Here is a 72,089-nt window from a genome sequence, read left to right on the forward strand (position 1 = left end):
AGGACCCTTCCTTATGTTACTTTTAAAAGACAGAAATGCATACCTTCTTCCAGTTAAATGTCTCATCACTATTTTAAGAGAAACAGTTTATATGTGTCCATTCTTCTTTTTGCCACCTGAGTTTATAGCATTTATGGCATGTATAAATACTAATGTTTTTGTGTTTACTACCTATTTATTTTCTATTGTACACCTTCATTTAAGACACAATAGAGCACTGGGTGGCTTAGTTGGTGAAGTGTCCAACTTTGACTCAGGTCATGATCTCAATTTTCAAGTTCAAGCCCCACATTGGGTTCTGCACTGACAGTGGAATTCTTTCTCTGCCTCCCTCTAAAAATAAATTTTAAAGAAAAGACAACAGAGATCAAGATTTCTAAGCCTAACAATCTATTTTATGTCATAGAATTTTAAAGGATAAGTAAAGTAGAATATTCTAATTAGTTTTATTTCTTTTCTGGCATGTAGGTTACAGAAAATTACTTATAGAAAAGACCTGTGATGAGCTATTTAAAACAGATTTAAAGCAGTGGAAACATTTCGAGAATGGGATATCACATTCAGACACACCTTTCCAAACAGGGGGATTTTTTTTTTTTTTTTACCTTACTTCTACCAACTAGTTTACAACTCAAATCTGAGAAATCAAGGAACTATATGATAGTAATAAAAATTGAACTATTATTCAAATAGCCTTTACACTTTCTGGAGGTTTTAAAAGCCAGAAATTGTTGGGGCGCCTGGGTGGCTTAATCGGTTAAGCGTCCGACTTTCACTTAGGTCATGATCTCACGGTTTGTGGGTTCGAGCCCCGTGTCGGTCTCTGTGCTGACTGTCAGCTCAGAGCCTGGAGCCTGTTTCAGAGTCTGTGACTCCCTCTCTCTCTGACCCTCCCCTGCTCACGCTGTCTCTCTCTCTCTCTCTCTCTCCTAGAAATAAATAAAAAATTTAAAAAAAAATTTTTTTTTAAGCCAGAAATTGTTACTAGTCTTCATGCTCTTTTCTTGAAGGGCTTAAAATCTACTAGAGAAAGAAACATACATTCTTTAATTTGTGTAAATGGAGAAGTTCACAGAAGAGAGAAGAGGGCATGAAACTCTCAGATGTTTTAGGGAGCAGTTAGCACTTCAATTTGTCTGGATCACAGGGTAAAAAGAATACCATACCAGATGAGATGAAGGTGGAGACTCTGACAAGGATTCATCATGGAAGGCCTTGGGCTACCATATAAAAGCACATGAACTTTATCATAGAAATAAGAGGGAAAGGAGATAATATTGCTGATTTTAGTTTTTAGAAGATAACTCTTGTCTATGGTATTCTCATTTGCTGAACTCGATCTACAGTATACCAATATTATAAACTAACCTGTAAGTGTACGTGGTTTATAGGCATAGGAAAAGCAACAGTCAAAATAAACTCAGTAGATACCATCATGGAGTGGTTTCGAGGTGATGAGAGGGAACTTTACAAATATATTACTTGAATTTTCACAACAAGAACCTATTTAGTTTTTAAATTAAAAAGAAAGCTCAATCTGGCAGCAGTGTTGATGTGCAAGACCAGAAATGAAGAAACCAATTAAGATGCTGTTGCAATTTAATTGCCCAAATGATAGACAATGAGAGTCTAAACAGAATCAGTGGCATCAGGTACAGGAAGGAGGAGGTGGATTTTAATTACATTAAGGATGTAGGCTAAGAACATGGTGATGATGGCTCTAGAATGAATGAGCAAGAGCAGCTTAAAAAGACTTCCAGGTTTCTAACTAAAGAGACTCAGTCACCAGCATAGGCTATAGAGGCTGAAAAACAAAATTTACAGAAATCTGGACCTTCTGATTTGGTAATGTTTGAGACATCAGTGGAGTATCTGGGCAGTACTGAGGTCATTATGGAATTAGATTTACACATCTAGATCTACAACAAAAAGTTAGGCTTAGTTATTGGTGGAGTGAAATATACAACCAAGTATGCTAATCCTATGAAGCAGTGTCCCAGCAGGAATCAGAATGAACTCCACATGGTTCATAAAGAAGGAATTAATAACAGGGGTATGGGGAAAAGGAACAAACTTCCTGCTTCCATTTTCCTGATTGCTATTGGCCAAACCCAATCAGAAGGAAGGCAGAGGTCAAGGAAGTTCTGGATTATGCAAGTTCACAGAAGCCAGCCTCCAGGGACACAGAGGTGGGCAAACAGAGAATAAATCTGTAAGTGAACAGTCATCATCACACTGACTCCTATTTAAGCTTCTCCTCTGGGGAGTCTACAATGACCTGAGGGAGAGAGAACAAAATGACACAAGAAATAATTATAAAGAAGCGGTCCTGGATTTGTGATCATGGAAACTTGGATTCCAATCCCTACTCTGCCACTTACTGGCTATGTGACTAGACAAATTATATGTCTCTAAGCCTTCATCTGTAAAATGAAGATAAAGATACTTAGGTTACAGAATTATCATAATTAGATATTTTATGTAAATGTTTAGCCCAATGTTGTTGTAAACTAAGAGCTTAGTGAATGATAAGAGGAAAGGGGGATGATGGCAATGACTATGAATGGCAATTGTTGCTCATTCAGATCCTAAAAAGATTAGAACGAGTTAGAATAGACAGAGGTTTTCAAGGTACAGGTTGAATGACAGGGAAGATTTAAGGAAGTGCACAGGGAATACAAGCATGCTTGATTGAGGACATGGGGCTGTGAACAGCCTAGTTTGTTCCGTAAGAGGACCATAAGAGAACTGACGGAGTTGGAAGCCTCACTTACTCTCAAGCCATCTCTGAGAGCCAGCAGCACGGGAAAGAGACAGGTCCTAGATTTCCATCATCCTGATCACCTCCTGTCAGCTGACCATCAAGCTCTTCTCTAAGAGATTATTTTTGAAGGTCTTCATAGGCTATTTCCGTGGGGGGCTGAATACAATTTTGCAAGTGGTAAACAATGCTAAAAGGACAAATCTCAGGAATACACATTCTACTGAGTCAAGTCAGAGCAGAGGTTGTAGCTCAAGGAGCTGAACCAAGAACTAATTCTCATGAAGTTTACTGGACACAAAGCAGCTTCTGGTATTCTCCAAACACCTTTGATTTCCAATGGCAAAATTCTAATCTACTCGTTATGTTCTCATGTCTTTTTCCATCTACTTCATCTTATGTCCTAGTTGTTCCAAGTATATTGATGTTAACACTCCTAACACAGTGTAAGGTCATTAAAAGAGATCATTTCTCTCTTACCTATTGTAGCTGTGGTTCCCAAGTACAAACTTGTACCAGAATCATCTAGGATACTTGTTAAACCATAGACTCAAAGTTCTTTCATTCTGCCAATCTAGGATGAGACCCAAAGGTCTAATTGTTTTTATTTTCTAACTTTTGTTAACATACAGTACAACATTGGTTTTGGGAGTAGAATTCAGTGACTTATCACTTACATACAACACCCAGTGCTCATCATGACAAGATGTCCTCCTTAGTACCCATCACCCACCCCCTCCCTCAATCAACCATAAATTTGTCCTCTATCATTAAGAGTCTCTTGTGGCTAGTTTCCCCTCTCTTCTCTCTCCCCTCTTCCCATATTTTCATCTGTTTTGTTTCTTAAATTCCACATATAAGTGAAATCATATGGTATTTGTCTTTCTCCAACTTATTTTGCTTAGCCTACATTCTAGTTCCATCCACATCTTTGCAAATGTCAAGATTCCATTCTTTTTGATGGCTAATATTCCATCACACACACACACACACACACACACACACACACACACACACACACACACCTTTATCCATTCATTAGTCAATGGACATTTGGGCACTTTCCATGATTTGGCTGCTATTGGTAATGCTACTATAAATATTGGGGTGCACGTACCCCCTTTGAATTTCCTTTTGCATTCTTTACATAAATATAGTCCAATTGCTGGAATATAGGGTAGTTCTACTTTTTCGGTTTTTTTTGAGGAACCACCATACTGTTCTCTAGAGTGACTGTACCAGTTTGCATCCCCACAGTGTAAGAAGGTACTCCTTTCTCCGCATCCTGGCCAATACCTATTATTTCTTGTGTTGTTAATTTTAGCCATTCTGACCTGTGTTGAGGCGGTATCTCATCATGGTTTTGTTTTCTGTAATTTTTTAAAGTTTTCCAAGGAATTATGATATACATTCATTTTGAGGACCATCTGATACTCAGCTACTAGGACATAATCTCCAACACCTATACCCCAAAGCTAATACAGAAAGGAAGATAAAGTAGTGGCCTAATTAGGAAAACTTTTGTTTATCCCATGCTAAGACATTTTATTCTGAAGATTGAGAAACGCAAAAAATATTTAGGAAGGAAAGGGCCATACTAAGGTCGATATTTTACACAAACCATTATAACCACCATAGAAAGGTACTGCTCTAGAACTAGAGAAAACATCTAAGGCTGAGCAGTAATTATGGCCAATTGAGTGTGAGGTGGGTTTGAATCGGGAGCAGTGGGAGTGAAGAGAGAGGAGATGTGAACATCTTTAGCAAGAAGAAACAGGAACTAATGATCAGGTAGATGTGGGGAGGAGAGGCTGACAGAAGTGACAAATAACCACTCTGTTTCTGAATTGAATGTATGGGTAGAAAGAGATCTGAGGGAGATTACAGAGAGTGCAACAGATTTGGAGTTGGGAAAATTGTTTGTAGGAAGGATGTTATTAGCCAAATGACTGAGTTGACATTCATGATCCACTATCATGGCCAGGTGATTCTATAATATTTGATACATTAATATCATAAGAGCCACCTGGCCCCAGGTTTAAATGTGTGGGGTTATTGGTATACAGGTGTTAGGATGAAGCCGTGTACGTAGAGCAGTATTCCAGGGAGTGTGTGTTGACTAAAAGAAGGTAGACTAAGGAAGTAAAACATCTGTGAAATAGGTTAAAGACAAAGGGCCACCAAAGGAGACTGGAAAGAGGAATCAGATAAGAAAAAGAAAAAAACTGCAAAGGAAAAGCTGTAAAATAATAAGTAATGAGCTCCCTGTCATAGGAGTTATTCATGCAGAAGGCACATGTCATAATTGGATAGTTGTTGCATTAGGCATAGGGCTGAGTACAGTGCCGGGGGAATAATATCAGTACAGACATATCATAGCACAAAAAAAAAAAAAAAAGAAAGAAAGAAATGGATTTTTCACCACTTACTATTTAAGTGATCTTGGATGAATTAAATGTCCTCTTTAAGCCTCCATTTTAAAAATTTTATTCTATAAAGTATCCATTTCACAGAACTGCTGTAAATAAGAAAACACCTTTAAATATCCATTACTTCTCCTACTTTTAATCCATATATACAAATTTCAAGAAAGAGTGACAAAATGTCCTCTTTCCTCAGGTACATGTCCAAGTCTTCTCATTTTACAAGGCCTTCATGACTACACAACTTTAAATTCTGTTGTCATTTTGTTTTCTATATGGATAAGGAGTATATATTTTGGATGCTGTAGAAGAGGTTACTGTTTTGGTAGAGGTTTGAACAATACTTCCAAATCTGAAGCTCTTATTACTGCATTCTAGAAAATAGGCGAGAACTGAAATTAAGCTTCTCTCCAGCAGTTTGTGAAAGCCATTCTTTGGATCCTCTTGAATTTTGGGACCGTTGCCCATCCTTTTCTGGCATCTATCCCACTCTCTTGATTTCTGAGAGGTTATCAGCATGTTATATACAAACCATCATAATCTTTACAGCAGAAAATACCTTTTCCTCCTAAGTAAAACAACAAGGTTTAATTTTCTTTTACCTAAATGCCAACAAAGGAAAGAAGCCATTTAATTATTTGTCTTTTAAAACATGTTTTTCATTGCATTTGCAAAGGCTTACAAGGAATACATCTAGTGCTTAATTGCTTGTAGCTAGGGAATACAATTATTCTTCTGGAGTCTACCAAATATTTATTATGATTGCCTCTGCCTAGGTTTCAGGCTCATACCACAAAGATTGAAACTAATTGAGCCCAAACCCCAAAGCTATTATAGGATGGCAGATTCATGTTGAAAAACAGGGGTAATGTCAAGCATTTGACATGGGAGGTTGGGGGCAGGAGGAGTGGTGTTAATGTATTTTTTTGTGTAGCCAGAAAAAACTGATTGACAGAATTCATTCTTTGCCACATAATTATGTACTTCTTTGTTGACCCATCTGGTCCCCTTAACAGCGTGCTAATACCATCATAAAACAATCAGATTAAATTGGTCTTCTGGTGATCAATGGCTAATATGGTTTCATACAAATTATTCTTAGACTCTGAAGCCTTTCCTATTAAAATTATAAACAGAGCACTACATATTGACAGGGCTTTTCCCAATATTTGAGTGTGTGGACTAGAAATCAAAGTCTTTCATCATCTTTTTGACAGCATTTGTTTACAGAGTGTATTTAAACTCAAAGTCTCCTGGATAACCTCTTGCTTATACCTAACATTTCTTACAGAACCGCAACTGTCCATCCTTAGCTGTTTTTCACCCCTGCCTCATTTCTACTTAAAACCACACAGCAGCATATTATCAAAATAAAAATCTTACTAAAAGGAAATAAATTAAAGAATGCTAACAGAAGTCCATAACAATAGTAGTTAAAGAGAAAAGGAAAGGGTAGAGCAAAACCCAGCCAATACAGAGCTCCAGCACTCAAAAAAGGGGCCCTGAGTTGGACAAGAGATAGCAGTTACTCATAGGAACTTCAGCTATTCTATCTTCTTGATAACTCTTGATTTCCACTGTCAATACCCCAACTCAGAATCTCACCTTCCCCTCACCCTGCAGACAGTCCATACCGACTCCTCTTCCTAAAGTACAGAATTGATCATATCACTCCCCTATTTCCCCTATGACTTCCCATTACTTATAATAAAGTGCCTATTTCCAAGAAAGGTATTCACGTTTTCCATATCCTTCTCCCTGCCTATTTGTGACTTATCTATTAGTGTGATTTATCATACACTCAAAACTCTAGCCACCGTAAAACGCTCCTTGGTCCTGGAGCATGACAGGCTCTTTCACGTCTCTGCTTCCTCACTGTAAAATTTTTTTTGTCTCTAATTAATTCTCTTCCCCACAGTTTTGTTATTATTGTTAAATCTTTTCAATTACCACTCTGGAAAACAGTTTGACATTACCAAGTAAAGTTAATCATATGCATATGCTATGGCCCAACCATTTCATTCTCAAATATATACAAGAAAAATGTATATACCTATGCATCAAGCAACATGTAAAAGGGGAGCCTGGGTGGCTCTGTGGGTTAAGTGTCTGACATTTGATATCAGCTCAGGTCACAATCTAAAGGTATGTAAGAAGGAGCCCTGAGTCAGGCTCTGCACTGACAGCCTGGAGCTGACTTGGCATTCTGCCCCTCTCTCTCTCTCTCTCTCTTTGCCCCTCTTCCGCTCACACTCCCGCTCATACTCCCACTCACACCCAAAAAATATTTTTTGAAAAAGCACATAAAAGAAATGTTCTTAGCATCATTATTTGTAAGAAACAAATCCTAGTGGAAACAAACTTACATCAACAGCCAGGTACATAAGTGTGGTGTACACATCAAACAGAACACCACAGTTCACAAGAATACATTAAATGAAAAGCTACAGTATGCAGTAACACTTAGGAACAAAATATTAAAACAAAACAACCCAGCATGGAAGAGTACATACTGTGTGGTTATACTTATATCAAGTTCAAGTATGGATGGATCTAGTCTGTGGTGTTAAATGTCAGGACAGTGTTTACTTATGGGAAGAAGGAGGGGCAGTAACTGGCAGGAGGCATGGCGACTTCGGATGCTCAAAAAGTTTTACTTCTACTTCAGAATAACCCCTCTACCTGTATACTTACGGTTTGTGCAGGTTTCTGTAAGTATGTTACACAGAGTGAAAGGGTTTTTTTTCCCCCCTAATTCCTATTTTTCAATGTCAAGATCAATTACTAGCTTTTCCTTAAAGTCTCAGCTGAGCTCTCTCATTCAGAATTAGTTTTTCTCTGAGTTCCCTATGGGCCCAATTTTTCTCTTTCATGGCATTTAATTAACATGCCTTGAATTTCAGGCATGATGATTACATATGACATGGGTTAGGTAATTAAAAAAAAACCTTTTTAACTAAAGTAAAGAAAGGGAAAACTGGGAAAAAAAGAGGTGATGACTAAATCTGGGTTTTGATGGACTCCTCAACCTAACAATGGTAAAGAATTATCCTGATCACGTCCTTTGGCTCAAGTCGAATTCCTCTTCCTCTCATGTGGCCCTTATGCAGCTATGCCATGGTTTCTTTTCCCCCTTGGTGAAATAGGATACATTATGTTGTATGTTTCTAAATATTGGAAAGCAATGAGCAAAGAAGCCACCTAACAAATGAAGCATGTCTCACTGACCCGATGTTGTGCTTCACAATATTTACAGGGACGTGGTTCATGAAAATCAGTTAAGCCATCTCCCGGAGCTCAGCAATGCCAGTCAGTCCTCAATTCAAGTTTCCCAGGGGCACAGAGTAAAGCTGTCAGTTTCACCTACACTTACAAACCTAGACCTGCAGAAACTCTTTCTATGGCTCACATCCTCACAATCAGCCATAATTCTGCAGGAAAATCAATTTTACTGCTCCTTGTAATCCCAGCTGGCCAAGGTATCAGCATCCCAGGGGCATTTATAAGTTGCCTTGAAGCCATTTGGTCCTGACCCTCTTTCTTAGAGACAAACAATGCTCTTGAGACTTAGTTTTTCATAAAGTTACAGAGCAGTCCTGGATGGTTGCATCACTTAACTCTCTGCTCAGGTCTGTCTTACCCTCTACCTGCATGCCCCACCCAACACACATATACGATGAGCTTACTAAGGACAAGCTGTCATTCCTCATAGCACAATTTGCCCATTGTAGAGAGTTGTTTCTTGACCAGTTGAATGAAATAAGAACAGTGTGGAACTCATTCCCTTGGCTCAGTTTTTCAAAGTATGTGGAACAGGCCATTATTCATTTGTACCAAAAAGATCCTCTCAGCTTTTAAATGCCCAACTGGAATTTTTTTTCTTTACACAATTCCTGTTTTAAATATGGAAAGGAACGAAGGTAGAAAAGTAAAGAAGGGGACTTTTTAAAGTGTTTTTTTATTTTTGAGAGACAGTGTGTGAGTGTGGGAGAGACAGAGTGGGAGACACAGAATCCAAAGCAGGCTCGAGGCTCTGAGCTGTCAGCACAGAGCCTGACACAGGGCTCAAACTCACAAGCCATGAGGTCATGATCTGAGCTGGCACTGGATGTCTAACTAACTGAGCCACGCAGGCACCAGGAAGGGGACTTTGAAAGTTACATTTAGGCATGCTCCCCAAACCCTGGATTCATGTGTTGAGCAGTGGAAATACAACCTTCACAGTATTTAATCAATACTTGAGAAATGCTCATTAAGGCTTTCAACAATTCTGTCTAGTCTGTCCCTTGCCCCCTACATTTCTGTGCCACAAAGTCCTCACTGACAATTACTGCCTACTTCTTCAAAACAAATGTGAAGACTGTGTGGTTTTCCTTCTTTTGATGATTTTCCCTCAGGAACATTATAGTTTGGATTCCCAGTGTTTAGACTAGACTCATTTTGTTGCCTATGTTTTCTTTTTGTTTTGTTCATTTTAATCTACTCTTTTGATAGAGCCTCTTGGTTGAAATGTTTACATTTCTAAGCCACTAAATTTTATGCATTTATTCACTGGAGACTTGGCTATCCCAAACCTCCTTTATTGTTTTTATTCTTGCTGTTGCTGAGGGAAGTGTGTATGTCTGGGTTTTTCCCATCCCCCAAACAGACATGGATCTGATCTTCCCTTAGGCAATAAAAACATGGGGCTTTGACACCTAACCTAGCTGATCCAACCAACCAACCCCCAATTTTCAAAGGCTCAGTGCTCCAAATGTTTATCCTGGGAGACGTCCCCATCCTGTCAATGGAAGGGGAAAGAGAACAGCAAAGGCTTAATGACTTCATTGAAAACAAAAGCAGGCCCCAGAAATTATAGGCATCTTCTTATCCCCACCCCTTGGCTGGACCTGAGAAATGTAGTCCCAGGCGAGGTAGCTCCAGGCTACGAGAAGATGAGCATGTAATTTTGGTGGACAGTTAGCCACTTCACCCCGGTGCCCACAAAGTTCTCCCGACTCCTTAAGGGATTCCTGATGTCCTCCTCTCTCAACCTTATTGCTCATTTAATGAAACTTGTTGCAAATTATTGTATGTTAGGCATAGTACCAGGCCCTGGGAATATAAACATGTGGTCCTTGCCCTCAAGATCTCAGGTTTGGTCCTAAATATAGAGATTGGATTAGTAAAACAATATATCTAAACACCTTTGGAACACAGATATTATTAAATAAATCCATAAGTATAAGTGATTAAAAGGTACTTAGAAGGATAAATACTAGGGACTGTGGAAGAAGGATGTGTCTTAGTGTGGAGGGAAGGTTGAAGAAGCAATTCTCCAAAGAAGGACCAATCCTTTATTTGACTGGTTTTCAACATCGTGTTCACTTTCACTCGAAAATAATTTTGAATTCCTGTGTACCCAGTCTCATTTTTTAAAGTTGACACCTGAAGTCTTTCATTGTAAGTTGGCATGAACAAGCCTTAATGGTCAGAAATACTTTTTTCTTTTTATTGCCATAAATTCATATTTATGAAACTTCTACCTTAGAATTTCAGGTATTTTATGCTTGAAAGCTTTTTAAATTTCTCCTTCTATAATACGTCTCTGCAAAAACATTTACCTAAAGTCAAATTCAATTTTGAAAGCATTTTCTTTAAGTATAAGATTTTAGTTGTTAATGGTTGTTTTCTGGATGGTGATACTATCAGCATATAATTGATAAAGGTGGAGAACAGCAGTGTTTGCCAACAATCTGACTGCAGGGAATGTTTTACTACGAAAGGGAAGAAAGAAAATTTGGAGGGATGAGGAACGCTTGGGTATCTTGAATTGAGAGCATTTACACAACCCTTTATATTGATCAAAATTCAAAAAACTTAGTAACAAAGAGTCAAATTTTAAAAAATCAGCATATGCAAATTTAAAAAGAGAAGTATCATGACTGACTTTTTTTCTTTGCAGCTCTTCTTTTTCCTTCTGAAACTCCAAAGCTTTCATTTTGGACAAGTATATTTCTTCTCTCAAGAGATCTGTCCTCAATATTACCTGTATTTTCCTCAAACCACTGACGTCAACAAGCATGGGAAGTTGTAACATGCCCTGCTCCCTTGCCAGGGCTGTTGAGTGGAAGCAATCATGGGATTCTTCTACTCTCAGCCTAAAGCTGGTGCATGCACACAGACAAGGCAGCCTTTCACTGCATTACTGAAGCCCACAGAAGCACACCATCAAGACATTTTCCCGCTGCCTTTCTGAAGCCAGTGAGTGGGCCCTGCCCCTCTACTTCTACCTACCTAAAGCCACAAAGCATGCACAGTCCACACAAGGGATATTCTTGATTGCCTGGCCAAGATGGCTGGCATTCCTAAGCCTCACAGGAAAATAACAATGGGAAAGACTGTCCTTGGCAGGCTACCGTACCTAGGGCACTACACAGACAGTGGACTGAAATGCAACCCCAGTCTGCCTGTGAAAGGCTTATTTACTTAGCCTGGAACTTCAGCCTGAGGGACAGGCTTCAGATTCCCTACACATCCAGAGACTGAGGGAAGTGCTCCCAGGGAAGATAATCAGGGAGACACAATTTTTGCACATACTCTTTTGGCCTTGTTACAATTCAATGAGAGATGAAACCTTGCAGAAAAGAGTTTTTTTTTGTTTTTTTTTTTTAACACTTGTCTGGAGCCCCAATTTTTACAACTGTTTTTACAACTGTTACATCTCCAGATCTCCTGATCTGGAAGTTAGTAGGGTTTTAAATTGTGGCACCATTGGATGATATATGTTTGCATACTTTAAAAGCTGCTGCTTCAGAGTTTGGCTTCCAATCAGCCTAAAAGTAGGTGCTAAATAAGATTCTCCACCCCCTCGAAGGCTCATTTAGGACTGGTCTCAGTACACCTTCAACAATGAGGATAGATCAAAAATAAATCAAGAAGTTCAAACAATCACAAAGATCTGAGAGACAACCAAGAGCCAGGAAAAGGTGAACCAGAACCTTCATCATTTATATGAGGCCACTCCTCAAGACAGAGGTAGCTGCCTCACCTTACACAGCAACAAACACCAAGAGTCAGTCAAAATGAGGAAAGGGAAATATACTCAAATTAAAGAAATAAAACCTCAAAAAGGCCACAAAAATAATCTGCCTGATAAAGAATTTGAAGTAATAGTTATAAAGATGCTCATTGACCTTGGGAGAAGAATGGATAAACACACTGAGAACTTAACTTCAGCAAAAGGAAAATGCAAGAAAGTGCCACAGAGACATCATAGAGTTGAAGAATACAATAACTGAACCGAAAATACACTAGAAGTGTTCAATATCAGAAAAATCAATCAGTGAACCGGAAGACAAAGCAATTGAACTCACCCAGGCAGAAGAAAGGAAAAGGAATGTTTAAAAAATGAAAGGGTCCTATAGGACATCAAGCAGAATAACAAGCATTATGAAAGCCCCAGAAAGAGAAGAGAAAGAGACAGAAGACTTGTTTAAAGAAATAATCAATAAAAACTTCCCTAACCTAGGAAGGAAACAGACTTCAAGATTCAGGATGCCCAGAGAGTTCCAAAATAGATGAACCCAGAGAAAACCACATCAAGACACATTATAGTTAGGGGCGCCTGGGTGGCTCAGTCAGTTGAGCATCTGACTTCGGCTCAGGTCGTGATTACACAGTTTGTGGGTTCGAGCCCCGCATCGGGCTCTGCACTGACAGCTCAGAGCCTGGAGCCTGTTTCAGATTCTGTGTCTCCCTCTCTCTCTGCCCCTCCCCCACTTGTGCTCTGTCTCCGTCTCAAAAATAAATAAAACAAAAAAAATTTAAAAAAAGACATTCTAGTTAAAAAGTCCAAGGTTAAAGAGACAATCGTAAAAGCAAGAGAAAAGCAAATTGTTATATAAAAGGGAAACCCCTAAGACTATCAGACAATTTCTCAGCAGAAACTTTGTAGGCTAGAAGTGAGTGACAGGACATATTCAAAGAATTCAATGAAAAAACAACAACAACAACAACAACTTCCAACCAAATATATTCGACCTAGCAAGTTTATCATTCAGAATTGGAGAGGTAAAGAGTCTTCCAAACAAAAACCGTAAGGAGCTTATCACTACCAAACTGGTGTTACAACACATGTTATAGAGCTTAAATTGAAAAGAAATAGAATTATTAACAAGAAAACATACAAAATTAAAAATCTCATTAGAAAAGATAAACATAGTAAAGGCAATGGATAATCTCTTATGAAGCTAGTTTTAATAGGAACTAAATCCACAATAATCATTTAAGGGATACATAAAATGAAAAGGTATAAAATGTGACATCAAAAACATAAAGCATGTGGAAAGGGAATAAAAATTTAGTTTCAGAATAAGTTCAAATTTAAATTGCTATCAACTTAAAATATAGTTATACACAGAATGATATATAAACCTCACAGTAACCACACCAAGCAAATAATTGAAGTAAATACACACACACACACACACACACACGTGAGAATGTTAATTACATAACACTAAAAAATAAGTCATCAAACCACAAGGGAGGAAAAGAAGGAACATAGAAGAGCCATAAAAGCATCCAGAAAACAACTAACACAATGGGAATAAATACATATCTGTTAATCACTACTTTAAATATAAATAGATTATATTCTCCAATCAAAACAATAGAGTCATTGAATGGATAACAAGACACATTTATATAATAACTACAAGAGACTTGCTTTAGAAGGACATATGCAGACTAAAAGCAAAGGTGTGAAAAAAATTATTCCATGAAAATGGAAACAAAGAGAAAGCTAGTGTGGCTACACACATAATTGGATAAAATGGGCCTTAAATCAAAGACTCAGGGGAAAAAGACAGAGGGGCACTACATAATGATAAAAGTTTCAATCTAGCAAGAAGCTATAATATTTATAAATATATATGCATCCCACATAGATTCACCAAAATGTATAAAGCAAATATTAACAGACCTAAGGGGGAATCTGATAATAATACAATAGCAGGGGACATCATCCCACTTGCATCAATGGGTAGATCATCCAGACAGAAAATCAATAAGGAAACATCTTAAAGAAACTAGAAAAAGAATGAAACCTAAAGAGTAATAAAGATCAGAGTGAAAATAGAGACTAAAAAGACAATAGAGAAGACCAATAAGAGCTGGTTCTTTGAATGAACAAAATTGGCAAACCATTAGCTAGACTCACCAAGGGAAAAAGTCTCAAAGGAAAACTAAGAAATCAAAGAGAATTCACAACTGATACAACAGAAATACAAAAAATAAGAAACTACTATAAACAATTATATACCAACAAATTGAACAACTTAGAAGAAATGAATAAATTCCTAGAAACTTACAATGTTCCAACACTGAATCATGAAGAAATAGAAAATCTGAATAAACCAATTATAAGGACATTGAATCAGTAATCAACAATCTCCGAACAAACAGAACTCTAGGATCAGACAGTTTCACTGGTGCATTCTACCAAACATTTAAAGAAGATTTAATAACTATCCTTCTCAAACTTCTCCAAAAACAAACAAACAAACAAAACAACAATTAAAACAATGACGGGTAGAGAATGCTTCAAAATTCATTTTACAAGGCAAGCATTAACCGGACACCAAAGCCAGACAACAATGCCACAAGAATATTATAAACCACTCTCTGATAAATGCAGATGCAAACATCCTCAACAAAGCATTAACAAACCGAATTCAGCAATAAATTGAAAGGAGTATAACCCATGATCAAGTAGGATTTATTCCAGGGATGCAAGTATGGTTCAACATCTGCAATATCAATCAACATAACAGACCACAGTAACAAAATGAAAACTAAAATCAGATCATTTCAATAGATGCCAAAAAAAAGTACATTTGACAAAATTAAACATCCTTTTCTGATAAAAACTCTCAAAAAAGGTATAGGTGGGAGGTGCCTCAACATGACAAAGGCCATACATGACAAACCAACAGCTAATATCATACTCAATGGTGAAAAACTGAAAGCCTTTCCTCTAAGATCAGGAAAAAGACAAGGACGCCCACTGTCACCACTTTCATCCAACATAATATTGGAGATCCTAGCTACAGCAATTAGACAACAGAAGGCATACAAATTGAAAGGAAGAACTAAAACCATCACTATCTGTAGATGACAGGACAGAATACATAAAAAAGTCTAGACTCCACCAAAAAACTATTAGGACTAATAAATGAATTCAGCAAAGCTACAGGATACAAAATTCATATACAGCAGGTAGGGAAGGATCACTAGGGAGATCCCTAGATGAGGCTTGTACGCCCACCCCCATCCTGGCCCCCAGCACCCGCCCGGTCATCCCAGCTCAGCCAAAATCAAAGTGATGCCAGTCTTCAACAACCATGGGAAACTGCATCTCTCCAAGTTCTGTCAGCTCTATTTGTTATTCATAATTAACAAAGGATCAGGGAGACATTCCATTTGGTATCTAACAGAGATGAAACTGTTTATAATTTCCTAGAAGGAGGAATGTTAATTGAAGAATCTGACAAACTGATTTTTAGACATTATGTAACATTTTATTTTGTCTTCTGGGTTCATTCTTCAGAAAGTAAACATGGCATTTTGGATCTACTTCAATGATACGTGGAAACATGAGACAAGGGTTTTGAATATGTCTGTGCATTGGATTTAATTTTCCATGTAGACAAGGTTTATTCTCACAGAAATGGTGATGAGGAATGGTACTGGACACCAACATGAATAAGACTATTACACCAAATGATGCACAAAATAAGCTAGAGAAACATGAAGCTGACTTAGAGGGGGCTCCAGCCCATGCTCTAACAGCTGTAAAGAATATGAATCTTACTGATATCCCAATATTAAGATTGGTGACATCAGCATAAAAGTGCCAAATCTGGCCTCTTTAAATAAAAGCTTACAAAGGCCACTCCCAAGTAAAGTTGGAGAAAGTCATCTAAACTTACCATGAAATTATTTACCAAAAATAGAGGAAGAGAGTCTCAACTTTTGCTCTTGGATTTGAGTCAGGGCACTATACACAGGTTGTATAAAATCAGTATGCAAGTTCAGTGTTGCTTTTCTTGCTCAGTGATTTTGAAATTGTGTTGTTCCAATGTGATATTTCTCTTTATTTTCTAAACTGCATTCCTATGCCCACCTAAAGCATGCTTCTATGTATTGGCTACTATAATATATCAAGAGTGTTTGACACATTCCTTTAAATTATGCACAATCCAAAATGTTGGTATTTTGTATGGATCACAAGCCCAGCATTCCATAATTCTTTCCACTATTTGTCACAATTATTACTTAAAGAACCAAGTATGCATTGCACAAAAACATTACGAACTTTTTCTCTTGGTTTAAATAAACTCCAAGGCAATTGGACTTTTTTTTTTTTTTTAAGTTTATTTACTTTGAGACAGAGAGAGAGAGAGAGAGAGAGAGAGAGAGAGAGAGAGAGAGAGAGAGAGAGAGAGAGAGAGAGAGAGAGCGCGAGCGAGCAGGGGAGGGGCAGAGAAAGGGAGACACAGAATTCAAAGCAGGCTCCACACCATCAGCGTGCAGTGCAGTATGGGGCTCTAAGTCACAAAACAGGAGATCATGACCTGAGCCAAGATGAAGAGTCGACGCTCTACCAGTTGAGCCACCGAGGTGCCCTGGGAACAGGACTTCTTAAGTACATTTCTGTTGGCCTGATACTCACACTTTAGCAGTAATTTTTTTCATGACCCTCTGACTCAGCAAATAAGGTATATCTTATCACTGTTAAAAAATATATACAAAAATCTCTTGCATTTCCACATACAATAAACTATCTGAGAAATCAAGAAAACAATCCCACTTACAACTGCTTCAAAAGAATAAAATGCCTAGGAATAAATTTAACCCAGAGGATGAAAGGTCTGCACATTGAAAACTTTAAGATACTGATAAATGAAATTGAAGACACGAATAGATAATCCGTCATGCTCATGGATTAAAGAATATTGTTAAAATATCTGTACTGTTCAAAGCAATCAAAAGATTCAATGCAATCTCTATCAAAATTCCAGTAGCATTTTTCAGAGAAATAATTCTAAAATTTATATGAAACCACAAAATGTCCTGAGGAGCCAAAACAATCTTAAGAGCAAATTGAGAGGTATCATGCTCCTTGATTTCAAACTACACCAAAAATCTATAATAATTAAAACAGGTTGGTATTGGCACAAAAGCAAACACATAGATAAGTGCAAAATAGACAGCCCAGCAATAAATCCATGCATATATGGTCAATTAATTAATGACAAGGAAGTCAGGAATATACAAGGGGGAAAGGACAATATCTTCAATAAATGGTGTTGGGGAAATTGGACAGTTATTTGCACAAGAATGAAACCAGGTCACTGTAATTCAAAATAGATTAAAGGCTTGAATATATGATTTAAAAAAAAACAAACAGTAAACTCCTGGAAGAAAACATACGCTGTAAGCAATTTGATCTTAGTGGTTTTCCTGACACATATTTAAAAAAGAAAAAAACTCATACAACCCAACAACAAAACAAAAACTGATTTAAAAATGGACCTGATGGGGCTCCTGAGTGGCTCAGTCGGTTAGGTATCTGACTTCAGCTCAGGTCGTGATCTCCTGGGTCGTGGGTTCAAGTCCCGCATGGGGCTCTGTGCTGACAGCTAGCTCAGAGCCTGGAGCCTGCTTCCAATTCTGTGTCTTTCTCTCTCTCTGACCCACCCCTCTTCACACTGTCTGTCTCCCTCAGAAAAAAAAAAATGAAAAATAAATGAAAATAAAAATGGATCTGAATGGATATTTTTTCCAAAGAGGACATATAGATTGCCAAAAGGCACATGAAATTATGCACATCACTAATCATCAGGGAAATACAAATCCAAACCACAATGGGATATCAACTTACACCTGTCAGAATGGGGATTAACAAAAAAAAAAAAAAAAAAAAAGAAGTGGATGCCACATCCTCGCCACTTATTATCTTTGTCTTTTTTTAAAACAGTATAGAGATTCCTCAAAAAAAATGAAAATAGCAACAGCAGAGTTTCAGCAATTCTACTACTAAGTACCAACCTATTTGAAGAAAACAAAACATTAACTTAAAAAGATATGTATACCCCCACGTTCACTGCAAAATTATTTACAATAGCCAAGATATGGAAACAACCTAAATGTCCATCGTTAGATGAATTGATGAAGATGTGATGTATATACACATAATAGGACGCTACTCACCCATAAAAAAGAATGAATTCCTACTATTTGTAACAACATGGTTAGACCTTGAGGGTATCATGCTAAGCAGAACCAAATCATAAAAAACAAATACCACAGTATTTCACATGCATGTGAAATCTCAAAAACAAACCAAGGAAAAACACAAATGTATAAATACTGAGAATAGACTGATGTTTCCCAGAGGAGAGGGGAGAAGGGAGTTGAGGGGTGTAAAATGAGTGAAAGGGATCAAGAAGTACAAACTTCCAGGAATAAAATAACTCATGGAGATGCAATGTACAGGATGAGGAATATAGTCAGTAATCTAATAACTGCTTAGTGACAGGTGGTAACTAGACTTATCGTGGTGATCATTTCGCATCATGTATAAATGTGAAATCACTATCATGTACACTTGAAGCTAAGATTGTATGTCATTTATACCATACAATGATTTGCTTTATGTCAGTAATGAGACAGGCCAATCTTAAAGACCATGAAAACTTTGTTTAATTAAATCATTCTGTTTCTCTGTAAACAAACAAACAAAAACCAACTACTACCTAATCAATTTGTAAACATTCACTGCCAAATTCTCTTAGTCCAACACTTTTGACTCACTGTATAATGTCAATGTGGTAGCCTATGCTTGGGTCTAGTACACTTTACTTCAAGCCTGAATGGAAGAACAAGAGCTTATTGGACAGAATCCCATTTACTGGAGTCCCAGTTCTCAGCTCTGCAGTTCTTCACAACAGGAGGAATTAACTACCAACTTTATGGGATCCGTAGAGCTTCTTCTGACTACTAAAGAAGTCCAATTTACTATTTGATGTTTGCAAGTTAAACATTACAGCTTAATTCCTGCATCGTCATTTTAGCCCTCTCTTAAATTTGTGCCACTTGTTTGAGATTTAGGTAATTCTTTCAGCAGGGTCCTAGCCAGGAAAGGCATGGCCCAGGAGGGTAAAGTGCCCAATTCTCGGGTAGTATGGACACAATTCAAAACCTAAATAGAAAGAAGAGGACTTGGAAATAAACTTGATGTATTCTATGGTTTACTGTTGACTCACCTTAAAGCACAGCCAAAACCTGATTAAGAAGAGATTAAATATTCTTTGAGCAGGTGCTGTGACTATTAGCCCACTCTAACAGATTGCTCCACACTAAACCTTTAAGGAATTCTTTCTCTGATCAACAATAAGCTCACAATAGCCAATGATTTCCTTTGTTCACCCTCTACTCCTCTCAACAAGTTTCTATGTACCACTAGTTTCTACAAAAATGACTGTATGAGGAAAAGGTCCCGGTGATTTTTTTCTCCTTAGAAATTTGAAAAGCCAAAACAGTGATCATCTTTTTTTTTCTGCATTCTTCTTCTCATACCAAGAGCTTCTATGTATCCTTTCCTTCAACTTGCCTTTCAACGTTTCATCAATCTTGACCGCATTTCTAATGTGAACTTTAAAAGAGTGCACTATAATATTGGGTTGTCAAGTGCTGCCTTCCAGATGTATTGAACTAGAAACTACCCCCAAATCTTTTTTCTATAGGTTTATATGCTTTGCTGAACATAATATAAACCCAGCAGAAATATTAAATCATGCTGAGGTTAGATCTGGTGTCAGTGAAACTACTTTAGACAAACAAGATTTTTAACAGATTAATATCACATTGTAGGTAGTAGGGCATGCTAAGTCTTGATATACACAGGGCAAGGGTGTGAGCAAGGAGCTGGAAATAGAATCGGGGTAGGGATGAGCATTGGCTGGGTTTAGACTTGCCTTCCCCCTAGGAATAGCAGATAATTTATGTCATAGTCCAAGAGAGTAGTGTTAGTTCCAAGCATCCGTAATGTTAATAAGGATCCCATCTGCTGGACACCAGGAGTCACCAGGCAAAGGCAATGCACCAAGTCAGGTGGGTGGCAGCCTCAGAGTTTGGGTGGTCCATTTAATTTGGAACAAGATGCCCTTTCAATGGCTAGAACTCAGGGAAACAGCATCCAGCTGCCAAATTACAGGGAATGTCAAGTGCTAGGCATGTTGACAAGATCTTAGTCAGTTGGGCTGGAGTTCAAGGCAAGTCTCCAAATCCAGCAGGGGAACTGAATTACTAAGCAGAAATAAAGACACCGTCCCACACGGCTTCACACAGCAGGCTAAGACTAGATGGACAGACAGCTGCCCACTGTAGGAGAGCCATGCTTATGAGCATAACACTAATTTTGGATTTAGGTGAGGTCGTTTCAGCTATCGTGTGACTTGATCAAGATTGGCAAAGGAATCTGGTAGAATGGAGCCGAGGCTCTGAAGGCTTGTAACATGCAGATGAATGGGGATATAGAAAACGGAAGTAGACACTTCATCAGTACAGGTTGGATTTTGTCTTAGCTGTAAAATTTAACTCTTGTTTTCTAACACAGTCATTTGGGATTCTGAATTAATCAATCTTCTGGTCTATTCAATTAATTGTGAAATTGTCAGTTACCTTTACTCCATCCCCAGTGGACTCCAAATAAACAAATAAAAAGGCTAATATCCAGTTACACAAATATTCACAAGTTTTCATAAGTGTGTAAAGAAAATGAGCAGCAGGACCTGGATCCAAAACCCCTTTATAAGAGGGGGGAATGATGAAATGGTAATATTTGACATTTGATATGGTAACATTTGTATCCCCAAGGACAGCTTCTCATTTCAGCTGCCAGTACCTGCACTTCCACCAAGAGGAGTTAACTCGTTTGGAATTCTTTTCTTGGGATCTTATCCCCAAAGGCAATAATTGAAATATGGGCTAATATTATCAGAGCTTTGCCTCCCAACATGAGGAACCTGAGCAATAAGAGAAAACTAGGAATTTGGGTTTTTAAGGAAGCAGTGTTGAAAGAAAGCAAAAGATGTTGACAAGTAACTAGAGAGGTGCCAGAGTTTACCTGGAAAATTGAAACTGCCCCATAAATAATAATGAAGAAAAGAAGGGGTGGGGAGGATAAAGAGGCACAGAGCCTAAAAACCAACCTTGGCTGCCCCATAATCTTCCTAGTGACTTTGAAAGCAGGCATCATACCTGAGGGCCTCGCAGGAAATTTTAAAGGATGTTTAAAAAGGTTGCATTACACCTGCATTTCACTTATCTGGGGCTTATGGTACTACTCAAATAATAGCCTCCAATTAAAATAACAAAGTGACATTCCAGAGGTATAGTTTTTACTTGTTCCCCACTCCAAATGTTTTTTTCAAAGCCATTTCTGCTTCTGCACTCTGGCCTAGGGCCAACTCTCATCTTTCGGTACCTTAACTATAGCCACCACCTTCTGACTGGCCTCTCTTCTTCCCTCCAACTCCGCCTGACTGAGCTGAAAAATTCACATCTCATTTTTCATTCTTCTGACCCAAAGTCCTTCAAAGGCTCTCAATTGTGTACAGAACAAATTCTGAGTGTCTTAAACAGACTGAACAAAGGTTCTCTCCTTTGGTGCTTCTGACCCACCTGGCTTCTTCTCTCATTTGGGGACTCATACTTTACCCTGTAACACCAGCAAACTCTTGGTAGTTTCCTGTACACATCATGCCAAGTCTTGTACTCTTGAACCTACTGGAGCAACTTATAGAAATTAAGTATCACAATATCCTGAAAATGGACAAAAGACATGAAGAACCAGGGACCAGTCTCCAGGCTCAAGTTGCCATATTAATTTCCCTTCTGCCTAGAGAAGGTCAGTGTCACTGTAAAGACTAAAGAAATGCAGAGACCACAGACCTCTTGGCATTATCAAGCATATATGGAGTACCCACAGAATGCCAACTTAAATGCACAAGATGATCACATTTGTTTATCAATGCATGAATTCGATTATTAATATAGAATTGTATTCCACATTTGGTACCTTTGAGTATCCTTAAAAACTAAAAATGAAAAACTAAAAATTATTTCTGGATTAATAAGATGAATCTTTGTCAATGAATCTTTGTCAACACTCAAAAAAAGGCTCATTTCATACAAGGAGCTGCATAGAGTGGTCTTCAAAGAATAACCCGAAGTGGAGATATTAGAGTCCTTAGCCTGACCTTCATGTTTTCAGTGTTTTTTTGTTTTTTTTTTTAAGTGACCTGCATGAACCTATCAGGTTTGGACTTATTTACTAAGCTCCTGAGGCTGATCTATAAATTGAGAAGTTTTTTTTTTTTCATGAATAAGAAATATAACTGCAAAAAGAACTATCAATTTTAAATGCCACCCAACACATTCTTGCCCAGGATGCAAACTATAATCAAGATGCCTATTAATTTGTAATGAGAGTCAAAACTGCTGAGACATCAAACAATCAAGCTCTCTGCCTAGAACATATTCTCCCCATAGACATATAGGAAAGCAAATGAAGGAGTTTCTTAGGGAGAATGAAATCAAATCCCCAGTAGTGGTATGAATAGAATGGTGGATATCATCAACCTAAGATAATATGTTGATAGGACTAAGTCCATTTGCAAGACTACAATGTTAACTGGTCTGCCTAACATTTGACACTTGAATTCACATTTTTACTCAATTTCATACATTATCTTATAACTGTCATGGATTTTTAAAGATATGGTAATAAATTCAATAATCCAACTGTTAACAGCCAGGTAGCCATTTTCTCTTAAAGCTAAGATTTCATCTTTTGCTACATTCTATTATTTCTTAATTCCTCAACTGAATCCTCAGAATAATTTCATTTTTGTGGTTTCCAAATTCCTAAGAAATGGAAGACAAAACATAGTATTTTAAGAGCTCTTAAACAACAAAAATAAGATATCTTGATAAAAAATGAGAAAAGAAAATAAAGGCTGTTTAAGTATAAAAGTATTGTGACAATGTACACAAATTATTCATTTTCTCTCAGACCAAAAAAAAAATACCAATTTCAACTATATCAATATCTCTTTAGAGTTATCAAGATGTCAACAGATGGATACACAAACACATGTATTTTTTTTTCCAGGATTGGTAAAGAAAAAAGCTCCCACTGGTAATTCTGAAGCCACTCATGTATGGACTACTGGTTTGGAAACCATCCCTTGTTCTACATTATAAGTTTTCCAATTTGTATACTATTTATGGTTAACAGATGTTTAAAAATCCAAAGCTCTAATCGGGATAATAAAGGATTATATTAACAATCATACTCCTATAACCTTTGAGTTGCACCGGGTGACAAGGCGGCAACAAACTGAACCAATGTCTTATTTCTTCCTCTTCCATTCTGTTGAACGCTGTGCCAACCCCACCAACACAGCCTCTGTAGGCAGGAATAAACCCACGTTTTTACAGACATCCTGAGTGATGCTGATATGCACAGACTGTCTCAAGCCTTCTTAATTAACCTGCTTCAGTTCTTAGGAAGCATGCTTTAGGAGAAAGAAGAAGTTGTAGGGAAATGGACTTCATTTCTTAATTCTATTTTGCATCACTGTTAAATGATACATGTACATTCCCAAAAGATGTGAGGGCCAAAGTTCATGCATGGGGCCTTGCCTGCCCACTCCATAACCCACCTTGATCTGGCCCTTCCTTTATATCACATATTCTCTGTACTTCTCAACTTGGCCTCTAGGAGTTTCATTATTCATTCAACCTTGAGAGAAAGAAATTCTGCAATGGTATCAAGACGTTGAAAATGATTTATATATTTGAGTAAGTAGCATGATTTTTAAGTATTTATCATAAAGAGATAATCAGTATTTTTATGAGGGAAGGATAATTATTACTACATTATTTACATAACCTCTGATTATGGAAAAAGGTATATGTTTATGTAAAATGGTATTTACTGCAACATTATAATACTCCTGAACTTGAAATACCTTAAATATTCAACCACTCTTGGCAGTTAGATGCTAGAAAATGGTGAAGACATTAAAATACAGGTTTTTGATTTATAAGCTAGAAAATGCAAATGTTTATAATAAAATTTTAGACATTAAAGTTCCAATGCAACACAATTTCAATTTTGTAGATTAAAAAAGTAGTGTGTTTTATAAATGACTTGTGGGAATATTACCAAAAATGAACAGTCTAGGTGGTAGAAAGGGCAATTTTTATTTTATCATTTTTCTCTAAAGTTCCTTTAATCAGCATGTAACTCTTCTACTTAAATTGATTTTTATCTCAAAGTAGGAACTAAATATGATAATAATTGAAAAAATAACTGTGCCTTAAATTAACCCACACTTACCCCAATTCTGCAGCCCAGCTGCAACCACTATGCATTCTTTAGGTTTCCTCCTTCTCATGGTGACCTCCATATTGCTAAGCAAAGCTCATATACTGTTAACATTTAATATTCCCTTTACTGTACTGTCCCTTCCCTGTACTATCCTAGATGTCAATTTAGATATACAGTATTTTTTTTGCCCTCCATCCTCATAATAACTTGGACCATTTTCAGTTAACACTATCAAAGTGTTTGATGTTACAACAAAGTAATTTTTATTTACTGAGAGTCAAATAATATATTGTAATATATTTCCTTTCTATTTCTTTTGCAACTAACTGCAAGTCCCTGGTTTCTTCTTACAACGTCTTCCATATAATAATGTCTTCAGTTCTCTAGTTGATATTCCATGAAGTATTCGACCAGCCCCACTTTGTCTTAGGGACATTTCTCCTAGAGCTGCTGTCTCCACTCTGGGTGGTTGACCTCCAGGTCTGTTCACCAGTGTCAGCGTTAGATACTTCCCCGCCCCCGAATCCTATGCTGTTTTCTGGCTTGGATAACCTTCTAATTTTGTTTACCAATTCTTACCTTCCAAAGTAAGATTTTATAAAAGGTAAAGTTTCTAATTCTTTTTTAATGTTTTTGTCTTGAGAGAGAGAGAGAGAGAGACAGCATAAGCAGGGGAGGGTCAGGGAGAGAGGGAGACACAGAATCTGAAGCAGGGCTCAAACCCATGAACCAAGAGATCATGACCTGAGCCGAAGTCGGACGCCTAACCGACTGAGCTCCCCAGGAGCCCCTAGAAGATAAAGTTTCTAAATTCTTGTGGTTTAAAATGTCTTTACTATACCTTCACATTTGACCATTGATTTTGGTTTTAGCTTTATAGTTTTGAGTTATTAAGTGGATAAAAATTTAGAGTTATGTTTTACTGTGGGATTAAAGCACTGGCTTATGAAAACAAATTCTATACATTTGGATGCATATAAATTAGAATTCTAGATTAGAATAAAATAATATCCTAATAAAAATCCTATTTTTAAGGCCAAAATAAAATAAAAAATTCTTTTACTTTTTACTAATACAAACATAGTTATACTCTGCTTTCACTTCATCCTCATTACTGCCTTTTTGGCTTTATTTCATGTTTGTCTTTTAAGTACCTTAGAGTTATTTTTGGTTTTTTGTTTTGTTTTGTTTTCAACCCTGCCTGATTATATTTTTCTCTTCTATGAAATAGTCTTTTTACACTTACTGAAATTACTGGTATATTTGAGTTTAACTATTATACCTCTATTTTTAAAATCTGTCTCTTCTGTTCTCTTTTCCTTGTTTTCTTTTACATTAACAAGTATTTTCATTATAGTGTTCCTTCTATTTTCTTCAACACATTTTTAGTAATGACACTAAAGGTTACAACATACCTCCTTAACTTACTGGAGTCTAACTTACAGGGATTTCTAATAAAAACTTTTAATAATGGTACACAGGCCACATTTACTAAGCTGTCACTAAATAGACACTCCAAGACACTAAAACACTTTAACTCCATTGACCACATTCCAGGTTTGTGTTTTTGTTTTCTTATATTTTAATTCTCTATTTAATTCAGAAGAATTATTGGAATTTACAGATATAAATACCCTTAGGCAGTGCTTTTCACTCTTATGTAACAAAGATTCCATATGGAATCATCATCTTTTTGACCTAAAGAACTTTTTTTCCTTTGTTTTTTTTTTTTTTTTTTTTTTTTTTAAAAATTTTTTTTTTNATGTCCTCTTTGGAGAAGTTTGACCTAAAGAACTTTTAGTATTTCTTTTAATAGGAGTCTGCTGGCCACAACTTCATTCTTGATAGCTGGAAAAATCTTTATTATTTTTATTTTGGAAGGAGATTTTAAGTGGATATAGAATTCTATGCTGGTCACTTTCCTTTACTTTAAAATCTACTTTAAATGTGTCATTATTTAGTCTATTGAGAATTTAGCTGTGCATTGTTACTGAAATTAACATTTTCCTCTATTTTAAGATTTTATATTTCACTTTGGTTATGAGCAATTAGATAACAAGATGTCTATGTTTTTTTTTAATTTATCCTGTTTGGGGTTCATAGAAATTCTAAAATATGTGGCTATTATTTCTTTAACGTGATTTTCTCAAATAGTCTTTCTCCAAATGTTAGTTTTTCCCATGATCTTTCTCTTTTTCTTTACTGACTTACCTTCCTATTTACTAAGCTCTTAACTGTGCCCAATCTGCTGTTAAACCAAACTGGAATCTTAATGATAGTTATTCTCTTCTAGAATTTCAGTTTTATTTTTTATAAATTAAGTTGGTTAAAATCAAGATCCTTCCATCTATTTCATTAAATATATTATTTAGTTATTTTTATTTATTTTTAATGTTTTAATGCGTATTTTTGAGAAAGAGACCACACAAGTGGGAGAGGGGTAGAGAGAGAGAGGAAGACACAGAATCTGAAGCAGGCTCTAGGCTCTGAGCTGTCAGCACAGAGCCCGACATGGGGCTCAAACTCACAACTGCAAGATCACGACTTGAGCAGAAGTTGGACACCTAACCACTGTGCCATCCAGGTGTCCCTATTTATAGTTATTTTAAAGATTATGTCTGATAATTCAAATTACAAGGTCACTTATAGGTCCGTTTCTATTGTCTACCTCTTCTCTTGTAGTGATTTTTGCTATGCCTGGTAATTATTGATTGAACCCTGTTTATGCATGAACATTTATAGAGTTTCTAGATAAACGACCCTTTCTTACCTCTAGCAGGAGTCCAGATTATTTTAGTTTGATCTGATTGAGCTAACTTGAAGGCCATCTGTATGTTCTAAGGTCAGCCTGTGTCTGAATTGTCCTTACTCCAAACATGTATCCATTAATAATATGAACCGTTTCCTAGAGCTCATTTATGACGGATTCTGAACTCTGATTTTTATTACCCCAGCACCACGAGAACACTAAAAACTGCAACTATTTTGGGACTTTTGCTCCCTAGATATTCAGTCTCAGGCTCTGCTAAGACAAGTGAGTTCCATCTCCTGCAGAGCAATGGATATGTACTTAAGTGGCATCTTAAAAGCTATAAGAAATTTATATTAACATAATTGGATTAGAGGTAGGTAGATATTCTAAATGGTGGGGAGCAATATGAGCTTAAAGATGCAGAGACCAGAATGCAAATGGAGGGTTCTGGGGTGGTAATTAAGCAGTGTAATTAGAATGAAGTGTGTGTCCTGAGGAAAACTGGCAACAAAATTTTAGGAAGATGAATTGGCACCAGTCTATACAAGGTTTTGGAATCCAGAGTGGCACATTTGGATTCTATTTGGGAAGTGGTAGAAAACCATTAGGGTTTTTTTAATAGGTAGAAGAGATTGTGGAAGTAGTATTTTGGAAAGATTATTTCAATAAACCTGAAAAAGATGAAAATGCATTGAGCGGATGATTTTTTTTTAAGACAGGAAGGAAAATTATATTTTGGATAGGCAAATAAAAGCCAAATGGATAGTTTGGGAAATGTTACATCAACCAGACTTATATAACATTTGGACAGAATAAAGAAGTCACAGAATGCAAACAAAAACAATTTATGCCTTAAATTGAGGATAGTAATTATTTCTTAGGGCTTCACTAGAACAATATCTATTACAAAGTCTTAGGTTAATGTAAGGATCTTCAAAAGTCTAGCTGTGCTTCCTTCATACTCTCTGATAGAATACAAGTAACACAGGAATTTATGTGCTAGGAAGTAGGTGCTATTGTTGATCATTACATATCCCCTATTTTTTGGGAAAAAGCCCACTGTTGACAAGTCAGGTATTTCATGAGTCAGTCCATAGTAAAATGCTACAATGTCACACAATCATTTGAAAATTATCATTTCTAAACTTACAAAATTTAGAGTGCTCGGAGTTATATGTTCTAACACTAGCACTTAGGAGTGTCTACCCAGAATGGGGATGCATGCTAACCACATTTATGAATAGTTCCATGTTTATGTGCTATCAGCAGGATGAAAGCAGGCATGATTGGGACATCTGGGTGGCTCTGTCGGTTAAGCCTCCGACTTCAGGTCATGATCTCACGGTTCATAGGTTCAAGCCCCACGTCGGGCTCTGTGCTGACAGAGCCTGCTTCAGATTCTGTGTCTCCCTCTCTCTCTGACCCTCCCCTGCTCACGCTGTCTCTTTCTCTCTCTCTCTCTCAGAAATAAAAAACATTTTAAAAAAAGAAAGCAGGCATGATATGGAGCATGCTACAGAATATGGGGACTGAAAAACTATTCCAATCACAGCATGGCACTGCTGACAATCGTATGATGACTTGCAATCAAAAAGTCTGACTAGAAATCCTTTGGAGGAGAGAGAGGTTTTAATGTCAAAATGGCGGCAACCCTCACTCTTCTCTCCTTGCTATTAAGCCCCTCAAATCCAGGAATATTCATTTTTAAAATTAACAGGCACAAGAGTTGACTCCAGTATTAGCTTCAGTTCTATTATTTTGCTATATTTAAAGTTCTATTGAGTCCAACTAGTGATGTCAATCTCTGTGATCAACAAGTGGAATGTGTATTTTATGCTCTTAGTAATCCAAAGGCCACATATAGGGTCTGCTGTGTCTTCCAGCTCGCTCTTAATAAATTCTTCCCTTTCAGCCAGTTATGCCATTCTCCTACTGCCTGGAATAGTGAAGAGAGTGGCTTCATCTCTCACTATTGGAGCATCAGTGCTCATATTTTGTCAGTAGAGTACCTTGGGACGCAAGATGCCTTGTTATGCACATCCAAGCTATTACTACTAATTGTTCAATTAATTTGCTATTGTATATGGATAAAACTAATGGGTTTGCCTTCTTTGTGGAAATGCCCCCTTAAGCACAATTACATTGCAATGTCTGTGCACAGGCGGTCCACATGCATCCTCAGGTAATTGTCACTGGAGAAGGCTCCATATGCTAATGAATTCTCTTTATCACTGAGAGACAAACATCCCTGCAAGACTTCTTGAAGGCACATTTATATATCAAACTAACAATAGGCCCTGCCTCATCACAAGAAGAACTGGGAAACTGCAAGTGCTACATCATCATCTTCAGCTCATTTGAGGCATTAGCATTTTGCCATTATCATTTGTTTCCCTGTGCCACCTTCTCCAGGGTAATAGATGTGCTGCACCCTCAGGGTGCCTCCCACCCACAGACTTCAGAGTATGCCTCCAACACTGAGCCACGGACTACATGAATGAAGGTACAGATTACAGCTGTAACTTCATTAAAAAGATCTGGTGGTGTGGAAGGAATAAAGAGATGTGACCAGAAAGGACAGTGTGGCTTCCCCATGAGGTGTTCTCATCTCCTGGCTCTGGATCCACAGTAGCAGCTGAGATGCTGGGAAGAGACACTTGATTCGCTATGTTTCCTGTGGGGAACTACTCACTTCCTGGCCACACAGGATAGAGAATTTTGTATTAAAACTGATAACAGTGTATTAGGCTCTCTGTAGATCAGTTTAGAGCACAATAAAGCTAAGGAGTGAGTCATTTGTAATGGCCAAAGAGAACTAATTGACTAAAAATCAAATTAATATAAATGATGATGTCAGTGACAATACCTCCCATGTATTGATAAAGCATTTGGACTATGCAAGGCACTTACAGGAGCTGATGTCATCTGGGTCCCCTGGCAATGTCTGATGACTAACTAGGTTGCCTTCATTTAGTACTTCTTATGGTTGTATCAAGTTCCCATTCTGTGTTAGACACTCTCTTAGGCATGGTGAATATACAAGAATTCCTATCCAAAATGCTCTAAGCCTACTAACTCTCCCACAATGCCATGCTACAGAAAAGGTTAAAGATCACCAATCAACTATGTTTTGACTGTGATACCTAGGAAATGAATTGGTCACCCACTGCTCAAGATCTGCCTCTGAGATCTTGTACCATCACCCACAACAGACCTTCAGTAGTACCCAATATGGCATCAAGAATGCACTGTTTCAGAGTGCTGTTCTCTGCAGGTGTCTGACATATTTTCCTTATTTTTTTATCACATTATGACTGCTAGACAACGATGACTAATCTACAAGTCTTTTCCATGCTTTCAATGTGTAACAGTGTTGTGTGCACATATTTTTAAATATTTATTTATCTATTTCGAAAGGGAAAGCATGTGTGAGCAGGGGAGAGGCAGAGGGAGAAGGAGAAAGAGAATCTTAAGCAGGCTCCACGCCCAGCATGGAGCCTGATGCAGGGCTCAATCTCATGGTCGTGAGATCAGGACCAGAGCAGACTGTGTGCACACATTTTGATGAGTGTTTTCCAAACATGGTTATGAAACCAAACGACTGAGTGAATTGGTCAAGAAGATTCAAATTTCCAGGACCCATTCCATATACTCTGAATCAGACCATAGGCTTAAAAGCCTGGAAGATCAATCATTCCTAATATCACAGGTGCTTGTGGAAGCACTGGGCCATCGGTAGAGACCTATCGCTATCTGGAACATTTCCTGTCACCTTCTATCATAAAGTTCCTAAAATGTGTTCCATTTGCAGCCAATAATTTAAAGCTTTAATCATGTGAAAATGGGTAATTATATGAATCATAATCACAATCACAATCTTTTACATATGTGTTCAGATGGATATGTATTGGGTTTGTCCTGTTCCCTAGTCCTGGGATCAGATGACAAAGCCTTGTCAAACTGAAGAAATTAATTTCTTTTAGTCCTTTTGAACTCTGTCTCCTTTGTACAAACACAGTTGTGCAAGCAGAAACAAACACCATTTAGTTAAACAGAAATCTTGCATGGTGTTAGTCTGCTCAGAAATTGTCACAACAGTTAGCATCTTAAATAATCTGCTTCATTTCTCTGGATATTCCTCACAAGAAATATGAGGCAGCAGAAATTGCACAGACAGGGTCTTCTCAATCTGTGGTTTTACTTGGCATTCCTAGTGAATGGTAGTGAAATCCAACATCAGTTCTTCCCTGAAGTCCAGCCACTGCTTCCCTGTGTATTCTGCAAAATAGACTCTTGGAACCATCTGGCATGGTCCCGATGATGCATTACCTTTTAGTGGATCTCTGGACCCACAGCAGCATCTGAGAACTTGTTAGAAATAGAAATTCTCCAGTCCTACCCAAATCTACAGAGTCAGACACTCTGAGAGTGGGCCCAACAATGGGCTTCAACAAAGCCCTCCAGTTGAGTCTAATGTACTCAAAGTTTGAGTTATAATAATAACTGTTACATCCCTTCCTCTACTGGGCACTATACTAAACATTTTGAGGTCAATCCCACTTTTAAATGGTCTTACTAGTTGATTCCAAATGATAATTTCTATTTGGCCTTATGCTTTACTGTCCAATCAATCTGGTCATCAGAATCCACAAAATTGAATTGATCAGCTAATTCCTGAGAATGGGTCAGACCACCAACCTGCCAAGAGCCAATTTAACTGAACACAGAGACTTCATTCATAAATCATTTATATCATGAAACAGGAAAACAATCTGGAAGTAAAATTCTTAATTCTCGAATAATGCATAGGATGGATTTTAAAAGGTAATTCCAGCTGGATAATGAACCCACTGGGGAAAAAAAGTTCAATTCATCAACATTTACAAATACTCTCTCAAGACACCCAGAGTTTGAGCTCTGCAGTGATTCACTCATTCACTCTAAATATACACCTTTTCATTTATTATTCTCAGAAAGGCAATGTAAGGCATAACAATGACAAGAGTAACCTCTTAAACATTCTAGAAATCACACATCCAAAGGAGTGTTCTCATCTTCACTGTTTCCAACTGCTCTTTGGGAAGTGTGCACCTTCATTCCTAGTGTTTAAGTTCCAGGTGTCTGAGATCTAGTTCAGAAGAGGTCTTTCACTGACCAAAACACATTCATTTCAATAATGCCCCAGTAGACCAATTCGTATATCTCAGGGACAAATTACTTTTATAAAAATGTCCATTTAATTAAAACACTTCAAGTGTGGTAAATAAGGTTCACTATCAAAGCCAGGTGATCACACTTGGGCATTACAACCTTTTTTTGATTTAAAGGACACTGGTCTGGTCTTAGGATTTTTAAATCTGGATCTGAAGGTCATCTTGACAACAGTGAGGCCACATACAGCTTTTGTTAAAGGTGACTTGAGTTTCTAAGTTTTGGTATGCTGGCAAAACTACACGTGGATTCATTCTTTTAACAAATTTTTATTGAGCTTCTATACTGAACCTGATGCTGAGCTGCAACAGCAATCAAAATAAACATAGTACCTCTCCTGATAAAGCTATTATTAGTAGTAACACCTTTATCATTCTAAGTTTCAGGTAGCCTGAGACTGCTGACATATTTTAGTGATTAAAGGTGAAATTACAGTTGTGCAATTGTAGTCATCCCTCTTTAAATCAAAAGAAATTGTTATAACTCAGTCCTGTATATCCAGTATTAACATACAAGTAAATTTAAGTTGTTATTCTCAACTTAGAAGTCAAAGTAGTGAGCAATGATAGCAAGGTTCATACGTACACAGGTATCATGCGAGCCAATATTATACTAAGCTTACTAAGTTGGAACATAATCAATAGAGATTAATATAGATAATCCCAGTACTATCTAAATGCTTTAGCTATTTTAATTAAATATCATTATAACCCTAGAATCATAATAGCACACATCTCCTATTTTACAGATGGGCAAACTGAGGTACAGAGAGATGGAGTAACTTGCCAAGGTCACATAACTAGATGAAGCAAAGCCTGGCTTTTAACTCAAGCAGTCTGACTCCAGAGACAGTGCTCTTAACTGTTAAGCTACAATTCCCTTAAAGAAATGATAATATGAACATAAAACATTCAGAGCTAAATAAAAGTGGTTTTTTTGCTGTATCTATAATCAAACGAGGCAAAATCTCTCCTCATTCAGGGAACTGGCACAGTAACTGACAGCCCATGGGCCACGGGGAGCGAAGACTGGCTTTCCCTTTGATTTTATTGTCCCCATCATGATCAGTTCTTTTCAACTGTGTTAACCTAGAACTCTCACAACCTTGAATCTTTGTCCTCCCAGTAAATTGGCTGTCACACCTTTGAGTCCATGGTCTGTGTTTCTGTTTTCTGGTTTGGACGCCCTAAAGCAAGTCTTCTGCTTACCTTACCTTCCACCATGACACTATCCACCTCATTCACTCTCTGGGTCTGTGCCCTTTCCTCTCTACTATTTTTTTCCATTTGAATTCAATGTGGCACGAGCTAGCTGTTTACCTCTCAGCTTCATCCTTCTGAAAGAAGAGACTTGCTTCACTGGGAGTTGTATTAATAAATCAGTAAGAAACAAATTCTCCGTGTCTATTGTGTCTGGTTTCTGAAACCAGGAAAAATGGGTTTCCTCACCACAAATTATCTCACATCCCCAATCAAGAGCAAACAGAGATAGCACAATAACCTCAACCTTTTCTAATTCATTAATATTCATGAATTTAATACATTATTTTATCATATATTATATGCACAATTGTACAATATTACCATGGGAACTATCTTCCCGAGATCTTCATGGTTTGCTCCTTCATTTTCATCGGCTACTTGATCAGATGTCACTTATTCAGAGAAGACTTCTTTGTGTAAAATAAGATACACCTCTCTCCAGTCACTGTCTAGATCTCTCACCCTGCATTATTTTTCCTCATAGTAAATGGGTCATCATTTGAATGTTTTTATTATAGGTCTTGAGCTCTTTTGAGACATAGAACTACCATGTTTCATTTAGTTTCCCAGTGTCTAGAAACAGACTAGGAATATAGTCATTGGTCAAGAGATATTTTAAAATGAAATAAAGATACTGTTTTCCAGAATGTTAAAAAAACTCAAAAGCAAGCTTTAAAAAGGTGTCACTGAGTGCCCTTTATGTTCCTAACATTCATTTTTGGTGGCTGTAAAAAGATAGGTAGAAATGTGAAAAATTTATTACTTTCCACTAATTTATCAAACTACACCACATGGATAATATATAAGTATTATAGGAGTTCAGAAGTGGAACTAAAATTGGTCAAGAAAGCTTTACTGAATTTTATCTTGAAGAATGGATGGATTTGTATAGATTGAGAGGCACACATACTCACACATGTCTTTATGTAGCTAGTGAGATGATCTCTGACCCAGAGCCATTGGATAAAAGAACTATATTTTAAGGTCTATATTCAATGAAACATGATCCCAAACAAGTCAATTGGTTTTAGTGCTAGATTTCCACCCTACAATAAAGATGACTTTGGTTGGGCTCCTGGGTGGCTCAGTCAGTTAAGCACCCAACTCTTGATTTTGGCTCAGGTCATGATCTCATGGTTCAGGAGTTCTGGCCCAGCACTGGGCTCCACACTGTCAGTAGGATTCTCTCTTGTCTACTTGGAATTCTCTCTCTGCCTTTCTCTCTCAAAAATAAACAAACATTTTTTTAAAGATAGCTTTAGAGAACATGTACTTTAACCTTTAAAAAGTGCTTGAGCTGAGGGCTAGGATTCTTTAAGACAACTTAGTGGTGGGTATAGCAACTCTCACATAGGAACACGACCCATTAAAGGACACTGCTGTTAAAGTTCAGAGATCTCAGATCTTCAATTCTTTAGAAGTCCAGATGTACCTAATCCACAACTCTTTAATAGCTCTGTGATTCTATCCCTCTTTCCCAACACCCCCCCATCAACACACACATTTACAAAATGATTAAAATAATTTGAATTACACTCAGTGGCATGCGACATATTTAAGAATGGTTGAATTCAGCCTTGTGCAAGAGACTGAAGTAATGAAACTTTGGATTATAATTCTATACGCTGAAAATATACCACCTGCTCCCCGTTTTGGTCTAACCTCATTCTCTTTCAAGACCAAGTTCAAACTCTACAACTCAGTACTCTACTTGTACTTAGAATTCATTACTGAAGAATATAGTTCCTTCTTGAATTGTTTGTTAAGTGAGAATAATAGCTGTGCTACAATTATGCAGGTAACAGATTAATACATCATTAATCTCAGAATAGATTGTGGACCAGAAAACATCACTAGTTCAGCATCCTTATTTTACAGAAAGGAAGTTGAAAAACAAAAAGTTCCAGTAACCTGTTCAAAGATCACCAAGCTAGAAAGTGGCACAGTCAGGATCATGACCTAAGTCTTCAAACATCTAAGAAAAAGGGTTTTGCTTTAACCACATAAGCGTATTCAAATGTGCTTAGAAATAATCTGACAAAGTAATTTTACAGAATTTCACAGCATAAATATGGCTCAGTTTTCAGTTATAAACTAGATACAGTAGTGAAGCCATAGAAAATGATCTTATTCTCTATCAGTATTGTCCAAAGTGTGTGAAACAAACACAACCCCCAGAGAGTAGATATTATTCCAAAACAGACTTATGACCAGGATATAGAAAGTCTCAGGAAGAACATTATTCCCACCATAATAAAACACCATTTAATCTACACAAAGTATAAATTTTCTTGAGCCCAGAGAGCTTGTATTTCAGGGCAGGCAGTTAGTAAAGTCAGGCACTAGTCTGTTTGTGGCAGAGCATAAGAGGAAGAGGAGGCCAGTGAATAGATACAAAGAATTTGGGTTTTTTGTTTGTTTGCTTTTTTAGTGAATTGCTATAGGAATGTGGAGTAGAATGGAGGCATGAAAACCCTGGTTTGGGGTAGCTACAAATACTAAGTGGGCTGTCACTCATTCTCAGGCTTTCTCCACAGACCTCTACTGGGAGGTCATAAAAAAAGAATTGGAGGAAAGAGTAAACCAGACAATCTCAGCAGTGTAATCCTCAGAGAGGAAACAAGTGTGGGTGTGAGAAGATCACAAAAAGCCTTGCTTGCACTCTTTTCCCCTCAGAAAGAAAAGATTTAAGCTGCTGAGGTAAGGGTATCAAATACTGTGGCCTCGGCACAGCTGAAGAAGGCTTACAGCTGAAGAAGGCTTACAGCTGCAAGAAAAGAATAGAAGAAAGAATGGAAAAAAGGTAATAAACCATCCTGGGTTCAGACCACTGGTCTTCTACTTCTTGGGGAAAAACAGGATCATGAAAAAGGCCTGCTCCTGAGACCCAGACACAAGACATGATCGAGGCTAAAGGTGAACTGGATAACCAAGAAGACCTCTGGCCCTAACCACCACGCTAGCAAGTACAAAACACAGTCAACTGCCACAGGAAGATCAGGAGCATACAGCAAGAGACTATCTATGAGGAAAGAGTACAGGGGAGGCCAAAATTGGAGGATCAATCAGGAACATTGAGGAAAAGCCTCCAGCAAACTAGACTTAATCCTAAATACAAAGGATTAAGAAATTTGAAGTCAATGGTGGACTGAAGGTGAGTATATGAACAAGAAAATCCAAATCCAGCTCAACTACTGACTAAATTTAGTCAACATCCCACAATGGCAGCCTAGGAAAATAAGTGATATGACCAGTAGAAAGCATACGCATTCTTACCTCAGTCTCTATTATAACCCATAAAATACCTTACATTCACTCAAAAATAACAAGACATATGAATACCAACTACAACCTGGCCATTATCTACAGAAAGCTTTTAAAAAAAGTCAGAACAACAGAGGCACCTGGGTGGCTCAGTTGGTTAAGCGTCCAACTTCAGCTCAGGTCATGATCTCACAGCTTGTGGGTTCAAGCCCCATGTCAGGCTCTGTGCTGACAGCTCAGAGACTGGAGCTGGCTTCAGATTCTGTGTCTCCCTCTCTCTCTGCTCCTCCTGTGCCCCAACTCATGCTCTGTCTCTCTCTCTCAACAACAAACATTAAAAAAAAAATTTTTTTTAATCAGAATCACATATGATCCATATGTTGGAACTACCAGACATAAGATTTAAAAGAACAATTATTAATATGAATGTGTTAGTGGAAGGGGTAAGTAACATGCATGAATAAATGGAAAATTTTAAACAGAAACTATAATAAATGGTAGGCTTAATAATCCATGGTAACAAATATTAAGAAGGCCTACCACAGGTTCATCAGTGGACTCAAAATAGCCAAGAAAAGAATAAGTGAACTTGAAGGTCCATAGATACTACAAACTGGGAAAGAAAGAGAAAACACAGTGTGGGGGTAAAACAGAACATAGTGAGGGGCAATACCAAGATGTGTGTCTGGAATTCCAAGAGATGTGAAAGAAAAATTTTAGAACATTTTAAAAAAATATTTTAAGTAATCATAGCTAAACATTTTTTAGAATCACAGAGAACCACAGTCCAGAATATATATATATAAAAAAAAACACCTTAAAATGCTTCATATTCAAACTACTAAAAACCAAAAATAAAAATAAGTTTTTAAAGGCAGTCAGAAGTGTTTGAAACAGAAAAGAAATACAGCAGAGTTTTTGTCAAAATCTATGTAAGCTATAAGACAATAGTGCAACTTTTTCAGGGTGTTGAAGTGGTTTCAAACTAAAAGGAAATATCTTCCAAATATGAATGAACTTTTTAGACAAACAAAATTTTAGGGAATTCAATACCAGGAGACCTATACTACAGAAACAGGGATCTGTTAAAAAATAATTATTATAAGTATTTCAAAAGCAATTTAACATAAAAGACCCATTTTTCTTATTTTTAATCACTGTAAAAGATAATTAACTCTAGCCAAAAAAATAGTCGCATTGACTTTGGGTACATAGAATATATAAAAACTATCTGTATGACAGGAATAGCAAAAATTAAGCGAGCAATTACAAGTACAATAATTTAAGGTTAATATACTACTTCTAAAGTGATGTAATATTTGAAGATAGGTTGTTATTAAAGATATATGCTACTTATGAAAGATATATGCTACCCTCCTCAGGGAAACCACAAAAAAATTTTGAAACAGTCTTAAGTAGGCTAAAATTGAATATAAAAGAATTAGTTTTAAAAGTGTGTGGAAAACAAACAAAAAAAGCAGATAGAACAAATAGAATCCAACTAGCAAGGTCACCCATGTCAGTAAGTTTAAATGTTGAAACATAGTTGAGACAGATTTTTACAATGAATAAAAATGTAGCACCCAACTATATGCTAACTGCAAAAAAAGAAAACTACTTAAGATTTAGACATAAGATTTGTAAATAAAAACATGGGAATATATACATATGTATATAAATACATACATATTAGAGTTTGTACGGTGTGTATACCATATTAACTCTAACTGAAACACATATACCATATAAATTCTAATGTTTATAAGAATTTCAAAGCAGATTTGGGAAACCTATCTATGCTTGGAAGCCCTGAACAAATGTAACTTGTATAAATCTTTCCCTAGAGTCACTAATTAGATTTTATCTCTTCCTTCTCTGTACTCTCATGACACCCAATTTGAACCCTTATCAGTGATGGCCTCTGTGGTAGGCTAAGGATCTAGGACTAATTCTAGCCAATAAACTGTGAGCTGAAATAATATCCCCCTTCTGGCTCTGGGCACTTAATTGCTAAGTCCAATAAAAAGCCCTTTCCTTTCCTCTGGCACAACCATATTCAAGAGGATCACAGGTCTATCCACATGGGTTTCAGGAAAATATTGTGTCACTATTGCAACCATAGTGACTGGAAATGGGTGACATGAAAAAGAAGTGAAGCCTGTGACCCATGGGTCAAGTCATTTGCCTGCTTCTGTAAATAAAATTGTATTGAACACAGCCATGACTATTCATGTATATGCTGTCTATGGGTGATTTTTTGCTACATTGGCAGAGTTGAATAGTTGTGAGGAGACCGTATGGCTCACAAAACAGAACTATTTAGTAGCCAGTCCTTTAAGGCAGGGTGAGGACTGGGGTGAGGCAAAGAAAGCACCCAGAATGCAAAATATAAGGAGGCATTTACTCAGGGTCACTCAAGTACTAACTCTGCTCTGGCACTTGGTGACTGGAACTGCCAATTTTAAAGCGATAGTTAGATTCAGAAATGTTGAATCATACCTACCATGTTTAAGTATTGTATGGTTCACAGCTATAAAAACATGGCAAAAATATTAGATTTCTAAAACTCATCGTGACTTGTCACAATTTTCACTATCACTTACAGCTGTTATCTAAGCCCATGAGGAATATGAAGAATCAGTATCATGCTTCATGCATATCATATCTAAGTGTACTTTTAAATAACTTCAAAATATAAGTGATCCAATATTGCCAAGTGTTCCTTTTTCATATGTAACTGCAAAGGATATTGTGTAACCCTTGAGTACTTCTAGATCTACAGATTAGAACATGAAGAGAAGAAAACAGACACGTGGCACTCCTGGGAAAGGATGGTTCATTATGCAAGAATGTATTGTATTCACGCTGTCTGAGAGGAAGGATTTGACAAATGAATTTGTCTTTCCTCTTACCTAAGCACCACTGCTCAAATCCTCCCTGCGTGCCAAAACAGAATCTGTGACACCAACCACACCAAAACCAATAAACCTTCAAATACGCCTTTGTAGTCACCTGTTCTGAAGATATGATCACCTTGTTCTGAAGATATGATAGAAGGAGGGGAGGAAACTTTCCCCCTGGGCCCTGAATAGTGATCATTAAAAAATAGATGTTTAAAATTACAGGTCATGCAGAATCTTGAATGACAAAGATAATAAAGTGTCTTTAAATTTACAAAAAAAATATATATATATAGAGAGAGAGAGAGAGAGAAAGAGAGAGAGCTTAAATGCGGATCTCTCAAGTGCAGGGCCGTGGGTAGGTGCCCCTTTTGACTGGACTACAAGAGGGATGGGTGTGAAAAAGAAACAGTGAGGCTTACCAGTAGAAAGGACTAGGCATCTATTGAGTATCCAAAAAGAGCTGGACCCTTACACAATAGCCCAAGGTCACACAAACTGCCTGCTTCACTATTCAATAGATCTTGTCCCAGAAGGCTCTAAAAATGGTCCTAAGGCCAGACGGGCAGCACTCAGTCACCATTCCATACGTACATCTTCCTCCTGGGTTTGTTAGGTTTCAAGCTTAGGTGCACTGATGTCCTTCAAGACTCCACATTGAAAAAGCCTTCCTTGACAAATATCATATGTTTGCACATATAGGAGGATTAGGAGGAACTTGACGGAGGAACAAGGGGGAGAAGAAGGGGGGAAATGGNCTTTTTCCCTGCCTCTGAAAAAGGGTGATAGACTCTCATTCATTTATTCGATTTACTCATTTGTTTTCATCAACAAGAACTTTTTTACTCTGCACCTTTCATGTATAAGGCTCAGAGGCACTGAAAGACAAACAAAATGGACAAAATGTCACCCCTTTCTCTAGGAGGACAGACAGGAAATAATGGGGAACAGTCATCTTCTAAGCACGGGTCTTGCTGCTGCCTTGTGCTATTTTAGTTTAATCCTCAGACCAGCCCTATCATTTTACACTTAAGGGAAATGAGGAACAAAGAAGTCGAGGTCACAGAGCTAACATGCCTTATCTGTAGCTTGACATGAAATTTCTGACTCCAAACTTGATTTTCTTACATACACATTTATAGTTTCTTAAAGATATGCGTATACAAATACTATAATAAAAATCTACAGAGCTTGGGTAGTGGAGGCTGGTCACTGGAAGCAATTTTTCCTGATCTTCCAAATATCTGCCAATAGTGCCAGAAGGAAAGAGAAAGAAAGGTCTGCTTCATGCAGACCAGACACTGAGACCAGGCACTGTGTCTTCATTCACCCTCCAAAGTGCTGAGCAAATAAGAGATATTTAACATGTGCCATAGAAATGAATTAAATGCCAAGAGGGTCAAAGGACAAAGTAAATGGGCAGGAAGAAACGTTGGAGACGGGCAGAGCTCTGGGGTTTAAACTCCTGGGGCCCAGCAAGCAGCAAATGGACAATTGGACCAAAGAAAACCCTGGATGGACCCCAGGGGACAAATTATGCTGGTTAAGGAGTCTCTTCCCCTCGCTTTTTGTGGTTTCAGTGATTAAAAATCTGCATGAGGCCTTTATCCCTCCTTGCTTTTGGATGGCAGAAATCTCCCTCAGAGATAGATCAGCTTATAAACAGGACCTCCTGCACTGAAAGGGAGTGGAGCAGGGGATATCCTGTTGAGCTGCTGTTGATGAAGCCACTTCCTAGGAGGATGACCTTGGGAGCTGTCAGCAGGCTTAATTATAGAATAGCCAACTGCAGGATTACGCCAATCACCTGGGTAAGTTTGAAGAACAGTTGTCTGGAGGTGCAGGCAGGCAAATCCACGGTTGACTGCATGACCGGGCCAGGCAAAAGGTTTTGATCCAGAATTCTAGACTGTAAGAGCCTGCTTCTCTACCCCATCCACACTTTAGGTCAACTGGTTAGGGAAGGCATAATGCAATCAGGTTTCAAATTTAGCTTGGGAATCCTACTTAGTATGATCTCTGTCATTCTTTCCTTTTTTTTTTTTTTTCAATTTTTGCCTTGTATTTGCATAAGTGTAAAGGGTTCATGAGCCCCCATTATCTATTAAATTCTGTGCAGAAGGGAAAGCAGTTCTGTGTCTTCTCTATATTTGCCTGTGTGAAGCCTAGTATATTGCATGTGGCAGAGACTGAAAAGATAATTCAATGAATGCATTAATGAACTGCAATGGAGTAGTCCTATTTTTCATAAAACCCAGGGCCTATGGGGCTTTCAAGGGTTACATTCTGGGGATTGTTGATCTCTCATTATTTCAACATGAAGGAGATAGTGAATAGAAACTGCCATTAGTTAATACTGCACTCAAATGTCTCCAAAATTCAATAGCTTCCTTTTCCTCTTTTCCTTTAAGAACTGGCTCCTTTGTCTAGTTCTCTACTACATGGAACGATTTTGGTTTTCCACTATTCTCCAATCCTTATCTGAGTCACACCCCAGAGTTCAGAGATACCCAGGTAAAGACACGGCTCAGGTGTGGTACCCCCTGTAAGTGGGTTCAAGACTGTAGGTATGTATGGCTGGAATAAGAATAGAGGGAGACAGAGCTCTAGTGAGGGAGGAAACCGTGAGGCTAATCCAAAGGTAACTTGTAGTCATAGGAAGAAGAGGAGCATGGTTGGCATCTGAGAGTGTCAAGTACAGACAGACCCATATGATAAGAACAAGTCAAATGGAGCAATTCTGCAATTTTGCCATGGCCAACAAGGGTAAGCTAGACTAGTCTCTTCACAGCTGGAAGATCTGAGCATTCTGATTAGGAATTTAGGTCCAGATGAATGGCATCTTTAAACCCACCAGTGGTGGAGGCCCATCTGCACACTAACCAACTCTGTCTTTTTCCCCTTATGCTTAAAATCTTCTAGAAAGTTGCTAAATCTGGTACTTTCTGGCACTAGGGACACAGCAGTGACCATGGCAGACATAGTCCCTGTCTGTCAGGTTACTTGGGATCCACTGAATTGTTTGTGCTCTTCTCCTAGGCTCAAATTATTGACCTGGCACTACATTCCTCCATAAAAGCTGCATGTATCCATCTTATCCCCTTAGTTTCTTATCCAATAATGGAGTAGGAAACAGACTTCCAATTCTTCCATCCATGAACTCAGGCTCTTCACTTTTTAAGGTTTCACTGCCACACAGCCTATAAAATGCTGCCGTTATTCTTGGCCTATTAGTTTCAAACAACCTTCTTTGGGTGATATTTTGGTAGAGTTTTATGTTTATATAAGATTCTTGTTTGGGCCTGCATCATATGCCTTCCATTCCAACAGACAGCTGCTACCAATTTCTGTTTTAAGAGTTCAATTTTAAAAGATCAAATTCTGTTCTTATTCAAGAAAGCCAGGTACAAACCCCAGCATCTTCATGTGGCAGCCTGTCCTTTCCAACCCTCCTGATCTATTCCTCCCTCACCTCTCCTCTGAGATTACCAGTTGAGCTCACTTCACCTCTTTTCTTCCTGACTCCACCCAGCTTATGAGTAAATGAATAAAAGCAAAGAAGGTGATCTCTCATTTGTTTATAAGCCAAGTCATTGACAAGTTCTGAAATGCTCAGTGGGTCTACTATCTTCTACTCCTTCAGTAAATATGTAAGGACCTCCATTCCTCAAAATGCATCTGGTGTTCCCTTTGCTGGGATAGAAGGAGGTAACTACTCAATGAAAACTGTTCAGAACACAGCAACCCTTTGCTCAGACCCTGGCCTTTGTCTAGAATCCCCTCCTTGCCATCTTCATGCTCTAACATACTGATTAAACTTTGCATTAATACTACTTATTTAAGTGCCTATGTCTCACGTTCTACCAAGGACTGTGTTTCCCAATCTGCAGGAGATTGATTAGTGACCCCACTCTTTCATATCCACCTGGAACCTCAAAAAGTGTTCTTATTTGGAAATAAATTCTCTGCAGATATAATTAGTTAAAATGAGGCCACGCTGGATTATGACTGGTATTTCTGCAGGAGGAAGGAGTGGACAATTCGGACACAGAAATACAAAAGACACACCCACAGAGATAAACACCATGTGAAGATGGAGGCAGAGACTGGAGTGATGCAGCCACAAGCCAAGAAACACCAAGATCGCCAGCAACTATGAAAAGCTAGAATGAAAACATGGAACAGAGTCTCTCTCAGAACCTCTAGGCAGAATCAACTCTGCCAACACCCTAATTTCAGAACGCTAGCCTCCAAGAAATGTGAAAAAAATTCTTTCTGTTGTTTTAGGCCACCTACTTAACAGTATTTTGTTACAGCATCCCAAGAAGACTAATACAGTATTTCACTCTCAATGTCTAACAATGGGATCCACCATTTATGAGCAATTTGACTTGGGGCAGATCACATTGCCTCCATTATTAAAATAGGGATAATAATAATAGCTTTCCCTAGAACTTATGTGAAAGCAAATGTAGTAAAGTTATTTTAAAAAACATTTTTAAATGGACGCCATAAATATTAGCTGTTGGAAGTTCACTTCTATCACGATTTCAGTTATATTATGAAGAAAATGGGGAGGGGGGAGTGAGGGCAATGAAAGAAGGAAGAAAGCAAACTAGTTGATTAGCTCTAAGACAAAATGGCTTCTGTTAATCTCTCAAATTTTCTATTATTTTAGAAATGTGGTATTTTATTAGTCCCAGTTAATTTTAAAAACACTTAGAAAAGGAGCCAACTGAACACTGAGTTATATTTGACTTTCTGGTGTCAAGGAGTTAAAACTTAAGAGCCACTGTCTGCTGAAAATTTTCTAGCTGCTAGAATTGTAAGCCTTCTGTCTGCATTATCTTAATTTGCGCAGCTCTGGAGTCTGTTCTATATACCCACTACACACAAGCAAACAAAGCCTCCAAGAGGCCTCACCACCTGTCCAAAGTCATATGATCAACCCAATTCTGACTTTCAAACCTGTGTACTGAACCACTACTGACTACTAATTTGTTCTCACAACCAAAGAAGCTGGAAAACACACTTGCCCCCTGCCAGGCTCACCTCCAACTGTGGCACGTTCACATCCCATCCCTTGGCCTCCCCATGAAGATTCACGCCTTTCCCCAAACCCCCAAGTTCGGTGGCAGGTGCATCACTGTCCCCTCACTAATGTGTACTTCAAGGCTGTTATTAACCTGCTGGAATCTGAGTTGCTGCCTCCTACTTGGGCAATTTTCCAACCATTTAGTGGCATAATTATCAGAAATAAGGATGTAAACATTTCCTCCCTGCAGCCTGGGAAGAGGGCCAGAGGACTCAACCTTGGTGAATTCCCTGTGGGAAGCTGCTCTTTGGGTAACTCTGTAGAATCAGGCTCATCAGAGGACAAATTTAGAGAGACTGAAACCATTCCTTGCCTCCCTCTCACTTCCCTGTTACATCAATAGAACCTATAGTGAAAGTCAACATGGATTCAGCAATAAAAAGAAAACCTAGTGCATGCTACACCATAGAGGACTTCTAGGACTTTATACTAAATCAGAGAAAATGTGGATTGATTAATGGTTTCCCGGGTCTCAGGGAGAGAAGTATAAACTGTAAACAGGTACGAAGGATGTGCATGAGCTAATCAAAATGTTCTAAAACTGGATTGTGATGATAGTAGCAAAACAATATATTTACTAAAAATCATTGAATTTTACACTTACGATACCCAAGTTTTGTGGAATGTAACTTATACTTCAAAAAATGTGTTGTTGTTGTTTTTTTTATTTTTCCTAAGCCAGTTCTCGCTTTCTAAAATTCCTAAGTTGGTTTCTAACTGGAAATTCAAGAAATAGCTCAGATATCAAGTAGTAAATATGTACTTCAAAATTCAAAAGAGGAGATCTGATTTGGGAAGCTTTGCTAATACTATAGAATTTTCTTCCAACTTTGGCAATATAAAGGGAAATATCTTCCATTTTGTACTATTGCATGGTTCAACTTCTCTGTAATAATATGACATTGAGTTTATTTCCTTGGTATTTCATGGGAATATAATTATTTAGAGTCCAGTCCCAACTCTGTCACTCATTTGGTCAAAACTCTGAGTAAGTTATTTCATCCTTCTGGACCTCAGACTTAATCTGCCGAATGAGAAGGCTTATCTACATGATCAACTCCTAAGATTCCTTCTAGTTCAGAAATTTTATAGTCTTGTTATATGTAATATGCCAGATATACTATTCTAGGCAGTATCTACACTCCGTCTTCTTGACAATCTTAAGGAAGATGAATCATTAACCTAATCTTACTGATGAAGAGACTGGGCCAAGGTGTTGCATTTCATAATCAAGGTTACACAGCTAGTAAAGAGTAGACCCGTAATTTAAGCCAGAATCTTGCAACTATAAGCCACAATGCACCCTAAATTCCCTTCCAGCCTCAAAATAGACAATGGGACTGTATTGTTAGATTTCCAGAATAGGAAACTAGAGGCTGGTTCTCTTTCAAATTCCATGTCTGTCATATAGGCACCAAACACCAATACTGCCATCTAGAAGATACATACACCATACTAAATACCATACCATGCTTTGCAGGCAAGTTACAATGCAAATTAAATAACACCCAAGACCAAAGATTCAGAATCTAAGTCTTATATAGAGGTAAATAGGTATGCACATGTAAATATATATACATGATATATGTGTATAACTAACATTAAGAAATATAATGCAATAAAGAGTTTTAGAGTCTCCTATAAGGTACAAAAGTTTGCAAGATATAGACTGGCTGACAAAAATGCAAGAATTTCTCAAGCTGTTGATTTATTATGGACAGCAGCATTTTTTTCACTCATAAGTGTCCTGTAAAGAGGTGTGACCTAACTGTAGCTCTAAACTCCACAGAGAAGAGATATTTCTACCTAATAAATGATGAATCACTCTAGTACTATTTTTAAGTAAATTTTCTTTAGCTTTTTTATTGGAGCTAAGTTATTCTCCTGGGTAAGACCTCTCACACATACTTTCTAGATGCTACTACTGCCATTGTCAGAACCACCAACATAACTGTGACCATTACCACCATCATTACAACCACCACACAATACTTAACCCACAAATTACTCTAATCCATCTAGTTAACTATCTACTTCTTACCAGAGCACCCATGTTTCTTTAATGAGAAGTGGTGGTTGCTGACCTCTACCAGTCCTTGACCTTTTTAGGTCAAATCCTAATGGGTTACTGGGCTGTCAGTTATGTGCAGGCTCAAGTCTTGAACCCTGAGGCAATCAACATAAGCCAAACCAACCGACCAACCCCGTAAGTAAATTAAACCTAGATAGTCAATGAGATGGTTAATTGTTATGAGCTGTTGTGTGTTGGGAAGGTCCATGTACTGGTAAAAATATGGTTTTGTATCCAGCTTATTTAACAAGAGAATCTGTCCAGACTGACTACCTGACCCTTATTATTGAGCCATGATAAGAGTTCTCTTCATCTTATAGGAAGTTCAGTGGTAAGAGGGACACAGTGTTCTTAGCAGAGAATCACTGTAGACTTAGCAATTTTTTTAAAATTCTACTCAGTTTTCTTCCAATATCCTCAATATTCTGCCAATGTTCCACAACATTGCTTTTGATATGGGGTCAAATTCTCATCCCATAGTATTCCCTCTACCCTATTCTTTTCCTTGATATTGGTCTCTTCCTCAAATCATGACTTAGGCCTGGAATGAACTGGACTTTTCCCTCTCCTACTTGCGTGAGCTTGGGCAAGTTAATTAAACCCTCTGACGCTACATCTATATCAGAAAATATAACATCTCTCTAATAGATCTATGAAAAAAGCAAATGTGTCTAAATCCCCAAAAGTGCATAATGCATACTTAATAAATGTTGCTTAGAAGTCTACTTTTAAGATTATATGCAGTCTGAAGGCAAGCGGTATTTTCTGTTTTTCTCCCATAATTAATCATGATACTCTAAAGGAGAAATATATAGAAAATAGTTAACACATATTTGTCAAATGAATAAATGCATGGTACCATGAAATGAAGTGAACTGAGCCTTCAAGAACCAAAGGTGACAATCTTAAGGTCCTAAAACACAAGGCAACCATGTTGAAAGTCTTTACACAATGAGCATTCTTCTCTGTTACCTCATTTCCTCAGTAAAACTGTAACTCACATTATATATTTTACATTTTAAGGAGTTTTTTAAATATGTTCAGGCACTGTATATAAATGCTCTTTTAAACATTACCTTATATAGTATTTCTGAACAAAACTCTGAAACCACTTCCCACTTTGAAAGATGAAAATGCTCAAAGCTCATTTTCTCTGTTCCCCCAGTTAGAACACAAGCAGGTAAACCAGGCTTTATAAATCATATGTACCCACAAATTGTGACAGGAAACCAGTTGTCAAAGCAAAAGATTTGCTTTCCATACAGCCTGCAAGCGTATGGCAACAGCAAGAGCCATTTTCCCAAAACTACAGTGATAGTGGCTCTAGAAACACTGTTCTATGCCAATGAGTCAAGTGGTATATCAAGAGCAATAATACAATTTTTACATCATACCTAACTGTGGCAGTTGAGCCTGGTTCCCTGAACCTTCTAGAGATTCTATGGTTTGCCCAATATATTTTAGTTAATTCCCTTTAGACTTAAGTTAGCTTATATTGATTTATGGTGCTTGCATTTAAAAAAAGAAAAAAAAAAACCTGACTGAAGCAGGCAATATGGCTTCAGAGAAAAGGGAAAATAGGGCCTTAGGGAAATGATGATTCCTAAGTTTGGCAGTCTATTGCATACAGTGTAAAAATATAAATTATTTCCTATGGTACTTGTAGTGATATGCCCATTGAAGGTAAGGCTTGAGAGAACCATATGGTTTCTAACGTTTTTAGTTAAGAGCCTGAAAAACTTCAAGCACTATAGAATGGCAGGTGGGGGGAGGGAGGGAGGGCTTAATGCTTCAAACAGTACTGGGCAACCTGAAGAAATAGCATGACAAGCTCAAAATATGAAGTTCTTGGCTCAAGGAACAGGCAATAAAAAAATTAGGAACTCTGTGATTGTAGTAAAATAATCCCTTACCTCTTAGAGCTACAGGGTTAAGGCAGTTGAAAATAAAACTGATCCTGTAGGTTGCTGAAATATGCCAGATGATCTTGTCAGGTCTTTTTAGGGAAGTCAAAATATTAATAGGAAAAAATGGAATCTTAGGAATTGTAATGGGGGAATATGAGAGGAGGCAGAGGGCCCACACAGTACCCTAACACCCAACATCAACCAAGACTCCCTTAGCAGGAGACCTTATCCCTTGCTATTTCAGTGATTTCTTCCATGCCTGAAGACCCTAGATAGACCCAGGATGTGACATTGATCTTAAAAAGGGATGTGGTTTTCACCATGCTCTACTCAAATGCCCCATAATAGCTCTAAACACTTAATTAAGATGACACCAGTATGAGGCAAAAATCAGACCCTGGAGCAAAGATTTAGTCACAGAAAGAAAATTAGAGAACACATATGAGGATACTAGACAAAGAAATAGAAAGCTGATTTGAAATTGGAGTGAATGCATCAATACCAGTGCAATTATCAGATGCCAGATTCAATGTGTTGGCATAAGCAACTGGGAGCACTTCTAAATATTTTCTCAGTTATTTGACCAAAACCTGGATTCAAACGTGATCTAGAGTAAATGAGGTTGAGATGCCATAAATCCCTCAATATACAATATACAAAAAGAATACACGACTCAGAGACAGGAATATTAGAAGGATTTTATCCTAGTAAGCCATTCACCCCTATGGTCCCTAAGGCAGCGGGACAACAGGGCCACCTGGGAGGCTCAGTCAGCTGAGCATCCAACTTTGACTCAGGTCATCATCTCACAGTTTGTGGATTCAAGCCCCACATCAGGCCCTGTGCTGACAGCTCAGAGCCAGGAGTCTGCTTCAGATTCTGTGTCTCCCTCCCTCTCTCTGCCCTTTCCCCACTTACATTCTGTCTCTATCAAAAATAAATAATTGGACAGATGAACAGACTCAGGTTGTAATAGACGCAGGAGCACTTGCTGTCTTTCCCAGCTTGCTAACGAACCCCAAAACGAATATTCAGAAGGAAGCTACGTGGACAATGTCGAACATCACAGCTGGTCGCCAGGACCAGGTACAGCAAGTTGTGAATCACGGATTAGTTCCATTCCTTGTCGGCATTCTCTCTAAGGCAGACTTTAAGACACAAAAGGAAGCTGTGTGGGCTGTGACCAACTATACAAGTGGCGGAACAGTTGAGCAGATTGTGTACCTTGTTCACTGTGGCATAATAGAGCCACTGATGAACCTCTTAACTGCAAAAGATACCAAAATTATTTTGGTTATTCTGGATGCTATTTCAAACATCTTTCAGGCTGCTGAGAAACTAGGTGAAACTGAGAAACTCAGTATAATGATTGAAGAATGGGGAGGTTTGGACAAAATTGAAGCCCTGCAAAACCATGAAAATGAGCCTGTGTACAAAGCTTCATTAAACTTGATTGAGAAATATTTCTCTGTAGAGGAAGAAGAAGATCAAAATGTTGTGCCAGAAACTACCTCTGAAGGCTACACATTCCAAGTTCAGGATGACACTCCTGGGACCTTTAACTGTTAGATTGTGCAGCTGAGGCATAAAGTTGTTTGTTGTGTACTATGTTTGGTATAAGTTTGTCTTCCTGTTTCTCTACTAAGAACTCTTTTTAAATGTGTTTTGTTATTGTAGCACTTTTTAAAACGGAAACTATACTTGAACAGTTCCAAACTGTACAAACTGTATGAAGCTTCTCCTCTCAGTGAGTTTCATATTTCTATGTGGAATCTCATATCTTGCAGCATCCTGTAAATAAAGATTAAATTCCACCCTTTTCTTTAAAAAAATAAAATAAATAAATAAATAATTGGAAAAAAGAAAACTGGACCACATATTTTCCAACAATTTTTGGAAAACACTTTATTTTAAAGAGCACTAGGATCCTGAAAATTATATGAAATTATTTCCTACATGCTAGAGATGCTGAGAAGTCATTAATGTTGGCTTATTTCAAAAGAAATACTAAGCTATCTCTTTGTGACCAAGGCCAAGTGCCATCACTTACCTTCCAGAGGCAAGATAGGCTGGATAATGTGATAGGTGACAGGACCTGAGAAGTAATCATAGGTTTTTTTCCCCACGCAAAAGACCAAAGGTGTTCTCGCATCCCCATCTTGCAGGGTTAGGTCTCCTAACCGGCTCTGGGCCGTAGTTCAGTTTGCAGGGACCTGATCATCTTACCATTCCCACAGGACATCATGGTTGGCCAACGTGACAAGGTCATGCTGTGAGTTGCTAAATAAACTGGAACAGTCCCCTCAGTGCTTTAATGCCAGCAGGCAGGAAATGTTGTCATGAAAACATAGGAGCCTGACATTTCAGCAGAGTCTCTGGGGGAATAATCTAGGCAACATCAAGAGACACACTCTGAAGAGAAGGACAAGTAGCTCTTTGCACACTCTGTAATTTTAATACACTTTTTTAGATAATTGCATCAAAATACCACCCCTGAACATGTTTTACTGGCATGTTTATCAGAGAATACATAAAGCTGACAACTTTAGTGTACTCTAGCCCCTATCAGAATCACTTGGGAAGTTTGTTACACAGATTTCTTATTTAAATGTTTTTGATGCTCCCTACTCTAGAATCCCCAATTCAGTAGCTCTGGAGAGTAGCTTAGTAACTTGTATTTCTGATTAGTTTTCATGTGATATCGATGCTGCTGGTCCTGGGGCCACTGCTTGGGGGTCAGAATCCTTATAAGCAGAGAAAGCTCTTCAGGTTGTTCAGATTCTAACCTAAAAATCATGGTTACTTATCTTTTTAATATTTATTTCTGAGAGAGAAACAGAGCATGAGCAGGGGAGGGGCAGAGAGAGGGAGGCACAGAATCTGAAGCAGGCTCCAGGCTCTGAGCTGTTAGCACAAAGCCCCATGTGGGACTCGAAGCCACGAACCATGAAGTCATGACCTGAGCCAAAGTTGGACACTTAATGGACTGAGCCACCCAGGTGCCCCGAATCGTTGCTGCTTATGATCTCACAGATCAGTAATGTTAAAAAGTATATATTGGGGTGCCTGGATGGCTCAGTCAGTTAAGTGACTTCAGCTCAGTTCATGATCTCACACTTCGTGGGTTTGAGCCCCACATCTGGCTCTGTGCTGACAGCTCAGAGCCTGGTACCTTCTTCAGCTTCTGTATCTCCCTCTCTATCTGCCCCTCCTCTGCTAATGCTTTGTCTCTCTCTCTGAAATAAATATTTTTTAAAAAGTATATATTTATGGCAAGTTAAAATGATGTATAGAACTGTAGCAAGACACAATTGTAGAACCCAAAAGATGGTTCTAAGAGCTTAGAGATTAAAACCATGCCCTCTTCAGCATTTAATAACTCTACCATTGCAAGGAAGCTCTGGGATCCTGGTAATAACTGTACATTGGACCAAACAAAGTCAGATAAGTAACTCCATTTAAGTTACTAAGGAACAGAGCACAAGGACTTGACCCCAAACCCATCCCCTCAGTCAGTACCATCTTCTTCCTCCCTAGGATGTTTCATGCTGGGCTCTGCTTACACTCAGGTTTGTAGCAAGAGAACCGGTTTATATAGATGTACTTGGCCTTGAAATCTTTTAGATTTTGAATAACTGCAAAAGGTTTACATTCTTGAGGCCAGATAAAAGTTTTAGCGCTGGTTCATTTTGGGCTTCCCTTTACTTACCTGTAAAAACATGTTAACATTTAGCAATTGTACCTTTGTCCTAGTCTGAATTTTTTCATGAGTCTACTTTTTCAATGTTCATATACCCTACATCCCCCAACAAAAATTCTTAGATTCCCCATCAATATCTGCAATGCTTCTAAATGTTATGAAAACACTTTACATTTAATTCTTGCTGTACCATATTCAATAATAGTGACAAACTACAAAATGAAAAAAAGAGCTACTTTTCCTATAGTTCTCAATTGCATTAATTACCTTTCTCTAAAAGCTCCAGTGAATTTTTCTGTATATGAGTTTAAGATAATTTATACTTTTTCTTTTCCCACAGACTTCATATTTTAGAGCACTGAATCCATTAAATTCTCTAGACTGCCACAAAAAAGCCTTCCCCACAAATGAGCTAAACAATGCAACAATGACATGCTTTATTCCGTGGGTTGTAAATAGTTGCTAAGTATTAACAAGAGCCTCAGATGTCTCGACTCAATAAAACTCAAGACAAATTCAGATGGTGACATTTTCCTCTGTAATTCTTTTATTTCTGTACCCATTTAAGTGATTTCCAGAGCCTGTTAAATGTCATCTAAGTTACCTAAAGCTTGAGAAACTATTTTGAAGGGATTTTTTTTAAATGCAATTATACCTCTATTTGACAACACCATCTGCTGCCAGCATCTCACTTCGCGTCGGCTTCCGGTTCAGTTAACTCCTTCGTCACTGCAATTATCTGAATGCTGACAGCTCTTTTTAACATGGGCCAATGGGATTGCCAAGCGGTTTGGATATATATACACTTATGGAGTCAAAATTACCATGGATCTCTATTATACCAACTAATATTTGTTTCTAATATGTGAAGATAATATTTTAGAAATCCATTATTTATTAAATATGGCATGATTTTACTTCTGCAGTTTCCTGGGTTGATATGCTCGTTTAAGAAGGCCTAAAATTAAATACTATTAATTTTTGTAATATAACTACTAATAAAAATTTTTTCTCACTTGAGTCTGTAATATTGATAAGTAAAGCAAACTACCATCCCATCACCCTCATGATGAAAAGACTAAGTTCTCAATTCACAAAGGAGAGAGAATACCCAAGTCCTGTTTTCCCCTAAAGCATCTCTTCAGATTGAGAGATTTCTGAATCTTCATACAATCATCAGGGAGGATGCCTGAGCTTAAAAATCAGAGTGTTAAATATCACAAACCTGTGATATGAAGGTATTGTGCTGAAGTAGCCCTAGTAAGTTCATGTCCCTTAGGTACCAATAATGAAAAACCATTGTTTTTCATAGACAGTTTCAGGAATCAAGATTACCTTGTACAGGGAGTTTGAGACTATACACTGAGAGAAGAATATTTAGCGATGACTTGATAACAGGCTAAATTCCAGAGGAAATTAACTTATATGCTTCAGAAAGTTGTAGGTAGGAACATGGCCTTACCAGGGGACTTTAAGCTGCTCTAAGATGGATGTGAGATACCAGGCCACTTTTGGCTGGTGGTGTCTGACCAAGGACTGCCAACTAGACAAAGTTTACATCACTGAGAAGACACCTCTCTCTTTTAAATGAAGTAACTACAACAAGAAGATCTGAAGTGATGGTATGACTCAGAAATAGCTTAATTATTCATAATTTAGGAAGTACGCTATAGGGCTCTCAAATTTTGAAGAAAGAGAAAACACCTAGGGCCCAGTGGTATTAAAACAAATTCATCACAAGATGATGAATGCCCCAAATTATCCAGTGTGACACCACTGATGAGTCAGACACAAACAAGTGTCTCCCAAGTAAGAACTACTCAGGTTTCAAAAAAAAACTTAAGCTAACTGTGAATTTTCACCTAGGTTTTTTTGTTTGTTTGTTTTGTTTTGATCCTCTTCCTGTTTTGCTTCAACATGACTAAATCTCTAGCCTATACCATCTGAGATAATGGAGATTATGGCCACCTAATTCTCTTTGCCCAACACATCTATTGCCCTAAAAGTATAACTCCCTAAGACGTGATATCCAGGTAGAGTTAGCCACTCACTCTATTGGAATCACTAGAAATCTCATACAACACCATCAAGTGAACAAGGGCCTTGGCATCAGTCAGCCCTGAATTTAAATGTAAGCACAACACATGATTGCCTATGTGACCTTAATTTTTTGAGCTTATTTTCTCAACTATAATATTCAACAAGGGCACATGATCTGTAAGCCTTGATCAGATTTTATTTCTTAAAGAAATCTATTACACATTCTTTAAGTGAGACAATTGGGGCAGTCTGAATATGAACTAGATATTAGAGGATGTTGAAATATTTTTAATTTTCCTAAGGTGTGATAATAGTAATATAGTTAGTTAGGGTAATGTTTCTATTTTTAGGCCATGTAGCATGTATATTTGGGGATAAGTATCATAAGGTCTGCAATATATTTTTAAATGGTTCAGCAAAATGATAAAAGGTAGGTGAGTGAAGAAGAGAGGGAAATGGGGGAAAGAGGAGAGAATGATAAAATATTAACTGCTGATATTAACAACTGTTGAGACTATTCTAGTGGGGTACACAAGGAAGCAATTATGAAAAACTGGACTGGCCCTTCCAAGAAGTATCTTGAATTCAAAATGTTGTTCAGTCCCATTTAGGCCAGGAAGCTACCCCCCACATCCTGCACAGTGCACACTATTTATATTGTACCTCGAAATGTGTATCCTCAACAAATATTTACATTCACTGCTAAGATTCAAAACCAAGGATGTTCAGATTTAATATGCAAAAATGTTAAATGACTGAAGAGAAATCAGTCATTTCTCTTCATAGAGATCTAAATATACTTGTTAAAATGGTGTAGAATTCCATCCTTTATAGCAGCTTCTGGATATTCAGTCTATTCAACAGCCTAATATCCAACTTGTTTAAGTTGTTTTAAAATTAGTGATCATTTACCCTTACGTAGATTTCTTGAAAATGTATAATCTGCTTCGGAACCGAAAGATAACTTAGAGGAAGACTGAAACTTGCATTCATTATAGTCCCTTTAAATAAACCACAATGTGTTCAACTTCAATAATAGAATACAGGTAATTCATGAATGATGCATTCTTTGACCTTTTAGACTACTACATTAACTGTATCTACAAGATATTTTAATGTATCCTGATATCCCAAACAAAATATTGCTCATGCTCACTTGGTATTGGCCTGCCCCGCAAGAATGCTGACTGTATGCCAAGCTTAAGAAATGTATATTAGATTTAACCCAGATAAAATACTGAAACATTTCATCTTCCTTCAGGGTGTCTAGATGATTTCACAAAATGTCAACACCATCTTGAGTTGACATCCTTCTATTTCCCTCTAGGGATATTCAATCTTTCTTAAAATTTTCAGGACATAGCTACTGGTTTATTGTTTATCTTTCCAACTTAATCACAACTGTAAGTAACTTATATGCAAACTCAAGCACATCATTGAGCCAAAGAATACAACACATTAACATTCAAGCACTAACAGTCAATTTACAACTGCCTCATTTGTAGTTCTTCTCTATATACAGTTATATTTTCCCATTTGTGCTCCTATAAAGTTGTGGTAGTCATGTCACTCAAGTAAGGCAAAAAATCTTACCCATCATGGTCCAGTGGTATTCAAGTAAACTAGCACCAAACCAAAACATATTTGTATTTGCAGTACTTGTCAGTTTCTGTGGTGTACATACTTCCCATTTAAAGACATCAACAGTCTAGCCACCATATCACAAAAATGCCTTTCCTAAGCTGAAACAGGACCGCTCCAGTGCCCAGTGGTCTTGACTCTACTACACACATATGAATTTATCAGTGCAAAAACCAAACCATAGGATTTAAAAAACTATTGTCATTAAATACTAAAACCATATTTTAAATATTTCTACAACACCTGGGAAGACCCAAGCACCTCAATTCAGTCATTCAATAATTTATTCATTCTTTTACACAATAAGTATTTAAGGAGTTTTTGCATCCCAGTATTATTAGCATTAGTAACCAATACAAAATCCCTGTGAATCTGTCCCATATGCAAGATGTTTCCTCTTCCCTGTCAAGTTCCTTATATGAAAGTAAAATGATTAAGTAGCCTCAACTTCAGCTTTACCTTATGTAAAATAAAATATATTAGGACATGTCACAGAAGGATAAAATGGAACGGAAGTGTATATATTTTCATGATATGGTCACAATATACCTCATGAAATATGCTCATTTACAATGTGATCTGTTCATGCAAGATCACATCATCAAGATATAAGGTCTTTGACCTCCTCCTTTTGATTCTAGCAGAATTTTGATCTTCTTGGATCAATGCAATATGGTGTAAATGACACTGTACAGTAAGTAGCCTCTAGCTGGGTTTTTATTACTTCACTTTTCCTCACATTCATCATCATAGCTGTCTGAACATATTAAAGACTTAATGGTTATATTGATACATGGCCAAAAGACATAGAAATCTTTTCTACAAGACTTCAAATGAAGATCTGTTAAGTACTGAAATGACTCTACTTTTAAGGGACTGTTTGACACCTGACCCTAAAAGATTATGGACCAGTTTCAAAGTGCTAGTCCTTTGAGATCTAGAGCTTCATGGGACAAGATGGTACATGCCACATAGTTCACTGCTATGACCATAGGGTTTAGCATTATGTCTAGCAGTTAGTAGGCACTTGGGAAATATTCGGTGAACAAAAGAGTGAATACATCCCCCCCAAGTAGCAGGTTCCAATAGAACAGATCTATACTGCTCACGATAGGAATAATGCTTTGTTTCACTGTCTCTCTCTCCCTGGGAGCTCTCCTTGGTGCTGAAGGCTACAGTTTGCCTGCATTACTGACATTATCTTAGGAGTACATGGAAAATATGCCCCCCCCCTCCCCACCCACCAAGTCTTCATGAGTGGAAATGTGGATTTTTTATCAAGGAGGTTTTTACACTGTTGTAATACACCAACTTAATGTAACTGTACACATGTGAAGGAGACTGAACAATGTTACTTTTTCCCCCTCATTCTGAGAAAAAGAGAGGTAGGAAGCTGGGTGAAGGTAGTATATATTCAAGCACAAAAGATCAGTGGCAAGAAAACAGAATACTTCTAGTGTATACATCACTGACCAGAAAAGCGTTGTGTGTGTCTAAATTTGAATTTTGTTGTTACCTTTTCCTTTCTTTGGGAAAAGTTATATACTCAGGACCTTGAGTGACAGGCAACTAGCATTAAGGTATTTCTCTTACGTTCTTTGGTAGTATTTTTGTAGTCATAAAAGGAGAAAAATCCTTGACTCCTCAACTAAAGATCCAGGACTTAGCCAACTCAAATTCTGTACATGAGACAAAACAAGTTCCTACTGTTGTTGATTAATACAAAGGCATTTAAACAAAAGGAACAATGTCATTATTTATAAGGACATGATTTTTTTTTCTATTTATACTATTTAAACCACCTTAAGCTACAATCCCATGCATGGATTTACACTTCCATCCCAAGTCCATGACTCCATTACTTTACAAGTCTTCCAAAATCTCAAATCAAGTACTCACCCTTGTCATATTATGAAAATATAGACATTTAAGGCATTCAGACAGTGAAGATTGTATAGAACATCAGAAATACTAGTAGAGAAGGAGAGCGAACACCAAAGAAAATACAACACAGACTCTGTATTAGACAATGGAATTAAGGACACCAAGAGTAGTAAAAATATCCATTTAATGAATACACACAGGCTCCTTGCCTTTTTCCACATTTTATCTCATTTATCCCCACACCAAATATGTAAAGTAGACTTATAACTATCTTCAAATAAAATGAGGTACAGAGAGATTAAATGATGTGTCCTATCTAGTGAAAAGGGGGCTAAGTTTCAGAACCAGGCAATCTGATTCTAAATTCTATGTGCTTCATCAGCATAGTCATAAAGAAGCAACACAGAATTCAAATTTTCAATATAAATAAGAGTTTCCTACTACTTTTCCTTCTCTGATCCACCCAAGCAGTATTTAATTCCAAAATTAATGAGTTTCATGTTTTATACATGTTTTTCTCTATAAAGATTACTTGGTTTGAAAATAGATCCAGGATTGTTCTGTGCCCATATTAGTATCTACAATCATATATGGCCTTTGATGAGTGCTCAAAAAGTATTTAGTTAAGTTCTTAACCAGTTTTGAGTTTAAATATTTTTTCCATCCTAATTTTTAGAACTAGGACTGACTCCAAATTTTAAGTTCCACCATTCAGGTCACGAAAAAATCTGAGAGAATAGCTAGTTATTGAAAGAAGACATGACTTGTTCAAGGTCACACAGCCAGTCAGTGGCAGAGCTAGGAAAAAATCAATGGGGGATCCAACCACTTTGGCAGGAGGTGAACAACAATTTCCCCTCCTGCAGATAAGGGAAGGAGAGTTGGAAGAGCATCAGAATGAAGAAGAAAATAAGTGGTTACAACAGGGAGCACTTGAGGAGAGACAAAAATGGGGACCTGGAGGAAATGTTTGATAGCTGGCATGTCCCTGTCATGGAAGCAGTAAAGTAGCACAAGAAAATGACAGGCTAATGGGAGCCCTGGTGGGAAGCAGCTGGCATATGTTTTCCCAAACTTTAGCTTAAATTATCATTGCCATTCTTGTCAGAATGGTCTGGTATATTCAGAGAGCAGCAGTCACCAGATTTCTAGTGTCCTGGGTGGGAGAAGAGGTAGGTCCTAAGCAAGCTGAACCAATAAAGACAGCTGAGTGAGAAATCTTGGAGGGCCAGCATAGAAGATTTCAACATGGATTCCAGAGATGGAGGTGGGGGGAGACACTGTATGGATATCACAAGAAAGCACATACCAGCTTATCCCAAATAAGAATGTTCTAGCAACTAAAATATCCATCCCCAGAAGGAGAGCTGAATGACTTTCCTAGCCATTTGGAACATTCAAGTAGAAAGTGAATGTCAGGAATATACTTAAGCAAATTTAAATATCAACTAAGTTCTTATACTGTATTACTACTTTTAAATTGTTTTCAAATCCACAGATTCTAATACTTTAAATTAGTTCATACTATAAAGTGTATTCCAAAGTTGTACGGAGGATATACCACCAACTCTCTTGAATTTAAGGTCAAGTTCTAATCTTGACTTACCTTAGACCACAGACTAAAGGTAGTAACTCATCCCACATTTGTCTATAGTACTTGAAAGTTGATACAGCACTTCACTTTTAGGATCTCATGTGACCCTCAATCCTCAGAACGCTAAGGAAAGTAATGCAGAGGTATGACATTTCCTACTAGGTACGAGCAAATGGGGGGTCATTCAGTTAACAAATTATGGAGTTCCCATTACAAAGGGGGCACTTTCCTAGGCACTGGGGACAGAGATGTAAAAACAGTTCCTAGACTAAAACAATTCTCATGAAGCTTATATTCTTGTGGAAAGACAGGCAATGAAAAAAATAAACATGCATTATGTCCTGAGGGACTAAATGCCGTAGATAACAAAGATTCCAGGTAATGGAAGTGAGTACTAACAGTATGGGGGGCATGATTTTGTAAAGGGTGGTGATGGAAAATCTGAGACCTTTAGGGAATGACAGAGTAGAACTTGAGGCTACCCACTCCCAACCCCTGCAAAAAAAAAAAAAAAAAAAAAAAAAAAAAAAAAAAAAAAAAGAAAGATAGTAGGTAAAGGAAATAGGAAACTGGGAAACACAAAGATCCCAAGATGAGAACATTTTTGGCACTTTCAAAGAATGGAAAGAAGATCAGTGTGGCTGGACTGAACAAGGAGGAGAAAAGTAGGAGAGTAGATCAGAGTGTGTAAGGCGTTACAAACCATGTAACAGACCTTGGCTTTTGCTCTGGGGGAGGTGAAAAGCCACTGAAGCCTCTGAGCATAGAAACCTAACAGTTTAAAGAGATCACTCAAAATGCTGTATAGAGATCAGGGGAGAAAAATATGAAAGTGTGAACAACTAGAAGGAATCTGCAAAATGCAAGCAAAAAGAATGAAGTTTTGGAATAGGCCAGTAGTAGTGGAGACGATGGGAAGCGATTGGCCTTGGGATTCATTTTGAAGGTAAAACACTAGAATGAATCCTGGATGAATGAACATAATACCAGTCTTTCCATCCTAATATAACTTGCATAAAGCAACCACTGACCTTGGGCAAGTCATTTAACTATGTATCATCTTCATCAATTTTAAATGGAGACATTGGTAACACTAGTAAAAAAAGGTGCGATACTTTTTCAGTTTAACACTTAAGTGCTAGCTCTGGAGGCTCTTCTTTTATGAATTTGTTAACGTTTATTTATTTGTGAGAGACAGAGATAGAGCATGAGCAGGGGAGGGACAGAGAGAGACAGGGCAACACAATCCAAAGCAAGCTCCAGGCTCCGAGCCATCAGCACAGAGCCCGATGCGGGGCTCAAACCCACGAACCGCAAGATCGTGACCTGAGCTAAAGTCGGATGCTTAACCAACGGAGCCACCCAGCCGCCCCTAGAGGCTCTTCTTACAGACTATGGCAATGAGGGCATTGGAGTGATACTGGTACACCATGACTGCTTCTTAAAGATTTACAAATCTCTGCCTGTTTAGAAAGATAACCCCTCCCATCACTACATACATATGCACTTAGAGGCACACCATTACACACAGAGTTCTCTACACATTCTTGGCATTGAGGTTGCTTGCTTTTGTCTAAATGCATACTGTAATACTCACAGGATCCCTAGGAGGTAAATTGACTCATGGAGAGACTGAGGCAATGAGACATAAAAGACTGGCCTACGGTCACTGAGATCTCGGTGGGAAATAGTTATAGTCTCATGTTCAGTGTTATCCTCTCTTAGTCATTCAGCAGCGCTTTTCCTAAAATGCTCCAAATTATATTCATGAGGAGGGCCAGATGGATTCTACAAAATTGACATTTTTGGGTTTCAAAGTAACTGAGAGACAATTTACACTTTCCATAAAATGAGGGGGCGTTGGACTTGACGACTGTGAAATGCTTTGCTGGTGGCAGTTTGCTTTCTATGCAATTAGAAATTGTTTTTATTGTTGCAAGTGAGATTTACAATCTGTACTTCTGAATACTGTTTCAAAAAATTATGCAGGCCCCAGTGCAATTTAGAGCTCATGTTAGCAAACTGGTAGGTGGAGATCTTCGCTGGGTGGTTAACTGCCTCTTCTATCCCCTTCTGTAAAAGCTTCTCAAGAGACTATACTCTCAGCAAAACCCTTTATGCAAACTACAAATTAATTAAAATTTGTGTTCAATTCTTTCCCTCCCATCTGGTCTTTCCATGTCTCATCTTTACTTCCTGCCTTCTTCCAGGACTTCTGGGTTCCACTGTCCAGAATAAGCAACCCCAGAACATACCCACAAGTCCTTCCTAGGAGAATTTGACTGTTAAAAGAGGAGTGTGGACTATGCAATTCTAAATCTGAAGTGGTGAGTGTAGTGTCCCGTAACCTCATTTGGAAATAGGGTTTTTGCAGACATAATCAGTTAAGGATCATGAGACAAAATCATCATAGATTTAGGGTGAGCCTTAAATCCAATGACTAATGTCCTTTGAAGAAGAGGAGAGGGCACAGAAAAGATGGTCATGTGAAGATGGAGGCAGAGATTGAGTTATGCTACTAAAAGTCAAAGAACACCAAGGGCCATGAGCAGGTAGAAGAGGTAAAGAGGTCTCTAGAGGCTTCAGAGGAAGGATGGCTCTGTTAATATCTTGACTTCAGACTTCTACTATCCAGAACTAGAAGAGAATAAATGTCATGTAGTTTTAAGCCACCAAGATTTTGATTTTTCATTATGGGAACTCTAGGACCAATGCAATGGTATTTGAGCCATCATGACACTTGTTAAAAAAAAAAAAAAAAAAAAAAGAGAGAGAGAGAGAACATTATGGGCAGGTGACCTTCAGTGAGACCATCAAATCGCACCATTGTGTACACACCTGCCTATATGCCTACATTCAGGGACTCACAGAAATATCTACTTAATAGTGTAACTTCCGTTGTCAGACTACCTGGAAGGAATCCCAACCCACCATTCCTTAGGTGTGGGGCTTTGGGAAAATAACATCTATACTCTTTCACCTCTCCATTTATACAATGAGGTTAATACTTTATGGTTCTCAAAAAGATACTATGTAGATTAAATGAAGGACTGCATATTAAATGCTTAGAACAGTGACTAGCACATAGTAAACATTCAATAAATAAATAATTTTTACTAAAATTGGCTAGGAACTGACTTTTCAACTACTCCTCTGCCTTCAGGCATCACCTTATTGGTAGTGAAACATTGTTTAAAAATGAATTCTTTTTTTCTTAAAGAAGTGGAATCCTTTTCTTTGTGCTTCTCAGAGAATGGCCACCAAAGGACAACAAAGGAGGTATTCCCTGAGAACACAATCAAGAATCTGCAGATTAGCAATAAATAAATAAAATAAACAAATAAACAAAGTAACAAAAATAAAAACTTCTTGCTTCCAGCCAGGAGGCAAAGGGTCCCTCTGCTATCCCCTATAAATTACAAGTCACTTTTCAAGGTAAGCTGTAGTTGAAACTTTAGGTACATGGAATGTTTAATCCCTTTTAAAAAATGACTGAAGTATGTGAAGCAATATTTAATAGCACATGTCTATTCTATGTTCCTGTCAGAAATATTTTTACCTCTATTATTTGAAATAATGACCTAAGCAAAAATTTAGGGAAGGCAATGAAATCAAGGGAGTCAACATGAATCCATTTATAAATACTAAGACTCGAGGCAAATTTTGTGGTCAAATTTCAGTCGGGCAGTAAACACACACAGAAACTAGTAAGGAATAACAGACAAAGGAAGACAGAGCCTATGTCAGTGTCCAGACTGCATTAGATTGTCTAGTGAGAAAATTTTCTCAAAATATGGCCTTTTGAAAGTTGAAGCAGGGAAACAGTGGAACACAGACTCCTGTTTTCAGAAAACATGCCCTATAGGTCATGCCAGTAGAGTTCTAAGGACATAGCTGGTCCTGAATAAATGTTTCCCAAATTGAAATGAGTGCCTATGAGAGTAGACATCAAAGTCAGACATGGCCTATGGCACCTCAGTATGGTGACTCTAACCAGTGCTTTGCTGCTTCACTCAAGAAGAACACCTCGGCCCCCCTGGCTCTGGAGTGAGGCTAGGCTGGCTGCTATTGGAGTTCTGTACTGGGATAGTCACACTGCTTATTCACTGGTCTGTAAAACCATCTTCTGCTTCCAGTCCCATAAAACTAGTCGGATCACACTGAGCAGCTGTCTGGGTTCCTGCAGTAACTTCTCAGAGCAAGAGCTCTGCAGACACGTGTGTAGTCAGAGGCATGGCCTTAGGGTATGGTGCCCGACTGCACCCAGGGCTCTGACTGGCAGAGACCCTTTCTTGCCATATCCTATTAAGCATAACTTATAAGCGATGCTGTTGTAACTGCTCCAGAGGCCAGATGGGATGTCTGTAACCAGCACAAACTTCTATCCCCAGGACTCAGCTATCTGGGGAACTGCTCTGGGCCTGGCAACATGGGTTGTTCTTTATTCACTGAGCTCAACCATGTGAAGCCAGGGCATATGCTGATAATCAGTGTCTCTCTACTTTCCAAAGCAGCGAGAGAAGCATCCCTCTCTGTGACTTTTTTCATATGTAGAACTTACCCTGATCATCCCTGAGTCTAATTTCACTGTGTAAAGTGACAGGCTAAGAAACACATGGTAAGCAGCCTCTTGCCCTACACAACATAATGCCATCCAAGGCAAGTCTAGGAGTCCCCACTTGAGAATCTAGAAGTCAGCCATCATGAGGGCCTCACAGACCCGTAGTGTGGCATGGAACAGGGCCTGGGAAGCGGCTCGTCCTCACCGATCCTGCAGCAGGCAGTGCAGAGCGCAGGCATGCTGCTCCCAGAGCTAGAACGTGAAGAAGCAGTAGTTTCCCTAACACAGTAGAAAAAGTAACTGATGACCCCTGGCACAAAGGCTTCAGTGACTAGTGTAGCTTGCCTGTTTCTGCTCAAAGACTTATTACAGCTTGATTTGTCTCCAGACCTTTGATGCTTTTAGAATTCCAGGAAATGTAGGTGACTAGAAATACCCATGAGTCAGAGGACTTGGGCAGACTTTCCCTGAGTGATAGGTGATTCAGTGGCACTTTTGCCCAGACCATGACTGAGGCTGGGGAAACTGTAGCCACAGGAGTCATCCTTGTAAGCAGAGTGGTTTGTTCTTTGTAATCAGACTTGTAACCAGCTCAGAGCATCATTGGACAGGACTCCTCAGAGCCATCTGCTTTCTGCTTCGTGTGCAAAGCCGGTTATACACATTACCTAGGGCCAACTACCACACTTCTCTCCCTCTTGAAAAGCTCTTCCACTGAGAACAGTCTCCAGCCACCCAAATCCTACCCCTTCAGTTAAAGGGCACTAAACCTGGGGTACCTGGATGGCTTGGTTGACTAAGTGTCAGACTCTTGGTTTCAGCTCAGGTCGTGCTCTCACAGTTTGAGTTCAAGTCCTGCATCAGGAGATCTACTGTGTGGAGACTCCTTGAGATTCTCTCTCTCCTCTTTCTCTCTGCCCCTCCCCTGCTCACTCTCTCTCAAAAGTAAATAGACATTTAAGTACTAAACCCATACTTTGCAGAGTGAGTCAAGACCCCAGGATTTACACTCTTGTAATATACACTATACCTAGATAAACTAGTTGTAAGCAGTTTACCGGTTAGCTTGGATTCAACCTCCTTCCAGGTCCCAGACCTTTCAGCAATAATATTTGAATGTGACACACAATATTTCAAATGTGCTTCCTACCACTGATACCAGGGGAATCTTGCCTGAGATGTTGAGGTGTAGATTCACATTTGGGTGTCCCCTGGACTACATAGGAGTTTCCCCTTGTGCTGCACTCTATGTGAGACCAGGGACAAGAGGTATTGGCTCACTTATGCTGTATCTTGCACATGTGAGGACTCAAATATGTTCTGAGCAAAGAATAACTGCACAAGTGAATAAACTAATAGCCTAGTAATTCTAGGTCAAAATATAAAGTTAAATTTTGGCTTTTTGGGGGGGCCTATTTTGTTTTTAGATTTCTTCTGGTTTGACTAGGTGATCCCTGGGCAAAACTGTATTGTAACAGAAGTTCAAGTCTGGGAGGAAAGAAGGCTACAGAATGAAGGCCCACCTGCCTACAGCCCAAGTCTGCCCATCGGAAGCAAAAGCCATGATTCCTTCTGCTCAAGAATCCACCTAAAAACAGTTATTCCACAAAGGTCCTAGAGAGCCCCAGATGCCCTTGCTTCGATGTTCTTCATCCAAACATCATGAGTAGTTGTGATTCTTTTACCTATGGATAGCTTTCCTTCTTCAAATGCCAGGGGACTATATTCTAACTTAAACTTCAATTCTACAACAATATTTATGTGGCCTGAGGCCAAAGGTGAATAGCACCGTCCCCAAAATAGCCTTTTAGACTCTGGCATTTTTTTTTTTTTATTGCTTTGGTCTGAAAATGCTCTGATAGCAGAAACCATGCATGAGTCAAGCTTGTTAAAGGGAGATTCAGACACACCATCACAGTTGCAGCATCCAGGCAAACACAGGCTTGAGCCAAATGCACAGCTAGCTCGCGGCCCCAGTTCATCTGCTGGGATGAGAAGAGGGCAGTAGACATGAGACACAGAGAGAAGACATGACTCTGGAGCATAGCGTGCCGCATTTACCACATTCTGTCCCCTGCCCAGTGGTGCACAGCCTTGTCCCAGCACGTGTGCAGGGATAGAGGTGCACATTCATCTGAGGTTTGTTTACAAGACCCTCTGGGCAGCTTGACCTGGAAATGATCGATGAAGAGGGAACATGAGACAGAGGTCAGGACAAACGAGAAGAAAAGGGGGAGGTAAGAGGAATAAAAGGATTTCAACACTGACCAATCTTCTTGCCTAGTTCCTCTCCAACCCATGCTTTAGACTCTGGAGGCGTGCCCTGCCTAAAAACGGACCCGGGGAAAACCACCACGTCACAACAAAGTTTACTCTGTGATCTCTCCCACTCAGCATCTGCAGGTCATCCCATGGGGAGTCTTGCTGTCTTGCCAACCTTCATCAGAGTAGATACTCTGGATGTTATTCTTTACACTTAGTGCTTTCACACATTATTTTATTACACCCTATTAACAACTTTGCAGTCACACGGCGGGTGTGGGGGGAACGATCTTTCAAAGAGGAGGAAATCAAGTTAGGGATAGAAGTTCTCACCCAAGACCACACAGTTGTGGCCGAACAAGGAATAAAATCCAGGTTTCCTGGCTCCAGCCTTCATGTTCATTATAGAGAGCAGGGGGGACGCCCAGAATCTATACAGGAGACCTCAGGATGCAATCCTCAGTCACTGTCATCGTCAATTTTTGGCTTAGACCATGAAGGTAGCTGCTATGTCACCTGTCACCGTGAAAAGGAGTAGACAAGGCAGAGCAGTCACATCTTCTCTAGCCCTCACTTTTAACACTGGTTATTAGAAATAGTTATACTGGCACTGCTTCGAAGAGAAATACACTTCTTTATGAAGGTCTTGGATAAGGGCAGTATGGAGGTATATTCAAAGGGAACACATTGGGACTACGCACCTGAGAAAAGAAGATCCCAAAGATGGGCAGTCAGGGAAGGACCCTGTTTTGAGGGAGGGAAAGAACATAAATTCCACAGCAGAACTTCAGTGTTCTGCCTCTGATTTGGAAGCAGCCATGTTAGGGAAAGGACCAGAGCACATCCAACTCCTCCCCCCTCCCCTGCCTTCAGGGCCATGAGCATGAGTTTTCGACGTACTAAGCTTTTGCGCTTAATTCAGCATATTCAGTATGCAGATAAATAATATTTGAACACAAAAGTCCTTACCACGTTGCTTATATTAGCATACTATGTAGTATATTATACTGCAAGGATGTTGCAGGGTGTTTATGCCAAGATCTAGATCACACGCATCTGTCCCATGTGGCCTTGGGAGTTAGACAAAGATGAGCTCTCAGTGGAGGTGGAATAGTTGGACTCCAATTAGCTGTGTATCCATGGGCCAAGCACATCTGCCTGTGAACCTCAGCCTCATCATCTCTAAAATAATTAGACATAGTTTGCAGGACCTCCTCCAGCCTAAGATTCAATGATTCCATTATACCTTGCCCCTCCACTCCAACTGACGTGCAGAGCACAACAAGAAGTAAGTCCTCTTGCTATGGACAACCCCACCCATAGTGCCTCAGTAGACCAGAAATTTGATTCTGGGAAATGTGGCCCCTGCCTCCCTGTCCTGCTCCCTTCTCCCCCCTCTACTTTTCCCACCCACACCTGTCTCCAGGCCTCAACTTCCTGGTCACAGTGGAGAAACTCCCACCTACCAGCTGGGACGGTTTTATTTTGGAGAAAAGAGAACAGCTGGGTGATTTTAAAGATGGAACTTAAGACCCACTTAACCAGTCAACTCCAGTTGTCAGGCCCCAAAGCTGCATTTAAGGACAGGAGTTGTGGATGTGACATGAAAGCAAAGAGGCCCAGATGCTTTGTTTCCACCCCAGCAGGAGAGACTGCATACTTTATGAGATTTTTTCCAAAGAGCTTCTGTTGGGTTGCTTTGGTCTTATTCTCCTCTTTATAAAAGGTATTCACTACTGTCTGGTCTTTTGAGCATTTTGGCTTTAGGAAAAAAGAGGGTCAGCAAGTTAACAAATTAGTCATGTTCCACCTGGCCAACCCATCAAAAGCTAATTTTACTCAGTCTCAGCCTAACCCATCTCTAGATCCTGATATGTATCTAAATGATGGAAAGCTCTGTTCAAATTCATAAAATATTTTACAGAGGAGTAAAACCGATCTTATAGACCCATTTCTCATTAAAAAGGTCAATGCTGGGAACATCTGATGCTATATAACTGTCTGATTCAATTTAGCAGGTCAAGCCTGACTAATCCTATCTTCTGATTGGGGTGAATTCATTTCCCCTGAAAATAATTTTCCCACAAGCTGCCGGATTATGTACTCGAAACCTATATTTTTACAAGACATTACTAGAATGTTGATCAAACCTAACTTATTCATTAAACAAAATGGAGGTAAAAAAAAACTACAAATGAACACTCAGAAGCTGTAAGCAATGAATTCTAAACCCCATTAGAGATTGGATGGTGTCCTCATCCAAAGAGCACAATCTGAAAGAACAGTTGGAAACAAATTTGTTCAAAGTTCACATATTCTGAGTCCACAGCTGTTATAGCTGGAAAATAGGAGAACCTACTTTTCCAAACTGTCCTTAGAATCAATAAATTAACCCAAATAATGCTACACAAAGACCACTGAATCAGAATTGGGATCTATTTCCAGTTCTGTGTCTGTGTGTCCCTGGGGGATGGGGGGNTTGAGCCCTAATTAAGATTTCAAAGTTATCTTTTTTGTTGCGTCCAATAGCATTATTCTTTGATTCTAAATGTAAACATTAATTATGTAGACAAACTTGTAATGCTCTCAGTATTTAGGTCTCTATCCCCAAGGTCACATGCACACTCCCCTAGTTAACCTTAAAGTCATCTTTGAGGATGCATCATGGTCCCTCATTTTAAACTGCCACTTTCATAAATGTGTATCTTTATCCTTTTAACTATTATTTATGCATAACTCAGTGTTCTGAGTGAAACTATATAATACCCAAAATAAGACATCTAGAATACTCCCCGAATATCCCAATTTCTCTTTCTGGGCAGAGAGAGGATGACATGTCTCTGCCCCCTTGAATTAGGCATGATCTTACAATATGCTTTGGCCAATGAAATGTTAAAAGTGACAATAGAACTGGCTCAAAATTTTCTGCATTATTTCCCCCTCTGCCATGGCTATCAGCAACATGGTAGCCAGTGGCTGCTCCATCACCCTAGGTCCAGGAGCAGACAAAGAAGAGCTCCAAGCCAACAATCAACATGGACCCTGAGCATGTAGTGAACATTTGTTTGGTTAAGCCATTAAGATTTAGCAGGTAAAACTCCATGACCAGAAGACCATCACTTGGGTGGGCTGTTAGAGGTAGTAGAGGAGGTACCAGGCAAGAAGTGCATATTCTAGTTATTTGAACCAGAAATACTGTGTTAAGTAATTATGTTCTTGCTTTGCAAACATTTACCCAAGAGCAACTAGGAAGTTGTCTTTGGATATTGCAAAATCAAGTACCTGAGACAGATCAGGATGGAGTCCAGAAAGGCCAACCATTAGGAGAGACTAAATAGTAAAACCATCGCAGCTGAATCACAAGAGTAGGTTTAAGTACAAAAAGAACTGATTCTAAGGTGTTCAAGAGGCAAATTACAAAGGGAAGCCCAGACTGAATGCAGAGAACAAAGTGATCCCCCCTGGGTTTGTTTTATCATCACATTCTGCCTGGTTTGCAGCTTTGCCAGACCTTATTAAAGTAGTCATAATTTTTGGTTCCTTTCTGTCAGCTGTAACCCACTGAGGAGTTTTGGGAAGCAACTATGCATAAAACTAGCTAAAAGGAGGCAAATCAAACTCATCAGAAGATATTTTCTTGATTACTAACCTAAATATTTATTATCCTTACTTTGTGTTTTATAACAATACAACAGCATTAGTGTATGCCACCAATGTCAATATCATTAATTGCTAGGAGTTAGGCAAAGAAACACCATTAATTCCTCAAGTCAAAACAGAGGAGCAACAAGATGTAAAGGCACTACTTTTCATACCAAAGTCATCACCAAGGACAAGACAATGAAAGGGGCGTGAGCTGCTGTCAGCAACTTCCTAGTTGCCATCCTTTAGCATCTGTGGCCCACTTCATATTTACCAACCTATGGATCCGTGAGAACTATAATCAGGGTTATGATACAGTTTGTGAAAGGAAAATCTTGGGGCAGATGTATAACTGATATTTTTGCATCAGACAAATGTAATTAGTACTAAGTTCCAAGGCCTACAAAATGAGGTCATATTATCTGAATTGCAGATTCTCCCACCTGCTTCCCATGCAGCCTTGAAGGTGTAACTTTCCGTTACTACCATGGAGTTTCAGCTCCTAAAGAATTGTTCTGTGAACCAGAAAATGAGGCCACTGTGAAGGGCTGCCTATTGGAATCACCTGGGGAGCTTTTAAAACCCTTGCCACCCAGCCACAACCTACACCAATTGCTTTAGCATTGATGAGAGTGTGACCCAGACATCAGTATTGTTTATATTGTGTTTATAAGCCTCTCCATACCAGGTGATCTTTTTACAACCCAATTTGGGGTACTTCCCCCCCAAATAATAATAAATCTGATCTCATTGGTATAGGGAGCCGTCTAAGTATCACGATTTTTTTAAAAGGTCCCCCAGATGGTTCTAGTGTATAACCACACCTAAGGAACATTCTTACAGAGGACATATACTGCAGCTGGAAATGTTACCTCTATAAACCTTGCTTCTGAAGAGAAGGGATAAAGGCCCTTAAGACGGTTATAAAAACCAAGTGTTTGGATTGATTTATTCATTCCAAACATTTACCAGCACATAAGCATGGGTCAAACACTAGTCCTAAAGGATGCAAAACACTAAAAACCAAAACCATAGAGCTCAGAATCCAGCTCAAGTACTATAAGTGTGATAAAAGGAGTAAACAATAAGTATTGCAATAAAATACTGCCTCTTTCTGAGACGGGAGTCAGGATAAGGTTAACCCAAACAGAAGCTGCCTCGGTGTCTAGAAGAATCAGTACTAGCAAACCATTTAGAGTGTGACATTCCCAGCCATAGGAACAGGATGTACAAAAGCAATGCAGCGCTATCTTGCCCAAGGCAGTTTTGATTCCAAGTACAAAAACTGCCTCAGAACTATCTCAAGCAAAAAAGGAAATATACTGTGTAGGAGAAAAGTAGGAATAAATCATGAATCCCAAAGTAAGTAACCATTAACTTTAATAGTCTCCTCCCTTCTATCTGAACCAGAGTATTTTCTCTAGTTCTTACAATGGTTGAACTTGGCTATCCCAAAACGGTAGTCTGCTCCTGAGTAGTCATATCTTTACTTCTATATATCAGTACAAAATAACTGGTGTCTTTGAATCTTGAGTCCAAATTCCAGGGAAAGAGCATACTATTTGTCCAGCTTAGGTCAGGTGTCTACTCTTGATTCAATCAGTTACAGCCAGGGTCATAATACAAACATGGCTGTCAGGGCCTTCCTCTTCTTGAGAGAGAAGAGGATAGC

The sequence above is a fragment of the Crocuta crocuta genome, unplaced genomic scaffold, assembly GCF_008692635.1.
Source record: "Crocuta crocuta isolate KB4526 unplaced genomic scaffold, BGI_CrCroc_1.0 scaffold36, whole genome shotgun sequence".
Taxonomy (NCBI): domain Eukaryota; kingdom Metazoa; phylum Chordata; class Mammalia; order Carnivora; family Hyaenidae; genus Crocuta; species Crocuta crocuta.